Consider the following 60,000-nt stretch of genomic DNA (forward strand, 5'->3'; position numbering starts at 1 on the left):
CATTTCCACTTTACTCCTGTACAAACTGTCTATCAAAATAAATTTACATCTATAAAGAGCCAAACAATGAGTAAATAGCATTTCATCCATCCATCTTCGCCCACTTATCCGGTGTCGGTCGCGGGAGGGCAGCAGGGGACCCCACACTTCCCTTTCCCGAGCCACATTAACCAGCTCCGACTGGGGGAACCCCAGACCAGGTTGGAGATATAATCCCTCTACCTAGTCCTGGGTCTTCCCCGAGGCCTCGTCCCAGCTTGACGTGCCTGGAACACCTCCCTAGGGAGGCGCCCATGGGGCATCCTTACCAGATGCCCAAACGACCTCAACTGGCTCCTTTCGACGCGAAGGAGCAGCGACTCCTGACTGAGCTTCTTACCCTATCTCTAAGGGAGACGCCAGCCACCCTCCTGAGGAAACCCATTTGGGCCGCTTGTACCCTGGATCTCGTTCTTTCGGTCATGACCCAGCCTTCATGACCATAGGTGAGGGTAGGAACGAAAACTGACCGGTAGATCGAGAGCTTTGCCTTCTGGCTCAGCTCTCTTTTCGTCACAACGTTGCGATAAATTGAATGTAATACCGCCCCCGCTGCGCCGATTCTCCAACCAATCTCCCGCTCCATTGTCCCCCCACTCGCGAACAAGACACCAAGGTATTTGAACTCCTTCACTTGGGGTAAGGACTCTTTCCCTACCTGGAGAAGGCACTCCATCGGTTTCCTGCTGAGAACCATGGCCTCAGATTTAGAGGTGCTGATCCTCATCCCAGCCGCTTCACACTCGTCTGCGAACCGATCCAGTGAGTGCTGAAGGTCACAGGCCGATGATGCCATCAGGACCACATCATCCGCAAAAAGCAGCGATGAGATCCCCAGCCCACCGAACTGCAACCCCTCTCCACCCCGACTACGCCTCGTTATCCTGTCCATAAATATTACAAACAGGATTGGTGACAAAGCGCAGCCCTGGCGGAGGCCAACTCTCACCTGAAACGAGTCCGACTTATTGCCGAGAACCCGGACACAGCTCTCGCTTTGGTCGTACAGAGATTGGATGGCCTTGAGAAGAGACCCCCTCACCCCATACTCCCGCAGCACCTCCCACAGTATCTCCCGGGGGACCCGGTCATACGCCTTCTCCAAATCCACGAAACACACGTAGACCAGTTGGGCATACTCCCAGGCTCCCTCCAGGATCCTTGCGAGAGTAAAGATCTGGTCCATTGTTCCACGACCAGGACGGAATCCACACTGTTCCTCTTCAATCTGAGGTTCAACTATCGGCCGAACCCTCCTTTCCAGCACCTTGGAGTAGACTTTACCGGGGAGGCTGAGAAGTGTGATACCCCTGTAATTGGCACACACCCTCTGGTCCCCCTTTTTGAAAAGGGGGACCACCACCCCGGTCTGCCACTCCTTAGGCACCGTCCCAGACTTCCACGCAATGTTGAAGAGGCGTGTCAACCAAGACAGCCCCTCCACACCCAGAGCCTTGAGCATTTCTGGACGGATCTCATCAATCCCTGGGGCTTTGCCACTGTGGAGTTGTTTGACTACATCAGTGACTTCCGCCTGGGAAATTGACAACAATCCCCCATCATCCTCCAGGTCTGCCTCTAATATAGAGGGCGTATTAGTCGGATTCAGGAGTTCCTCAAAGTGCTCCTTCCACCGCCCTATTACCTCCTCAGTCGAGGTCAACAGCGTCCCATCCTTACTGTACACAGCTTGGATGGTTCCCCGCTTCCCCCTCCTGAGGTGGCGAACGGTTTTCCAGAAGCACCTTGGTGCCGACCGAAAGTCCTTCTCCATGTCTTCTCCAAACTTCTCCCACACCCGCTGCTTTGCCTCTTTCACGGCAAAGGCTGCAGCCCTTCGGGCCCTTCGGGCCCTTCGGGCCCTTCGGTACCTTGAAACTGCCTCCGGAGTCCTCTGGGATAACATATCCCGGAAAGACTCCTTCTTCAGTCGGACGGCTTCCCTGACCACCGGTGTCCACCACGATGTTCGTGGGTTTACCGCCCCTTGAGGCACCTAAGACCCTAAGACCACAGCTCCTCGCCGCAGCGTCAGCAATGGAAACTTTGAACATTGTCCACTCGGGTTCAATGCCCCCAGCGTCCACAGGGATGCACGAAAAGCTCCGCCGGAGGTGTGAGTTGAAAGTCTGTCGGACAGGGGCCTCCTCCAGACATTCCCAATTTACCCGCACTACCCGTTTGGGCTTACCAGGTCTGTCCAGAGTCTTCCCCCACCCCCTGACCCAACTCACCACCAGATGGTGATCGGTTGACAGCTGTGCCCCTCTCTTCACCCGAGTGTCCAAAACATACGGCCTCAGATCAGATGAAACGATTATAAAATCGATCATTGACCTTTGGCCTAGGGTGCTCTGGTACCAAGTACACTAATGAGCATCCCTATGTTCGAACATGGTGTTCGTTATAGACAATCCATGACTAGCACAGAAGTCCAACAACAAACAACCACTCTGGTTTAGATCAGGGAGGCCGTTCCTCCCAATCACACCTCTCCATGTGTCTCCATCATTGCCCACGTGCGCGTTGAAGTCCCCCAGCAGGACTATGGAGTCCCCCACTGGAGCCCCATGCAGGACTCCATTCAAGGTCTCCAAGAAGGCCGAATACTCCGAACTCTTGTTCAGTGCATATGCACAAACAACAGTCAGAGTTTTCCCCCCCACAACCCGCAGGCGTAGGGAGGCGACCCTCTCGTCCACCGGGGTAAACTCCAATGTAGCGGCGCTCAGCCGGGGGCTTGTGAGTATCCCCACACCCGCCAGGCGCCTAACACCCTGGGCAACTCCGGAGAAGAAAAGAGTCCAACCCCTATCCAGGAGTATGGTTCCAGAAACGAGACTGTGCGTAGAGGTAAGCCCCACCAGATCTAACCGGTAGCGCTCCACCTCCCGCACAAGTTCCGGCACCTTCCCCCACAGAGAGGTGACGTTCCACGTCCCCAGAGCCAGCGTCTGCTGCCCGGGTTTGGTCCGTCAAGGCCCCTGACCTTCACGGCCACCCATGTGGCAGCGCACCCGACCCCAGCGGTTCCTCCCACAGGTGGTGGGCCCATGGGTTGGAGAGATGGATGCCACGTAGCTTTTTTGGGCTGTGCCCTGCTGGGCTCCGTGGCAAACCCGGCCACCAGATGCTCGCTGACGATCCCTCCATCTGGGCCTGGCTCCAGACGGGGGCCCCGGGCTTCCTCTGGGCAGGGTCACTCCATGTCTACCTCGTTTTTTCATGGGGGTTTTTGAACCATTCTTTGTCTGGCCCCTCACAGCATTCACCCTCAAACTTTGTGCATTTCAACATGTGCTAAAAAGCTCTAAGTTCTTCAGTATCATTCAAGCACAGCTATCATCAAGCTTTCTCTGTTGTTTTTCTAGAATCAGCAGTGCTAGATAAACCATCCGTGGAATTGTCGTTTGTTACTCATCAATTATGAATACCGAGAAAATAGCAGTATATTTGTGATTCAGAGTTCCAACTATACTATCACAACAACGAGGCACCAACAATACCAAGTGGCTGTGATAGTATAGAGGTTAGTACTCTGCGTTGTGGCCGCAGCAACCCTGGTACGAATCAGGGTCACGGCAGCTGTGTAAAGCTGCTTTTCTGTTGTTCCTTTGAATTACTCCACTCTCTGCTTCATTTTACATTGCTAGAAACTGGACAGCTTAGGCTAAAAGTCCTGCAAGAGGCACCACATTTTGAGTGCAACAAAAATTTGAATGGCCTTCTATACCCTTGCTAACAAAAATCACCACTGTTTGCATGCAATAGTGTGAGAACTGAGCTGCTCCCTATGCTCTTCAAACATTGGGCTAGTGGTGCAATGGATAACGCGTTTGACTACGGATAAGAAGATTCTAGGTTCGACTCCTGGCTAGCTCGTACTGCTATTTAGCTATTAAATCACTTTCTCCTCATTTCCAACTTTACTGCTGTACAAACTGTCTATCAAAGTAAATGTATATCTATAAAGAGCCAAACAATGAGTAAATAACATTTCAACATGTGCTAAAAAAGCTCTAAATTCCTCAGTATCATTCAAGCACAGCTATCATCAAGCTTTCTCTGTTGTTTTTCTAGAATCAGCAGTGCTAGATAAAACATCCCTGGAATTGTCATTTGTTACTCATCAATTACGGAAACAGAGAAAATAGCAGTATATTTGCGATTCATAGTTCCAACTATGCTATCATGTCAACGAGGCACTTGCAGTACCAAGTGGCCGTGACCGTATAGTGGTTAGTGCTCTGCGTTGTGGCCGCAGCAACCCTGGTTTGAATCTGGGTCACGGCAGCTGTGTAAAGCTACTTTTCTGTTGTTCCTTTGAATTACTCCACCCTCTGCTTCATTTTACATTGATAGAAACTGGACAGCTTAGGCTAAAAGTCCTGCAATGGTGTGAGAACTGAGCTGCTCCCTATGCTCTCTGAATGTAGGGTTAGTGGCGCAATGGATAACGCGTCTGACTACGGATCAGAAGATTCTAGGTTTGACTCCTGGCTAGCTCGTACTGCTCTTTAGCTATTAAATCACTTGCTCCTCATTTCCAACTTTACTCCTGTACAAACTGTCTATCAAAGTAAATTTACATCTACAGAGAGCCAAACAATGAGTAAATAGCATTTCAACATGTGCTAAAAAAGCTGTAAAATCTTCAGTATCATTCAAGCACAGCTATCATCAAGCTTTCTCTGTTGTTTTTCTAGAATCAGCAGTGCTAGATAAAACATCCCTGGAATTGTCGTTTGTTACTCATCAATTATGAATACCGAGAAAATAGCAGTATATTTGCGATTCAGTGTTCCAACTATGCTATCACAACAACGAGGCACTTGCAGTAGCAAGTGGCCGTGATCGTATAGTGGTTAGTACTCTGCGTTGTGGTCGCAGCAACCCCGGTTCGAATCCGGGTCACGGCAGAGTGTAAAGCTACTTTTCTGTTGTTCCTTTGAATTACTCCACCCTCTGCTTCATTTTACATTGCTAGAAACTGGACAGCTTAGGCTAAAGGTCCTGCAAGAGGCCCCACATTTTGAGTACAACAAAAATTTGAATGGCCTTCTATACCCTTGCCAACAAAGATCACCACTGTTTGCATGCAATAGTGTGAGAACTGAGCTGCTCCCTATGCTCTTCAAACATCGGGCTAGTGGCGCAATGGATAACGCGTCTGACTACGGATCAGAAGACTCTAGGTTTGACTCCTGGCTAGCTGGTACTGCTCTTTAGCTATTAAATCACTAGCTCTTCATTTCGGACTTTAATCTGGTACAAACTGTCTATCAAAGTAAATGTACATCCATGAAGAGCCAAACAATGAGTAAATATCTTAAACCCAACTGTCCCGTTGTTCTTTTCCCTCAAAAGGGACGTCATTAGTCCCGACCCAGCACGTTTAGATCTGACCGTAAAGGAGACTTTTAGCGTCAATAACAACGTCAAAGGCACCTTGTTAGTTTTTTTTTGGCAATAAATAGATATTAGATGAATAGAAATTAGATAAATTAGATAAATAGATATTAGGGGCAAAAACATCAAAAAGAAGCGCCTTAAGCATTGAAAAAGCGCCAAAAACGTTGGCAAAGGCTTCAAAAACGTCGAAAAGAATTTACAAAAACTTCAGAAAATGCGACAAAGACTAGGCGGTCCAAAATGTATTGTGAACCTAAACTGATATGCATGAGTTTGACACATGTGCACTATAGGCGTTGCCATCCTTAAAGTGTAAAAAACTCATATCAACGACATGTAAAGATCACAGTTTTATGAGTTCAGTGGTAACTTTTTGCAGTAAAATCACTTAAATGAAAACAAAATACAATAATAAACTTGGTGTCATGTTTGTTCTTTAATCTTGGATGATAATCACACAGACAGACAAGTTTCAACATAAAAAGTATTCCAGATTTTCACAGTATTGCATTTTGCACAGTGTTATACAGACAAACAGAGTTGGTTTTTTTACAGTGAAGGCACAAAACTAGAGATTACTTTCTGGAAAACGAAATCCCTACAGACAAACATGATGAACTCAAGGATATCAAACTTGGCGGCGGAAAGAAACTTTATACACAACATAAAACTAACTTTATTCTCTACCGACTCACGGCAAGAAAAGGTAGTAGTGTCATAATAAAAACTAACATTAACTGCAGTTATAATAATACTTGTTCGGTTATGTTTTCACCCACTTCTCAGACTTCTCTCTCTCTCCGTTTTTCAGAGCACATTCCCCCCCTAAAACATTTCAACACAGAAGTAATACAATTTATTTTCCAGACTTTTTTCCAAACCTGTGCATGAACCCTGCTGATTGTCCAGTCTACACTATGAAAAAGGGATGTAACAATGCATTGTGACTCCGTTTAAACTGGATATGAATGTGTGAAGATTAGGGATGCACCAAACCTAGGATTCGGCTTCGGATTTGTCCGAATATTGGGCTTTTTGATGGGGTTCGGTTTCTGCCGAACTGTAGAATTTTTTCCCACCGAACCGAACCCTACGCTTGCACTACGTGCAGACGTCGACGTAATGACGGCGCCGTTGATTACGGGAAGGTGTTTACGTAGGTGGAGCGTTCAATGCAGTAGGCTGTGAGAAAGTGAAAATGGAACTGGTGAGCAGAAAAAGTGATGTTTGGCAGTACTTTCAGTCAAAAGAAGGCCATTCAAGTCCAGCTACATGTTCAATCTGCAATGCTGATTAGTCTGGTGGTGGCGAGGACCCTAAACTATACACAACATCACCGCTGTTACAACATCTGGTATGAAACATCCGGAAGAATACGAGTTGTGATGAAGGAATCTACAGACAGCAGCCAGAATGCAGCAACTTCAGGTACGGCAAAGGAAGGACAGTCACTGTTTACTTCATTAATGTGTTTACTGTGTTCATGGACTGAGGATGGGAGGAGGATTCAGTATTCGGTTTCGGATTTGGCAGAATCTTAACCAGTGGATTCGGTATTCTGCCGAACCCCAGAAATCTGGATTCGGTGCATCCCTAGTAAAGATTACAACCGGTTGAGATAAAAAAATGAATCGCGATGCAGTTTTTAAACGTCGTAGGGCGCAATCTTTTTAGTTTAATTGTTTGTCTGATGTTTTGGGCAGTTTATAGAAATAAAGGAATATTTTTTTCAGTCATTAGTTCTGCTCACTCAAGAAATCCTGAGAAAGTATCGTATCGGGAAGTTAAAATCCTGAATCGTATCGAATCGTGAGTTGAGTGTATCGTTACATCCCTGCATATGAAATCAAACCGTTCCAAGCTAAGTGCTCCTCGTTGGTTTAGTGCAACTTTCCTTCAAACACGGAACCTTTAAAATAGACCTCGCTCTGCTATAAAAGTACACATAAGTAGTACAAGATAACAGTATAAGTACTTTGTCTTTTTTGCTACATATGAAGCATGCTTTCACAGTAACACAATAGCTACATATGTAGTAGTAGTAGTGCTGCCTCATGCATCTTCCACCACCTTTCCAAATGACTGAGTGCAATAAACAGGAAGCAATGGGACAAACCTGAAGTGCTGCACACACTCCTCCACACACACACATCTTTCAAGAGTGATGCTGCTGTTTGCATAAAAACCCCACAACTCCAGTTTCAGGGATTATTCCAGGACTAAAAAATTCAGACTAAGATCAGGTCATGTTAATAGAAACACTGTAGCATATGCTTGTCTCAAAGATTAAGCCATGCAAGTCTAAGTACACACGCTAGGTGAAGTATTTTCTGAAGTAGTCTATATCCACGACGTTTCATTGTTCCGTTGTTGCCGGAAATTACGCTGGATGTCCAAACTGAGTTTTCTGTTGCAAGGCTAAAACTACTTTTGAACGTACACACGTTCCACCAAAACAAGTTCCTTCGCGAGACTATTTAGCAGAGGCACCGTGGCTCCGTCTGGCACTTAGCACCGCTCAAGACGATTGTGATTGGTTTAAAGAAATGCCAATAAACCAGAGCACGTTTTTCTCCCATCCCTACAGTCGGCTTTCTCCGAGATGAAATTTCGTACCATTTCATAACATTTTAAGTAGTTTTTGCAGCTCCACCCTCTCGTCAAACATCGTCACATTCGGTTTCAAAAAACCAAGATGGCGACTGCCAAATTGCCAAACTCGAGGCTTCAAAACAACGGTCCACAAACCAATGGGTGACGTCTCTGCTACTATGTCCATTATTCTCAGAGTCTATGGTTCATACTTATACGTTTATTGGTTCTTAATTCTGCCTAAAAGCAAAGAGAAACAGGGTTTTCAATCAACAGCAGCAGCAACACTTGGAGCTTAGATCATCAGAGCCTGAATTCCCAAAGTGCTAAAGGACCCACATCACACGACGGATCTCTGGAATACTCGTTGGGCAATTTGTCCAAATGTTTTTAAGGTTTAAAGGTTTTAAAGGAACACGCCGACTTATTGGGACTTTGTCTTATTCTGCGTATCCCCCAGAGTTAGATAAGTCCATACATACCCTTCTCATCTCCGTGCGTTGTAACTCGTGTACAATTTTTATTTGTACACGCTGTGACTATACAAATCACAACATGTAAATAGGAAAATGTTGGCGTTATTTTGTCACTTATTGGGAGCAGTAGGCTAGATGGAGCCGGTTACCTCCAGGATCTGTGCTAAGCTAGGCTAGCAGTGGGTGCATCAGACAGAGTTACGACACGCACGGAGATGAGAAGGGTATGTATGGACTTATCTAACTCTGGGGGATACGGGGAATAAGACAAAGTCCCAATAAGTCGGCGTGTTCCTTTAAATGTGGTGAGAGTAAACCTGACAAAACTTTTACTGTTTACCCTCAGCTTTTTAGGGCCCATGAAGCCATTACAAAAACTGATGGCTGATGCTTTTGAGACCGTAATATTAAAGATATGGTATCAGGTATTACTTAAACCGTAATACATCAGGCTGGGGGAGAAACACGGTACACCATTTGGCTTAAAAAATTGGCAACTTCCAAGAAATTTGGAATAAATCATCATGATTAACACAACAGGTCTTCGAAAAAGGTCCTTGCAAGCTCAACATTTTCAACTTTTTATGACCTTATTAATGCCAATTAGACATTTAAATGAGATAAATTAACTTGAAACAACAAGAAAATAAAAATAGAAAAATCAGAAGAGAGTCTGCTAGACATCATTTCACAAAACAATTCTCACAAACAATTTACTAAACATAATTTCAGGAATTTTAAGAGCTTTCCAGGACAGGAAACCCAGATAAATGTTCTGCCAAGTTTAAGTACTGTCGGACTACTACTTCCACTTGATGACACGTAATAGCTTTGTTTACAAAATATCTATTAACACTGTCAACGAAACCGAAACCAACGACAGCAAGGATACATTTTACACCGAATACCGTCTTTTACATTTACATTCTTATCATTGGATGAGCACAAAGAAATAAACAGATGCAGAGAAAAGGAATGGTTCTATCTCTAGTTTTAATATGCTGCAAATGTTCTGTACGCATTCACGGCACTGTTAAGTCACTTTGGATGAAAGCGTTGATACGACGTCATTCATTTGTGATCGGAGAATCTCCACCCGTTTCTGTGTGAATGAGTGCGAGTTTAAGCCCGAACGGCGAGACAAAAGTCAGGACTTAAAACTCGCCATCTCTTCAGCGCGAGCTAAACTTTAACTCGAGAGTACATTCGTTATATTTGTGTGGTGTCCTCCAGACCTGGGTCAAACTCTACCTGCATGTACACCGTTTGAAATATGGAGTTTCCCAAAGACTTTCAGCTCAAAGACTCCACCGAAAAGTCACAAAAAATACCTTCCAAACACTGCTGTACTTTGTTCAATTAAAAATTCAATCTGACGTTATTCTATGTTTTTGTTATTGTCAACAAATCCCCCCCCCCCCCCAAAAAAAAGACCAAAACCAACAATATGTTAGCCTGTCTCTACACAGCTGCTCACTGCAGTTTTTGATCAAACAAACAGAAGGAAATAATGCATTTGTTGGGGACTATTTTCAGCGGCGGATTAATCCACGTTTGGTGCTCTAGTGAGTATTTGTGGCAGCAGGACGGTGTGTGTGGGAACAGGTTAAAATAAACTACAGAGTGTGTGTGTGTGTGTGTGTGTGTTCATGATGAAGGAACATTGTGGCTCACTGATGGTTTTTTAACAATGAAGAAAGAAGATACATCAGGCTGTGATACCCACAATGCTGTTTAGCTCCGACCAAAGAGGTCAAGTTTTCAGTTTTGGTTTGTCTGTCTGTCAGCAGAATTACGAAAAAAATACTGGCCAGATTTTCATGAAACTTGGGGGAAGGGTGAAGCATGGGCCAAGGAAGAACAAATTACATTTTGGAGCATATCCGAATTACGGGGCAGATAAACTATTTATTTTTCACTTTTGTTGCGATTGCAAGAAAGGGGGTTTGTGCTGCGATCATGTGGTATCAGAAACATCAGAAAAATGACTTCCCAACTGGGAAAATTCAAACTGCGTTAAGATTGTGAGATACAGCATGCCTTGGCAGAAGTCTCTGCTCTCCGACTGCCCTCCTGGTTAGTTATTTGTTTGGGTCTGCACATGGGTTTTGTTGACAAGATACTGGCCAGATTTTTATGAAAGTTGGGGGAAGGGTGTTGCATGAGCCGATGAAGAACCCCATTTAATCTTGAAGCGGGTCCGAATCACAGGGCGGATACAGAAAATTATTTGTAACTTTTGTAAAGATTGCAATAGAGAGGGCGTTTGTGCTAGCCTAGAAATCTAGACCACCCTAGCAGCAGCAAATGTAATTTGCAGCCAGGGTCGTCTAGCAACTCTCTGTTGGCTTGCGAGCTGGAAAAACCAAACTCTGGTCAGGCCAATCACATCGTGTATAGTCGGTGGGCGGGGCTTAACATAATGACGGCAGAGTTGCGACGGTTCCGCGTGAATTCCCTGCTACTTGAAAACAAAGAAGATGGCTGCTGCTGCTGGTGAACAGCGGTCTTTGGAATCGGCTTTGGCCGCGACTCTGGAAGACTTGGAGTTCAGCTTTTCTTTGAGAAAAGAACAAAGAACGGCACTGAAGTCATTCTTAAAAAAGGAAGATGTGTTCGGAGTTTTGCCGACCGGATACGGCAAAACTCCGAACACATCTTCCTTTTTTATTGCGTGCAGAGGGAATTTGAAAGACAACCGTTTATCCCGCCCCTTGGATTGAGCCCAGCCAATGGTGAGTTCCCAGACCCAACATCTGGATGTGGGTCTGGCTTGTCAGGCTACGTTTGTGCTGCAGTCATGTGGTGTTGGAAAAATCTGAAAAATCTATTTCCATCTTTAAAAAATTAAAACTGCATTCACATCATGAGATAGGCCATGTGTTGGTAAAGGTCTGCGCTCTCCGAGTGTCCTAGTTAATGGATATATTCATTTGTTTGGGTCTGTACATGGGATTTGTTGACACGAAAATATAGAATATTACCAGAGTTATCCTTTAATGTGTGGAAATGTCTTTACAACAAAACTGACCGACCAGCTGCTCCCCGATCATCGTAGATATCTTTGCTTAAAGGCTGTTGTTTTCACTGTCGATATGGAGCTCTCCAGTCTTTTGTGCTAAGCTAGGCTAACACACATAGTGAACGCACAGAGATGAAACTGAAATCATCTTCTCATCCGGCTCATGCTAAGATAGAAACCCTTCCCAAAACATTTAAAGAAAAGAGGAGTATTCGACAAAAACAAAAAGCGGGTAAACTTGAGATTCAGATAAGGTGGGTGATTGGCTACAAAGGACCACGACTGCCAGAAATAAATAAATAAATATCACAATAAAGTATTTCCAAGTGAACATATCTAACTTGTCTCTCTATGTACAGTTGTCAGACAGTATTGGAATTGGTCCCAATGGACCTTTTTCACATTTTGACTTGTCATAGTAGGAAAAGCACAGCTGAAATTGATAACCGTAATGATGGCTCAATTCCATCAAGTGTCCCAGTAAGCTATTTCAGTGAGTCAGCATGAACAATACCAGGACCTCTCCTAAGTGGAATGCAGCCATCATTAATGGTTTTGAATACACCTGTGCTTTTCCTACTATGACATGTCAACATGTCTGCCGTGAAAAAGGTCTATGCAGCGAACGCCACTCATCTGCTATTTGAAGCCTCTTCAAAACAAAAGCCAAGAATCATTATGCAAAGTTTATTTGACCCAGATCTGGTGCCATCAAACTCCTGTCTGTGCTTTACGAACCAAATCTGAGCGGTGACAGAATAATGTTCCCGTATAGATTAGATAGTACCTGTATTTATACAGCTCACACGTTTTTAAAATCCTCCAGAGATGAACAGATATAGCTTTGTTTGACTTGTGAAAGGGACTGACAAACTGGGCACACATTCAAAACTAAACCAATTACGGTATAACCAGTCGCCGGATAATGCATTTCTGATGTGAACAGATGAGCATCTTGCGTCAAAATAAGAAATATTGCTGCACAAAATGCTGAATTTGAGCCGTAAGAAGTCTTAAAGAAAGAGAGATTCTCGTAGCTACACAAGTGTCTGTCTGACAATCTCAGAGGAAACTGTAAGTGGATGAAGACTATTTTACAGCTACAAAGAGTTGCTGATAAAGTGTAGGATATATTTTGGCACACTGACTCACATCTGCGTGGAAGAACCCTGCAATTAATCGACAACTTTACCCCCCAGTTTGGCCATTATTTCTCTGACTCGAGAGGGAGTCGGGATGCTGGTGGAGGTTTAGCAGCTTCACAGATGGTAGTTTTGGGACACTCAGTTTTTGGAAAATAATAAACTAACCTGTCTCAAATAAGACCCTCATCATTTGGGATACTCAGTTTTTGGAAAATAATTTGGGACACTAAACTGCACGTCTACCCACTTGACTCCTTAGCTTTGGAAGTAACTCCAGGTTATTACAGTAGATAGTGAGCTAGCCGGAGAGGCTAACATTCATAGCTTATAATACAACACACTGTTTAATCCATTCCATAACATTTTGCACCATCCAAACTCTTCTTAACCACAGAATCTCTCTTAACTACCGCCCCGTGTGCACAGCTTCAACACGCGGAGATATTCAAAGCTTAGTCAGGGCTGCTAAGCTACGATTGGACAATCGGCTTTCTGTGGAGGAGTTTATCGATCTACACAATCATCGCTTACTGTTTTGGCCTCAAAAGCACAGACAGAGATTAGATAACTGGACTGGTGGGCAGTTTTCTGGGGAAACTGGGCCGGGATGTAAAGGACCAACCAGAGGAGAGGACGTGTCATCGATGTCACCGGGAACTATTCATCCTCTTTCCACGTTCTTCGCAATTTCAACAACCATGATTCCTTGATACCATTCCATGATCAGACTTCACCTGTAATTCAATCTTATCAAATAAAGTAGATGAATACAAAAGCAAATTTCTTTTAACCTGAAGTTTCTCTAAGGGGGCTTTCACACCTGCCTCATTTCGTCACTAGAGTTTGTTTCCCCCCTCGGTGCAGTTTGTTTGGGCCGGTGGGAATGCAGCAATCGCACTCAGATGTGCACCAAAAGCAGACCCAAACCTGCGTACCGAGACCTTCTTGAAGAGGCGGAGATTAGTTCTTCTACTGGAGCTAATAATACTTGTCGCTTTTGGCTCAAAACGCCGCTTAAAAAACCAAAACATAGCAATGTAAACGTAGCCTCAGAATGTAAGTATCAACAAACACTGAGATTAATTGTACTGTAATTAGGGCTGGGCGATACGGAGAAAATCAGATACATCGATATTGTAGGCTTGACAATTGGTGCTTTCACAAAATATTTTAGATAAATAAACATAAATAATGTGGTACACAGTTTCAAGTGAAATTATTTATAGAGAAAAAATACTTTCTTTCCAGCTTTATACTGACCGTGTTTACACGCATGCACAAAAAGAGTGCAATGTTAAAACTAATCCGCAATTCTTCAAATGATATCGCCCTCCAAATGTTTCACGACAGAAAATTAGTGTGTGCTTGTTGTTATCAATTTAGACAACGTAATTGTACATCACGATATCTTGATATATGATTCCGTTGAAGGACGTTAACTTATATTGAATAATTGCCCAGCCCTAACTGTAATAAATATTGCGATTTGTGCTAATGAGACAGAAGACTAGAAGCCGTCATTCGTTTATACGTCTGAATACTGAAAGGTTTTCCCACTCTTACATACCTCTGCAAAAGCACCCAGTGTCTCAACTCAAGAGTCGTCTATTTCAATGTAATAATCTATGGAAAAGTACAAAATATGCAATAACACAGTGCTGGCAATAATGTATTGTATGCAGTGATATTTGTTATTGCATTATCTTCTTAAACCCTGTTACGCAGTAAAAGTTATTTCTAGTGTGATCTTATTTCATATGGTTTTCTTTGTTTGATTTATAGAAAATAATTGAATAACAATTGCGTCATTTGGGAGACGCAATTGTATCCGATACAAACATTTAATGTACTTTATACTAAATTATGTTACGTAACATTAAAGCAAAGTGCTAAAGGAAAAAGTAAATTTTTTTTTTCTGGCAATTGTCAATAAGATTGATAACATTTGTTACATGTTATACGGTCTTTTTTAACTTTTAATGAGTTGTTTTTTTGAATTCTTATACAGATATTTGATAAAAATTCCCCATTTTCTGAACACCCTGTACACGTTTTGCAGGGAAACCACTTACGGTACAGATCCATTTGTCCGACACGACTGAAGCGTGGTGCCGCGACGTCATGCATCCATGGTTGATGCTCCACGCCCTTGACCGGCAGCTGATTGGACGAACGCCTGACGTGGGTTTGGTTTCTCGAGAATTTCAACAGACTGTCATGGCGGCTCGTTGAGAATACGATCTCGTATTTTACGAAAATAGTTCACCGAAACGTGTTTCTGAAAACATTTTAAGAGAGAAATAGGCCGTGCAGTTGCTGAATCTGTCTTCATTTCAGATCGACAAAGGTCAGTTTAAAAGACTTTCGTCTACTTCTACTGGATAGTCGCGTCGCGTTCAACGGATTAATTTGCATAAAGATGAGCATCGGCAAGCTTTTGGACGCGCAGCATTTTTTCAAATGCAGCGCCGCATTCCCAGAATGCTTTGCGGGCGAGTTGAGGCTGCTTGACGCCACCCATAGGAATAGAGTGGAGCGCGGTGCAACAGAAGCGTTGCACAGTCAAATGGATCTGTACCGTTACACTCTGTGTACATTTTGCAAACATTTCCATGTCAAAATAAGATTTAAACATTTTTTTGGAGCTTTTATTTGCTCCATTTGACAGCGATAGTGGGAGAGAGATGGGGGACAACATGCAGCAAAGGGCTGCAGGTTGGACCCGAACCCGGGCCGCTGCAAAGGACCCGGTCCACATGGGGCGCACGCTCCTACTGGGTGAGCCGGAGGTCGCCCTGTCAAAATTATTATTATTATTATTATTATTAGCCGTTTCTGCTCGAGTCATTTCCTACAGAGAAATCCCGGGTGGCCACCAAAGGAATGCTGCGTGGACTAGCCAGACCTTCCTCCGCAGCGCTGTGGAGGAATGCAAGACTACTGAAAAACGATACTGAAGGAGGAAATCACTTCGGCGTAAACGGCTCCAAAAGACGCTTGATGTGAAAGTGACCGTACTGTACTTTTCCATAGGTTAACACACTGGAATAAAGTCATCGTTATATAATAAAGTTTTACCCGCCGACACCCCCCCCCTCCCCCCGGTGTTTCTCTACAGTTTCTACGCCTCGTACCCAGCGGAGCGGCGCCGCTGGTGGTTCCAGATGTCGTCTCTGTGTTCGGGTCGGCAGAACAGCCGGGACGACTGCGCCAGACGCTCCCGGTGCTCCCGCTCCCGCTCCCGGTCTCGCTCGCCGCCGCCGCCGCTGCTGCTGCTGGGTTTGGAGAACAGAGGACAGCCGCCAAACTGCAAGGAGGAGTGGCTTCTGTTGTCGTGGAGACCAGACGAGGACAGCTGACCTCCCGCTGACCTGGAAATGTCCAGTGGTGGAAGAAGTGTTCAGATCCTTTACTGCAGTAAAAGTACTAACACCACACTGTAAACAATACTGTGACAAGTAAAAGTCCTGCATTGAAAACGTTACTTAAAAGTCACGTTACGTAAAAGTCTGTAAGTATCATCAGGAAAATGTAGTTAAAGTATTAAAAGTAAAGAAGAATCCTCCCATTGTAGAAAGTGTGAAGGATCCAACCAGTTGTGTGTTTAATGGTCTGATCATCTCAGCTGGACTTGTAGTCGTTATATTGTCGGCTAGTTTACTTTAGAATCAAACATCAGATGTTATAAACTTCATGCGTTTTGTGTGCAGGAATCTTAAAGGGGAACTATGCAGTTTTTTTTAGCTTAATTTACCTTAACTGAACAGCTTCAGAGTCATTGGAATGGTTATATGCCTTTTTTTCGGGTTGAATGGTGGTCGTCTCGCTTCCCCCTAGCGCCTGCGAGCGGAAAAACCACCCTTGCAACTTTGGGCCGGCGGCCTCAGCGTCAGGAAGTATCGCGTGATATCAGTTCTCCCGATGTAACGAATTGCTTCACAGCACTGCACACATCCAGGAACCGGCTAGCTATTAGAACAAGGTAGCGATGGAGTTTTTCACACTATCGTCATGGCTGAGCCGGCAAAAAAGAAGCAGAAAGCTAGGAAAGCATTGTCGGAGGAACAGAGGAAGAGGAAACGGCAGACTGACCGAGAGAGGAGTCAGACACGAGGAAACATCGGACCTGCATTTTCAGAATGGCGAGAACTGAGACAAACAGAAGCCTGCTTGGCGTTGTTGCTGTTGCACTTGTAAGTATCTTTGGGATAAACTCAGTTTAATCTTTGTATTTCTTGTTATTGTGACCTCAGGATGTTTGCTATTGTCTGTAAAGGTTTTTATTATGATCGCTATCTGTTACGGGCTTACTAGCTGTCTACCTCAGTGGACATGGCTCTGTGCGTTCGCCGGCTTCTTTGAAAACAAATGCACATGACCAGAGGGAGAAGACGGGAGGGGGGGGGAAGAGTCGCCAACGAGTTTTTACGACAGTGTTGCCAAATATCTATTCCGAAGCTGTAGGAGGAGCTCTATAGAGAAACCTGCGAGCAAAAAGCGAGAAAACAGCGAAGAAATTGCCAAAACTGCATAGCGCCCCTTTAATGTGTAAAGTAACTAGTAACTAAAGCTGTAACAGATGAATGTAGTGGAGTAAAAAAGTACAATATTTCTCTCTGAAATGTAGCGGAGTAGAAGTAGAAAGTGGCATGAAAAGAAAAGACTCACAAAAAGTAAAAGTACCGTAGTAAAGTACAGTACTGGAGTAAATGTACTTAGTTACATTCCACCGCTGAAAATGTTGTATATGAATGAATAAACACTAAGTCGGAAGGAGGTTGTAGTGAATATAAAAAAAGACCAGGTTTAAAACTTTGTATTTTTAATCAAAGTTACAAAAGAGCTTCCTATTAGTGTCTTGAAAGGACAATACAAATGTAAACAAATGTAAAGACATTTAAGACTTTTAAGGCCTTTTCTCCCCCCAAATATTGTATATAAGACATGTTTAAAGGAACACGCCGACTTATTGGGACTTTGTCTTATTCAGCGTATCCCCCAGAGTTAGATAAGTCCATACATACCCTTCTCATCTCCATGCATGTTGTAACTGTCTGACGCACCCACTGCTAGCCTAGCCTAGCTTAGCCCAGATCCTGGAGGTAACCGGCTCCATCTAGCCTACTGCTCCCAATAAGTGACAAAATAACACCAACATGTTCCTATTTACATGTTGTGATTTGTAGAGTCACAGCGTGTACAAATAACAAGGTCACATGACACACAGCCATCTTCTAACCGTATACATACTGGGAACTATATTCTCAGAAGGGGAAGCACTGCTACTTCTGCTACTTGGGCGGAGGGATTAAGCGAACTCCAGGCGAACTCTCTGCCACGGGGCTTCTCAGGTGCTGCGAGAAAATCACTCCGCCCAAGTAGCAAAAGCTTCGCCTTCTTAGAATAGTTCCCAGTATGTATACAGTTATTTTGTCACTTATTGGGAGCAGTAGGCTAGATGGAGCCGGTTACCTCCAGGATCTGTGCTAAGCTAGGCTAGAGGTGGGGGCGTCAGACAGAGTTACAACACGCACGAGATGAGAAGGGTATGTATGGACTTATCTAACTCTGGGGGATACGCTGAATAAGACAAAGTCCCAATAAGTCGGCGTGTTCCTTTAAGACTTTGAACACCCCGCGGGTACCACCATCATGCGAGCCGACGTGGAGGCGCTCACCTGCTTTTAGTGATTCTGCGAGGTCCGTTATCAGTTGGCTGCTGGTACTGATGAGGACACAGAAAAGGTCAAAGGTTACGTTTTTCTCGACAAGAGTCACCGACCACAAACCAAACACAAGCAGAAAATATAACAAGCGGCGATTTCGCGGGTTCAAACCCTTTCTTGGCCAACAGAAGGATGTAAATGGACTGCATTTATATAGTGCTTTTCTAGTCTTAACGACTACTTAAAGCTCTTTTACTTATTACAGGCACCTTTCACTCACATTCATACACTTTGACATCGGACTGCAGGGCCTGGGATTGAACCACCAACCTTCTGTTAGGGGAACTCTCTACCACCTGAGCTACAGCTGCCCCTAAAGGGTGATTTATGCTTCTGCGGAGGCTCCTCGCAGAGATTTTGCCGTAGCCTATGCAAGGGGCTGAAGTTTATACTTATGCGTTGGTGTGTGCGTCAATCTCTTTAAGAGAATAGCAGGGCCGGCGTGTGTGTGTGTGTGTGTGTGTGTGTGTGTGTGTGTGTGTGTGTGTGTGTGTGTGTGTGTGTGTGGTAGAGAGAGTGATTGTCTTCAGAGTGAGTAGTGACTCTAGAGTCATAGTGAGAGAAACAAAGTGTCTCCTAGGGTTCTGCTGATGGATGATATCATCGTCCTGATTTGTGAACACCAGTCCCTCCAGAAAAACGCGATTATGCGATCGCATAATTCAATGCATCATCAGCCAAAGTCCGCATATTTATGCGGGGGCAGCATTTTTTCAAATACGCCGCACTTTCGCCGCATGAAATATGCAGGGCTTGCTTGATTTCATAATCCCCCCATTTTCGTTGCAAAAAAGTCACACACATCTTAGCAGAAAGTTGAAAAATGTTGCGTTTACTTCACACAAGAGCAGCCATTTTCCCCTGTTGCCATGGGAACGTTATGAAGTGACGTAATTACGCGACGTGAACATCATCGAAAAGCTGCAAACCCCGCGATGAAGCCACGAGGAAACCGCAGTTTTTGCAAGCTCCCGCAACTTCATCGCATAAAATTGCATAAATATCCCGCATATTCCATCGCATTTTTTAAGAAAACGTGCCGCGTAATCAAGGATTTTTGCTCGCAACAATCACAAAAAAACTCGATTTGAGCAGACTGGATTGGCTGTAGTGATAAGGTCTATCTCTCTCCCTGTCAGCAGTAGCTCGCTCTACCTGGACTAGTAACGTATCAGCATGCGGTAAGGTCATGCTCTGCGCCTCAGCTTGGACAGCGGTCTCGAGCGAGACCGACAGAAAAGGCGTTAACGTGGAACGCTATCACACTTTCCGTTCTCCCCTCATTGGACTAAGTTTGTGGACACTACTGTGTGCGTGCATCAATAAGTAAGTCTGATGTCCTGTGGGTACTGGACAATGTTATACAGGATTTATGAATGTACGTTAGCAACAGTAGGCTAATTCACGAGGGTGCTATTTTATGTGTGAGCTAATATTGCGCATCTGTTCATTTGCGCTGTAAGAGTTATGTTTCTGCATATTGAATGCGTTATTCAGTGCAAATATAACCAAGAATGTAGTTTAATCTCAGTAATGATGGTATATTAGGTTATCACTGTCGATCTGTTAAAGGCAAACGTTACGCAGGTCACGGAGAACTGATTGAGTATAGACTTTACTGCACCGTAGTTAAGTGAAAGTGGGTCAAGTTGTAATTTCCTGCCCCTACCAGCAGGCGGCAGCATAGCCATGTAATACTGTCTATTTACAGAGGGCATTTAAATGTATATCTGATCGTTTCTATGTTAACTGTTAGCCCATAGTAGTAGAAAAAAATATTGATGTAAAGAGATATAGTAAAATAAAAAGTGCTTATCCCCCCCCTCTGGGTCGCCATTCCATTTTCACTTTCTCACAGCCTACTGCATTGAACGCTCCACCTACGTAAACACCTTCCCGTAATCAACGGCGCCGTCATTACGTCTGCCAGCGTAGCAGAAACCAAACCCCCGTCAAAAAGCCCAATATTCAGATGAATCCAAAGCCGAATCCTGGATTCGGTGAATCCCTAATCTTCACACATTCATATCCAGTTTGAACGGAGTCACAATGCATTGTTACATCCCTTTTTCATAGTGTAGACTGGACAATCAGCCGGGTTCATGCACAGGTTTGGAAAAAAGTCTAGAAAATAAATTGTATTACTTCTGTGTTGAAATGTTTTAGGGGGGGGGAATGTGCTCTGAAAAACGGAGAGAGAGAGAAGTCTGAGAAGTGGGTGAAAACATAACCGAACAAGTATTATTATAACTGCAGTTAATGGTAGTTTTTATTATGACACTACTACCTTTTCTTGCCGTGAGTCGGTAGAGAATAAAGTTAGTTTTATGTTGTGTATAAACTGTGTCTGATCTAAACCAGGGCTGTCAAACTCATGAATTTGGCTCATGGGCCACGTAGTTGTTAGTCCCGTCCCACCGCGGGGACTCTGTGTACCTTGTAGTGGTTGCACTGCTGCGGGCTGCCGTTGACCTGGTAATACTCCACCAGTCTCTCGGCCAGAGCGATGCGTTGCAGCAGATTCTCGATGAAGCACTGGATTCGAACTTTACCGCACGTCTCCTGGCGAGCCGCCGCTTCCAGGAACTTCTGGATGGTTAGCACCTCCCTGGAAAACAAGTACATTTTTTTTGGAGTTTGAATCAGGGACTGATAGTCACGTAATTTCAGCCTCCGATTGATTTCTACTGCTTCAATTTGACTGTCTTATCCGTCTCTTTTGAGTCCCCCAACTCCATGGAAGGGTTATAATATATCGCTGGGGTGCCCCATTAAGTCAGCACCTGTAAGACTTGTTTTAAAGTGTAATTTTAGGTCCAATGTAGTTTAAATGCATGAATGTCTAAAAATGGTTGAGTGTTGAAAAAAGATTATTAGCCAATGTGAGAGAGAGGTGACGTTCCACGTCCCCAGAGCCAGCGTCTGCTGCCCGGGTCTGGTCCGTCGAGGCTCCTGACCTTCACTGCCACCCATGTGGCAGCGCACCCGACCCCAGCGGTTCCTCCCACAGGTGGTGGGCCCATGGGTTGGAGAGAGAGGTGCCACGTAGCTTTTTCGGTCTGTGCCCGGCCGGGCTCCGTGGCAAACCCGGCCACCAGGCGCTCGCTGACGGGCCCTCCATCTGGGCCCTCCATCTGGGCCCTCCATCTGGGCCTGGCTCCTGACGGGGGCCCCGGGCTTCCTCCGGGCAGGGTCACTCCATCTCTACCTCGTTTTTTCCTTCGCGTCGAAAGGAGCCAGTTGAGGTGGTTCGGGCATCTGGTAAGGATGCCCCCTGGGCGCCTCCCTAGGGAGGTGTTCCAGGCACGTCCAGCTGGGAGGAGGCCTCGGGGAAGACCCAGGACTAGGTGGAGGGATTATATCTCCAACCTGGCCTGGGAACGCCTCGGGATCCCCCAGTCGGAGCTGGTTAATGTGGCTCGGGAAAGGGAAGTTTGGGGTCCCCTGCTGGAGCTGCTACCCCGCGACCCGTTACCGGATAAGCGGAAGAAGATGGATGGATGGATAGCCAATGTGCTTACTTTGTTGCACTCTGTTGTTCAATGTCAGACACCATCATTTATTTTTGATAACATAACATACAGTTCAGATAGTCACACTTATTTAACAAGAGGAGCCAGTAGGGGGCAGATGATGTTACCTTTACCAAAATCCAACTTTTATTTACAGAGTTCAGAGAGTAAGTTCTTTGTGGAATAAAATCCCTAGTAACATTCGTTTTATCACAGGAAAGGACCATTTTAAAAATAAAGTCAAATCTTACCTTCATTTACATTACTTATGAGGTTTCTGATTGTGTGTCTTTGTCAATGTAAGCAACCTTAATGTTAGCCACGTACATGTATTTGTTTTCAAGATATTTCTCTATTTGCTTGGTTTGTTATTGTTTTCATTTAATTTTATTTGTAATTTTTTGCTTTTTGTTACCGTATTTTCCGGACTATAAGACGCACTTTTTTTCATACTTTGGCTGGTCCTGCGACTTATAGTCAGGTGCGACTTATATATCAAAATATTTATAATTTCACGTTTTTAAATGTTATTTCATGCTAAAAACATTACCGTCTAAAGCCGCCAGAGGGCGCTCTAGGCTTGTGACAACTATATGCTGCTCCTAAAGACAACTGAGAAAGAAAAGAAACTGCAGGTGACTGCAGGTAGTAAAATATGCAGCCGAAAACGGTAATCGAGCAGCAGAAAGAAAGTTTGGAGTGAGAGAGAAACTTGTGAGGGACTGGCGAAAAGGTGACTCTTACTGCAATGAAGAAAACAAAGAAAGCTAGTCGTGCGCTGAAAGCTGAATAACTGTTAATGTGTTACGTTAACATACCGGACACCTACCGTATTCAGCCCCTTGTTCTGTGTGCTGCTGTGTAGTTGAATAACTTGCCTTTCCAGATTAAATGTCTGTTCTTGATCTTGGATTTTGTGAAATAAATTTCTAAATAAATGCGACTTATAGTCCAGTGCGACTTATATATGTTTTTTTCCTCTTCATGACGCATTTTTTGACTGATGCGACTTATACTCCGGAGCGACTTTTGTCCGGAAAATACGGTACTTAGTTTTGTTGCCAGATATTGTTGCATGTATTTTATTTTATTTCTTTTTTTTACTTCTTTTCTGTATATGTTATGAAATGTTTTAATATTGTTTGACTAAATGTAGTGTTGGACCCCAGCAAGACTAGCTGGTCGTCAAGGCGTCAGCTAATGGGGATCCTTAATAAACTAAACTAAACCTTCATGGCTAAAGAGGATAAATTATGAGCATAGCTTTGAGCCACATGTCTGTGAATGTAAAGGTTGGTAAAGGTCTCTTAATGCTGTGGACACTTAAGATTAATCCGGCAGCACAAAACACTCAGCACACTGCATGTAGAATGTATTTTGTAATTGTTTAGTACAGCCCTAAAAGAGTACTCCGCTGAAAAGGTATCCAAATTGATGCAGCAGACCCAGAACAAGATTTATTTTTACAGCAAAAGCAGATTGTTTAATTCCGCAGATTTTAATTCTGTTTCACTGCTTTAAAAATTCAGTTTGGGTCTGATGATGATATCTCTTAGTCTGGCTATCACCAGACCAGGCTCAATCTTTTAAAAGGAACACGCCGACTTATTGGGACTTCGTCTTATTCAGCGTATCCCCCAGAGTTAGATAAGTCCATACATACCCTTCTCATCTCCGTGCGTGTTGTAACTGTCTGACGCACCCACTGCTAGCCTAGCCTAGCTTAGCCCAGATCCTGGAGGTAACCGGCTCCATCTAGCCTACTGCTCCCAATAAGTGACAAAATAACGCCAACATGTTCCTATTTACATGTTGTGATTTGTATAGTCACAGCGTGTACAAATAACAACGTAACATGAGACACAGACATCTTCTAACCGTATACATACTGGGAACTATATTCTCAGAAGGCGAAGCACTGCTACTTCTGCTACTTGGGCGGAGGGATTTGCTTTGCAGCAAGCCTTTCTGAGAATATAGTTCCCGGTTTGTTTATGGTTATGCCGCCGCTCCAGGACCTATACGCCACCAGGACTCTGAAGCGTGCTGGAAAGATTGTGGCTGACCCCTCCCACCACGGACACAAGCTCTTTGAGCCACTCCCCTCTGGCAGGAGGATGACGTCCATTAGGACCAAAACCTCACGCCACATAAACAGTTTTTTCCCCTCCGCCACTAGTCTTATTAACAAGGCTCGGAATCCATCCTGACTCTCTCCACACCCCACCTCTGGCTCCTCATGCCACTGTACCTACTCTGCTGTAGCGTCCCTTTTCACTACTGTTTAACTTATTTTACTATTTATTTAAATTTATTTTATCGTTATTAATACGTACTGTGTGTATATGTTTATACTTATATTGTTTATATCTTTTTATCCTTCTTATATTTGTATGTGTAACATGCTCCAACAACACCGTGACAAATTCCTCGTATGTGCAACGTACTTGGCAATAAAGCCCTTTCTGATTCTGATTCTGATTCTTCTTAGAAAAAGTGTGTCATGTTACGTTGTTTTTTTGTACATGCTGTGACTCTACAAATCACAACATGTAAATAGGAAAATGTTGGTGTTATTTTGTCACTTATTGGGAGCAGTAGGCTAGTTGGAACCAGTTACCTGCAGGTTCTGTGCTAGGCTAAGCTACCGGTGGAACCGTCAGACAGTTACAACATGCACGGACACGAGAAGGGTATGTATGGACTTGTCTTACTCTGGGGGTTACGGTGCATAAGCTAAAGTCCCAATAAGTCGGCGTGTTCCTTCAAGATTGAACATTAGTCTGGGGAGTCTGCTCTGTATTTTTTACTGCACATGAGGCGTGATCAACGGGCATAGTTCAAATGACACGGTACGCAATTGGACAGTCCTTCAACCAATCAGACCGACGATCCGGGTGACGTAGCAGCGACAGCGGCATCAACGTGTTAAACCCGCCAATAGTACGCCAGGTGGATAAGCCAGTTTGTGATTGGTTCCCGCAGATTTGTAATGGAAGCAGGATAGAAAGACGTACAGGTTTCCAGCCTGAGCTGCAGGGAGGAATCAGATCGGGCTGGGTTTACCCAGTCTAGACATCTTTGGTTCTGCTGCATCGATCTTTCAGTGGAGTACTCTTTCAGTTCTGTACCAAACAATTACAAAATCTAACTACAGTATGCTGGGTGTTTTATAGGAGTGGGGGGAAAAAATTGATACAGCATAGTATCGGGATATTTTCTGTGGCAATACTGTATCAATACACAGACGCCAAGTATTAAGCTAATATTTATATATAATATTTAATTATACATACGGATATATAGGGTTGGGTACCGAAACCCGGTTCCACTATGGAACCGGTTCCTACGTAAACAGTAGTATTTGGACCGGATTAGAACACATATTTCGGTTCCTCATTTCGGTTCCGACTGAAATATTTTCCCTCTGTCGCTCCGGACAGCGGCAGACTCTTTTTTCTTTCTCTCTTTTCTGCCGAGTGGTGCACGTGCCCGCTCGTGGTGTGAAGCGCGTGTCTGCGCTATTCCCCCAACGTGCACTCTACTATCACAGCTGATAGACGGATTTTTGTACACGCTCCGAAACGGACATACAAATATCACACTTTCTCTGTAGTCTACCGTTAGCTAGCTATCGTAAATGTAGGCTACTTTTAAAAGGCATATTAACCATTCACTGCACATGATCGCTAGTAGACATATTACACTTGCTCTGCTAGTCTATCGTTCAGGACAAGACCCTGTAGCCTGGTGGTCGGGGAGGCGGGACAACTTCCCCAAATTGTCTGCCCTTTCAAACTCCCACCTGTGTGTCCAGGCCTCTTGGACACCATCTGAGAGAGTTTTCTCCTGTGCAGGACATGCCATACGTCAGGAGAGGTGTCGTATCTCGCCAGAGAAGGCAAATATGGTCATTTTTCTGCAAAAGAACTGCTAAAGTTTGAAGGTGGTTGGCATACCAACTCAACAATATTTATTTTGTTGTTACTTGTTAATAGTGTAATTATTTGTTAAATTATTCTAGTTATGTGTTAGGTGACTTAGGTTTACTTATTATTTAAGTAGGCTACTTTAAAACGTTAATATATTGTTCAATTTAAATAATTTTCAATTTAAAAAAAAAACTCCATTAAAAAAAAAAAGCCTTTCTTTTATGTCATTTTTCAGTTTTTCAAGAATCGGTTTAGGAATCGGAATCATTTCAAAAGTACCGGTTCGGCATCGGAATCGTAAAAAATCCAAACGGTACCCAACCCTACGTATATATGTGTGTTGGTCAGTTTGTCTGCTTGACAATCCCATTTTGCAGCAATAAAATTGAAGTGAGATGAACAAACAGAGAAATGTATCTTTTTAGATCAGACAGATGTTGACAAATGTTTCCTTTTAGGGACATCATTTGAAATTGGGAAAAATTTGAAGCTGGAAAAAAGGTAATAAATTGCAATATATCGCAGAATATTATTATTATATAATATTATATTATAATCCCTGTTGCCTGTTTACCTCTCTCGTCGTTCCAGCTCGTTCTCCGAGGCGTTGAGCTGCTCCCTCAGCGCGGCGATCACCATGACGGCTACGTCCACCTGCCGGCTCAGCGACCTCTCCCTGTCGGCGACCTCCTGCCTCTCCTGGGCCAGGTGCTGCGAGTGAGCACGCTCACACAGGAGCTCCGTGTCCGTCTGGGCGAGTTCCGTGCTCACCTTGGCCAGACGGCGCTGCATGGTGCTATCAGCCGCCTGCAATATTCTGGCCAGCCGCCGACGCACCGCGGCCGAGGCTGCTGCCGTCTCCAGACCCGAGTACGAGTTCTGCTCTGGTGGGGACAGTAAAGGAGACGAGTCACTGCCGCTGTAATCGCGATTATCAATTACTGAACCAACTGCTGAACTATGCTTAAAGCAACACTACAGAACTTTTCCCGCTTCGGTCCCCCTACAGGTTGGAAGCAGAATTGTCCCATTATGTTTCATTGACACTACAGATCTGCTACCCGATCTAGCAAACTTGCATAGTGCGGTTATAGCCAGTAGAGAGCCGCAAAGCGAATGCAGAAATGCCGTTCACCCTGTTACGAGTTGATAAACCACTGAAACGATTTTGGAAACATTAAGTTACAAAAAATTAAAACGTGTCGGGTAGCGCGAGTTGTAGTTCCAATGAGACAACCTGTAGGGGGACCGTCCCCCTACAGGTTGTCTCATTGGAACTACAACTCCCGTCGGGTAGCGAGAGTTGTAGTTCCAATGAGACAACCTGTAGGGCTAAAAGTTACATAGTGTTGCTTTAAAGGAACACGCCGACTTATTGGGACTTTAGCTTATTCACCGTATCCCCCAGAGTTAGATAAGTCCATACATACCCAGCCCTGTGGTGAGGAGCAGAGAGCCTCAACAGTGCTTTTCAGGTGCTGCGAGCAAATCCCTCCGCCCAAGTAGCAGAAGTAGCAGTGCTTCGCCTTCTGAGAATATAGTTCCCAGTATGTATACGGTTAGAAGATGGCTGTGTGTCATGTTACGTTGTTTTTTTTGTACACGCTGTGACTCTACAAATCACAACATGTAAATAGGAACATGTTGGTGTTATTTTGTCCCTTATTGGGAGCAGTAGGCTAGATGGAGCCGGTTACCTCCAGGATCTGGGCTAAGCTAGGCTAGGCTAGGCTAGAGGTGGGTGCGTCAGACAGAGTTACAACACGCACGAGATGAGAAGGTTATGTATGGACTTATCTAACTCTGGGGGATACGCTGAATAAGACAAAGTCCCAATAAGTCGGCGTGTTCTTTTAAGGTGTCTGCAAATACAATTTAAACCAGCCAATCAGAGACTTTCTGAGACACAGACATTCAATGAAATAACTTATTCTGATTGCAAGCATGGACAGGGTTACTGAATTAACGTTTGCATTCGAGCCGCAAAGATTAATCAACTATTTAAATGTATGGCTCCGCCTGTGTTTTACTGTAACAAAGTATTTTCACAGATGAGTGTTTACAGACAGACAGACAGAGATAAAGTCTGTCTGTGTTTGCGTGTGTCGACGGTTTCAGCGGAGTCATGACTAACAGATGTTATCTAACAAAGAGCTGTAAATGATAACGGAAACAACAGACTAGGGATGCACAAAATCCAGATTTTTGGGGTTCGGCCGAATACCGAATCCACTGGTTAAGATTCTGCTGAATACCGAATACCGAATCCTCCTCCCATCCTCAGTCCATTAACACAGTAAACACATTAATGAAGTAAACAACGTCCACAGCCTCTAACAACTTAATGTTGAATCTGTTGAATACTTATCACAACACTTTCGATATAATATTGTGTATTTTTAAGATGTTTTTTAAACTACAGTTACAGCGGGGCGACTAGGTTGGAAACTTAAACATAGATATATTTTTAAATCTCCAGTTAGCTTTCAGCACTGACTTAATGTACGTAAGGCCCTATGGAGCCTGTATTACATCTTTTTTAAATTCTTAATTTTGCGATTCCGTCCGTTATTTGGTATCACTGAAACTATTGGGCTCTACATTAATGCTGCCATCAGTCTGGGACTGGCCCCAGCCGGACCCTCGCTAGGGGTGCATGATATATCGACTCAATATCGTTATCGCGATATTACGTTGCGCAATATTATATCGAAAGTGTCGCGATAAGTATGCAATATTTAGTTTATTTTGTGGAGCGCTGCGTCCCGTCCGTTGGCTGTGTGGCTTAGTTGTGTTTGATCTAGAGCTTGAAACGCTGTAATGATCATGTTTCATTGGCCAGTTACCGTGGTTACCGTGCCAACTGCACATGTTAGTGCACGTCAGTGCACGGGTCCACTACGTGACAAACCCTATGGAGCGTACCACGTGTGTGTATATTTCAACAGAGTGACAGTGTGAGTGAAGAAATAGATAGAGATAACTAAACGGAACGAATCAGAGAAGAGAAAGAAAAGTTGTGTCCTGTTCTCTTTATTTATATATTTATACTGTCCAACCAGTAGAACATGTCCTGTCCTGTAGACATGGTCCTTATTTATATATTTATACTGTCCAACCAGTAGAATATGTCCTGTTCTGTAGACATGGTCCTTATTTATTTATATATTCACGTTGGACCAGTCCAATATGACCGTCAGTTGAAATAAATCTTGTGTTGTAAGAAAACTTGTTTAATTTGTTATGAATCTACAGTATTTTGATCGGTTTCCCGTAACTTTTGTAATTTTATATATGTTTAACTTTTGTAATTTTACATATGTTTAACTTTTGTAATTTTACATATGTTTAACTTTTGTAATTTTACATATGTTTAAAAATATCTAAATTAATATCGATATCGCAATATCACATTTTGTTAATATCGTGCCACCCTAGCCCTCGCTGAAAAAAAGACCCTTGCCACTGGGCCTAACAACTTTTCTGGGGGAAACCCTGAACTCTGCTCCAAAAAGTAAAGTAAGAAAGTAAACCTGAACGCACCGACCAGGTCCAGGTCGACATCCGGGTCCGGTTCTGGCGGGTGTCCTCGAGGAGCCGCAGGGGGGACCGGCAGGTGATGGTGACATGTGTCTGACTTTTTGACGTCCTCCTCATTTCTACCTCCATCTCTCTCTTCACCTTCATCGTCCTCCTCTTCTCTCACGTCTTCATCTTCTGTCCCAAATTCCTCTTCGTCTTCCTCCTCATCATCATCATCCTCCTCCTCCTCCTCCTCCTCCGCCTGGGTCCCGACGCCGACACTCTGGGTGCGTCTCCTCGCAGAGCTGTACGAGCGGAGGCACTCGCCGTCTCTGCTGTCACTGAGGGAGCGGACGTGAGGCGGCCGCCACGCGCTCTGCTGCCCCCTGCGGGTCGGCAGGCTCATGTCGTGCCAGGGGATCGCCGCCGACAACGGGTCGGGGAGTTTGCCCGTGATGCTGAAGCTGCCGGAGGTCACGTCTGGCGAGCGGTACGAGTGGCGGTACTCCAGATGGGCGCGGAGCGAGGCCAAGCTGCGGAAGCGCTCCTGTTCGCCACAGCGGGGGCAGCGGAAGGGGAGGTCGCAGGAGGTGGCAGTGGCGGTGCCGGCGCCGCAGGCCTGGCCGTTCCTCTCCAAGAGGAAAGAGCCAGAACCTCTGGAGCACAACTTCTGCTGCATCACTCTACACCGGGAACACAGAGAAGAATCAATGTATCAATACCAGTGTTGGTATTGATACATTGAGAAAGTAGTTGGGTGAAAAAAGTTTAAAAACTTTTTCAGGTAAAACGTAGTGTAACGCGCTACTACTGAAAATTTGGTAATGAAACGTAGTTCCTTTTTCAATTCGGCGCAACGTTACTTTTCCCAGGGACATTTGACAGCGACAGCTGCCTTCTCAGCTGCGCGCTCACTAAGCTCCACACGGGCCGTGACAGAGGCTGGTAGCAGAGTAATCACGGCAAGCGAGAAGCAGCCAAAGCTAACTTTTGAGAGCTTTTTAAACTTCGTGGTTTTTTGCTGGACGGCGCTCTGAGCCAGGCAGACACAAAGCTGACAACCTCACAGATGGATGCGGTGGAGACGGCCTCATACATACACCTAGCGGACCGCTGTGGACTTGTGTCGGTTGCACGGACACGCAAGGATTTCCAGAAAAGAGGCTGCATGTGTCTACGACAATGCACGGACCATCGTGGCTGCGCGACCGGTACAAGTCGATACAGACATTACATAGTATACACTAACACCGTGTAAAGCCGATGACCTGCTGATGGGCATTCAACCCGCGCTGGACTCGTTCATGATCAATCAGCCGTCACTCTGTGAGGAGAGAATCCAGTCTGCGGTGTAGTTCAGACACTTCACTGATGAACCAGAGATCGGCTTTATGGTCAAAGATAGTTTTTGTATAATTAACTTCAGTCTCTGCCAGAGACGTCTGCTTTTAAAAGTAACGTAAAAGTAACGAGTAAAGTAAAAAGTTACTTTCCATAGGGGGTAACTAAGTAAAGTAACGGATTACTTTTTTAAGAAGTAACGAGTAACGAGCAAACACTACTTTTTAAAAGTAACTTCCCCAACACTGATCAATACACATAGAAACTATTTTGAGAATTGATTATTCCTTTATGTCCTTTACAAACAGAACTGTATATCTTCCAACGTATTCCCTGTTATAGTTCTTAATGTATATTATTTTCTTGTTTGTCAAGCAATTCTATTATGTTTACATTCTTGTCTTTTCATAGTCATAGTTAATATTTAATAATAAGCTATTGAACTGTTCAATTTTGCACTACCACCACAGCACACACTCTACCATAGCAGCTTATCATAATAATTTCATCACATGGTCAGTCCATACCAGACCTTTGTAATCACTTCACAAATTGTTAACTCTTTAAATTTCTGTGAGTGATTTTTATGTATGATAGATATATGTGTATGTGTGTTTGTTGTGTTATGGTTGTCTAAGCTACTGGATGCCTAAAATTTCCCTCGGGATGAATAAAGTATCTATCCATCTATCCATCTATCTATCTATCTATCTATCCATCTATCCATCTATTTATTGAAATATATTTTTAAATCATTGTAAACTGAACATCTTAGGAGTTTTGGACTTTTAGTCAAACAAACAAAAAAAGGCATTTAAACACTTCTTCTTGAGCTCTGAGAACTGACATTTTCTGAGATTTTATAGACTTAACGTTAATCATAACGCAGGCAGGTAATACCTACCCAGAACAGTAATCTCCTCTGTCATGCAACACTGTGGGGACATCGACTAAATCTAAGTTTGAAAAACTTCTTTTGAGGCCAAAACATGTTAATTTGGTGTAGGGCAGTCCTCGACTAAAGATATTGTTAGTCGACTAACACTCTTTCTCTGTACTCAATATTACTTTGTCAACTAATCAATCAGCTGAGTTAATGGACAGATCTGTAAAACTCAGATTCTCCACAAAGTATCATGCAAAAGCACCACTTGTGTTTACCACAGATGTGGTCAGAAAGGTTTTAGGAAATAAGTCGACTAAGAGGGTGCAGCCCTAATTTAATGTCTTAATTATACTTTTTACATCTCTGTTAACATAGCCATTATTGAGAGAAAGCACTTAAGCATGTTATTAAGCACTATAACATCTGATTCCAAACTTTTGAACTGCATTGTATATACATTAGTTGATATATAATTCCTATAATCAAATCAATGTACCACCATGTAGTAGCTTGATGGTAAATTGATTTGGATTGTGCACCTGCCCAACATGAATAAACCAAGATGACAGCAGGTTATCTAAGCAGGTATTCTCCACACAAATAAAACACACGTTAGTTTCCCTTTAGTGGCCACTTAATAATTGCATAACAGGTTATTAAACACCACCTTAAGCATCATTAGCCAGCTGTACCTTAGCGAGTATTCTTCCCCATGATGGCGAAGGCATATCCCGCCCTACTCTGCCTTACTCTGCCTCTGATTGGCTTACCCTGACAGTCCCTACCCTAATCCCAACCAATCCTACTCCTCACGCATGAACCTAACCAATCCACACATAGCAGGCAACGCGTACTAGCCAATCAGAGGCAGAGTCATGCCTTCGCCATCCTACTTTTATTTTTTAGCGTAGTGTTAGCTTTATTAGCTGACTGTTGCTGCTCTAAAACTAACGGTAGCTAGCTAACAGAAAACATTCGCTGAATCATTATTAAACAGAAAGCCTGTAACGCGCCGCTCTTACCGGTTTATCAGCAGACTTTAATAAACGTCTAACCGTTAGTGTCTGGGGATGTCATGTCGCAGATGGAGACCAACAGCAGCCTGCATGATGTCATTCATTCAGTACGGTGGACGACCGTTAGGTTAGCAACAGATCAATAACAACACTATATCCGGTTTGCCCTTTCAGAATAAAATATACCCGGAGATCCAGCTAACCCTTTCAGAATAAAACATACACGGAGTCGGTGTGATTGTTATTTCAGGTCTGGATTATCAATGACCAATCATTGACTGTAAATATTAAGTGACCAATTCGATTTTTTTTTTTATTTTTGACCAGAAATGGAAGAAGTAGGCCTACTCACTTCTTTTTACCTCTTTATACCAGTGCTTGAAGTGGAAAAAACGGTACCGGTACTCTCTTGCATTGGCAAATCATTATGACATTTGAGATTTCTACAGTGAAAAACTAAACTTGGAGATATTACTGGTACAAATGTATGTATTTATTAAAACAAGTCGTGTGTGTGTGTGTGTGTGTGTGTGTGTGTGTGTGTGTGTGTGTGTGTGTGTGTGTGTGTGTGTGTGTGTGTGTGGGAAGGGGCAGAGGAGAAATAGAGAGAGGAAGCAGACGTGTAGATGCGACCGGAGCATAGTTGGTGAAATAAGTTTAAATGTTGTACGCAGTGTGTGCGGTGTCCGAAACAACCTCCACACACATTTTTTTAGTTTTTAGGTTTTCAGCAGTGAAAAATCTGTTAAGGTCAGGCTGCAGGCATCAGACAGCTTTTCCGAACTAGCGTCCGTGGCTAATGCAAACTTCTGATAGGGTGGGCCGACTGCTTGCCTTTACGTGATTTGTCAAGATCCGAGGTAAATCACATAGTGTCCTCTGGGTAATGTAGTTTATATAACGCTTTCTCTGTCAGTGGTAGAGTACCGGCTACATGCGAGAAGTAGCGGTACGCAATAAAAAGTGCAGGTACGCTTAAGAGTAAAATGTAGAAGTGCCGGTACTGCGTACCGGTGAGTACCGGCCCACTTCGAGCACTGCTTTATACTTTAAAGGTACACTGTGTAGTGTTTTAAGTATTTTATTAGCTAAAATCAATGTCTTCATTCATAAATATGTCCTCCTTGGTGTAAAATTACCTCTGCCAATGATCGGACTTATCCTCGTAGGTGAAGAATTTCTTATCTGTATCTACATTGGACGGGTAAGTCCAAGGAAGCTTCCACGTTGTTCCGCCTTTTTGAAAAAATAGAACCGCTGAGAGGGACATAAAGCACTAGCCGACCTGTCTAGCTAATCCACAACGCGTTTTCGTTCAGAGCCAGCGTCACGTGACTGAAACCAGCTGAAACGGAGAAGGAGATGACTGAAAGGCGCTTGTCACTGCCCCCGGCAACTTTGAAAGCCTGCAACTGCACTTTAGTTCATAATGGAGGAGCATACTTATGCCGAGCCACAGGAGAAGGAATCCTCGTAGCCAAAATAGTGACAATTGGAAGACATGTTGTCATAGCTTCTTGGTACAAAACGGCTACCGTAGATGCAACACGCATTTGAAAAAGCGAGGCGTTAGAGAGCACTATTCGTTTGAATGCAAAATACAATTTCACCGTTAGATGGGAGAAATTCCTACACAGTGTACCTTTAAGTCAGGGGTCTTCAACAGTGGTGTAGTCTACGTCAGCGATTTTTCAATAGGTGAGGTGCACCTCCCCTGGGGGGCACCAAAGAGCCACAGGAGAGGCGCGACACGCAAAGAAAAAATAACTCTGTATGAAGCTCTATTGATATTGGTAATTGTGCGTGTGTGTATTAGCTTTAAAATGCATCGTTTCCTTGTCCCAAGTCATCAGAAGTCAGCATGAAGGGAGGAGACAGGACCCAGCAAAAAACTTAGGAAATATGACCCTTAGTAATTTGGAGAGGACACGATGGGAAATAAGTGCGTAAGAAATCCGATCTCTTTCCCCGCCACACCCCGTGATGGACTGTCTGCAGGAGGAGGCCCTTAAAAACAAATACAGATCAAGGCTGCAGGTGGAGGACGAACACCTCTGCGCATCAAAAGCACGGCCTCATGTTCCCACTGATATGGACGATTACATTGAAACTCAAAGTTGTGTTGTCTTGAATGCATAAATTGGTTGGGCCGGTTGATCCCGCTCTTGTAGCGCAAATGACGTGAATGGTGCATTTTGTTTGTTGTTTAAATCTGAGGTTTTATGTGGCTGAAATCGTTAAAATGCAGTCAATGCAGTTGACTTTTAAAGGTCCCATGGCATGAAAATTTCACTTTATGAGGTTTTTTAACATTAATATGAGTTCCCCCAGCCTGCCTATGGTCCCCCAGTGACTAGAAATGGTGATAGGTGTAAACCGAGCCCTGGGTATCCTGCTCTGCCTTTGAGAAAATGAAAGCTCAGATGGACCAATCAGGAATCTTCCCTTTATGACATCATAAGGAGCAAGGTTACCTCCCCTTTCTCTGCTTTACCCGCCCAGAGAATTTGGCCCACCCATGAGAAAGAGAGAGACATCATGGCTTTCAAATGAGCAAAGTGGCAGTTGGTCAAGGCCACACCCCCACCCTCCACCTCAATAGCATTTAAAGCTACAGACACAGAAATGGCACATCCTAAGGAAAGCTCATTGTGGGACTGGCTCTAGTGGCTGTAATTCTGCACCAAGGCTGAATTTCAGGAAAGAGACTTCAGATACAGTATTAGAGGACCACTAAGGTCTATATAAAAGAGACTTCAGATACAGTATTAGGGGACCACTAAGGTCTATATAAAAGAGACTTCAGATACAGTATTAGGGGACCACTAAGGTCTATATAAAGAGACTTCGGATACAGTATTAGGGGACCACTAAGGTCTATATAAAAGAGACTTCAGATACAGTATTAGGGGACCACTAAGGCCTATATAAAATCATCCAAAGAGCACCATGTCATGGGACCTTTAAATGTTATGTGTTCCGTGAACAAACAGCGTTGTCGTTCATTGATCAGAGAGCTGTCCATTGTGCTGCTTTGTTCGAGACGATGTGCATTTCCTTCAAATGTGCGCTTAAGGCCCAGACACACCGCATCGATTTCAGCCGTCCCATTTGAGAAACACTGCTCTGTTCAGTACAGTGCCAACCCACTGACTGTACCAACCAGATTTTAGTCATGTAGGGAAATAGTAGTCGTAAATATGTCGCCTGAGTATGTACCTCCTACACTGAGTCTTGTTTTTGGCTAAAATTAATGCTGCATATGTCAACAAATGCATGACCCTAAATGATTAAGAGAAAAGACAGATTCACCAGCATGTGTCCTGTAACTATACAGTGCTGATAAAATGGTAAGATTATTTTTGAAGAATCTGTAGTGTAACTGTAGCTGTAGAATTATTGTGGCTTCTCATAAGGTGCACATTTGGGCATCTTCCAGTCTTGACTTTCCCACATACAAATCATACAGAAACAATTAATATATATATATATATATATATGCAACTAAGTTGACTGTCTGTTTAAATAGATAAATGTAATGATATTCTGACGAATAAATCCTCTTCTCACAATAGAACCATCACCAAAGACTTAATGATGAAGCTGTGGCTTATAGTAAAATATTTACAGTACTATTTTTAGGCAATATTGTCCGCCAAATGACAAACCGTGAGTGCAACAGTAAACAATAAACTTAAGATTCTTAGTTTAGCATTATATAGTACAAAAGTGACCATGAAGCCCAGATCACAATTCCTACTGTTGATAACACAGAGAAAAAGGTAATTTTTGCGCATTTAAACCACATTTACAGCAGCTGTTTGTCTTTCTTCCTCCTCCCAGAATGCATCTTTATATGCATCTCCGGCCAGTCTTTTCCTCAGAAGAGACTGTGTGCATTCCAAGTGACTCCCCAGAACAAAAGACACATAACAGCTGGCAATGTGAGTGGGTCAGTGCAGCTCTGTGAGCACACCCAATGCTGCGTGGGTTATTATCTGGTCATCGATGGCCAGCCAAAGGTTGGATATCTTGGTAAGAAACCGTAGTAAAAGTCAAGATATGTGGACGCACCAAATGCATGCTTTTGGGGGAACTGCACATTATAGTGTGGTTTAGACCAGTGTTTCTCAAATGGGGGTACGTGTCCCCCAAGGGGTACTTTGGAGGACTGCAGGGGGTACGTGAGCGATTTTCTCTACGTTTTGGTCGCTGTTTTTAAAGTTTTTGTTGCTTTTTGTCACTATTTTTGACCTGTTCTTGCCTTCCTTCCTTCCTTCCTTCCTTCCTTCCTTCCTTCCTTCTACTGTCTTCTTTTTTTCTCCAAGGTTGTCGAAGTTTATTTTTGCTTTTTCGAAAAACAATTTCACCTTTTTCAAGGTTTTTGTCACTTTTTAAGTTTCTCTTCCTTCTTTCTACTGTGTTTTTTTGTCTCTGTTTTCAAAGTTTTTGATACTATTTTCCACCTATTCTTGCCGTACTTCCTTCTTTCTACCAACTTTTTCCAAGTTTTTACGTTTAAAAAAGTTTTTGTTGCCTTTTTTCATCAGCATTTAAATGTTTTTCAGTATCATGGCTGTTGTTTGGTAAATCTATCGCTGGTCAGGGGGTACTTGACTTAAAAACACAATTCAAATGGGGTACATTATTGAAAAAAGTTTGAGAACCACTGGTCTAGACCTATTCTATCTGGAAAGTGTCCTGAGATAACTTCTGTTATGATTTAACACTATAAATAAAATAAATATAAATTGATTTGGACCACTAGTCTGCTGTTTTTTTGCACTTTAAATTTCTATTTTAATCCTTAAACCCAACCAACATCACAGTCCCAAGATATTTGTACTGCTGCACTAGTTCAACTGGTTGATTGTCCATTACAACCGGGGAAATGACAGTGGGATATCACTTGCAACCAACACAGTGATAAAATAATATCCTGACATTGTACCAGGGTGACGTATTTTTGTTTTCATCACAGAAAATGTTATCATATTTGTATACACCCCACCACCACAGTCTCCTCTAGTTAAACCATCCTCTACCCCCTTTTAAATTTGAAAATTGACACTTGGACGATTACAACCCGTTCTCACTCCGAACTCGTAAAATACGGACGTTTGTACAGTGGCTGTCAGCGTCTGAAGCGACAAAAAAAGCGCCTTTCAGCGTGTGTGTAGAACGCACCGGGGAGAGCAGCAGCTACACGGGGTTTGAAGATGACGTAACACTAAAGGCCCAGACACACCAAACAGACGGCCGACCGTCGGCAGTAAAGCCAGTGTGGCTGATCAGTCTCCCCGAGTTGGTCCAAAAAGTTCCTCAGAACACCGAAGAGACGAGACGTAATACGTCTCCATAACAGCAGGCGGCGCTAATCTGTATTGTCGAATGAAATGAAAACAGGCAGCTGATTGGACGAACGCGTCACGTGGGTCTGGTTTCTCCGGAAATTCAAAGCCAGACTGTCATGGCGGCTCGTTCAGAATACGATCTCATATTGGACTAAAATAGTTCACCGAAACGTGTTTCTGAAAACATTTTAAGAGAGAAATAGGCCGTGCAGTTGCTGAATCTGTCTTCATTTCAGATCAACAAAGGTCAGTTTAAAAGATTTTCGTCAGATTTTGAGAGACTCTAGTCACGCTCATCCCGCTCCTCGTTTCTGGGTTAGCTCTCCACCAATCAGATGGGTCATTTGAGTCCGACTGCCGGCAGTGCCCGCCCCGCTGATTATACATGTCAAATCGGCCAAAATGAAGGCCGACGGCCCCTCGGACGGACGACGGCACGGAACACACGGAACAGACTGGAGTCACCGACCTCGCCAGAATGTCCGACGGCCGATTATCGGCTTAGTGTGTCTCGGGCTTAAGAGCGACTACGGTAGCGAGAATCCCGAAATTCAGCGTAGGGAGGTTGGTTGGGGTGGATGGGTCAACAACACAGGAGACCAGAGATCGTGTCCCACGTGTCACGTATCCTAAAGTCGCTTTCTTCTTTTCCTAAACCCAGCCGTCCCGTTCTTCCCGCGTGTCACGGAAACGTAAACCCACCCACAACCTTTTCCTTAACATAACTGCGTGAAAAGGGACGCCAATAGTCCCAACCCAGCGCGTTTAGATAAAGCGTGTTTAGATCTGATGCTAAAGGAGACTTTAGCGTCAATAACAACGGCAAAGGCACCTGACCAAGCGTCCGTATTTTACGAGATGGGAGTGAGAATCTGTTGAGGATTACTTAGCCTTTCTTCATATAATAGCATATGTTTGCTGTTTAAAAAAATAAATGCTAAATTCACTTTATAATGAAACATGTAAAGTAATAACTGGATTGACTCAAAAGGTGTGGTTTTCATCATTCACAGACAACATTAACGGACACTTTTTGATTTGTTCTTAGATAAACTCAAGAAGGCTGCTGTAATTCTGACTGTGTTCGTCCTGTGCTTCCTGCTGCTGTTGTAAGAAAATCAAGATCCATCCATCCATCTTCGTCCACTTATCCAGTATCGGGTCGCGGGGGGCAGCAGCTCCAGCAGGGGACCCCAAACTTCCCTTTCCCGAGCCACATTAACCAGCTCCGACTGGGGGATCCCGAGGCGTTCCCAGGCCAGGTTGGAGATATAATCCCTCCACCTAGTCCTGGGTCTTCCCCGAGGCCTCCTCCCAGCTGGACGTCCCTCCACCTAGTCCTGGGTCTTCCCCGAGGCCTCCTCCCAGCTGAATCACCGTAACTATTTATACCCGCGCTGGTGGTCGCGACACTAGCTGCAGTCTTCTCCTGAACAGAGGTGGCGCTAATGAGGAAAGGCTACAGACTTTGCTCTTTCTATGGACTAGAAGAAGAAGAAAAAGGTAAACAACGGCAGAACTGGCAGCAGCATTGACGTCAATGCTTCCATTTGATTGGATGACCTACTTGGTCGGATCAAGTCTTTCATTCATCATAAAAGAACTCATCTTAAGCCAGTAAGTTTACAAGAGAGACTTGCAGTCACTCTGAGAGTCCTGGCATCATGTTGCCCAGGAGCTCGTTCATGTTTCCTGTTTCCGCTTTGTGCTGAAAAAAAAAAGAGTGGTGTGCGGGCGCACCAGCAAGATCGACGTCATTTTGACGTCACAATGGCGCCCCAGGTTGGGAACGGCCAGTATAATTCACGCTTTACACTCCATGACTTTTTTTGAGTTGAGTTGTAATAGACATAAAGCATTTGCTCTGTTCTTTGTGTCATGACTGTTCAGATTTTCAGTATATTTTGATCATGTTTGAACTGAATAGGCAGCCTCTTGTTGAAGTATGACTTCTTCCTCTTCTTTTTATTGCTGGTCATAGTTGATGTTTATGTTGATCTGCTGGTCATACTTCAATCAATCAATTTTATTTGTCACAGGAAATCGCACGAGGTACAATTCCAGTTAAATATTATCCCATCAGCTCCTTCAACGTGTGCATGATTCATTATAAGGCTGAAATCAATGAAGCAGAATGGTCAGAGCAGCAGCCATTTTATGTGTACCATGAGCTGAGGTTTTGCAGTAATAGTCCAGTCATTTTAAGCCAAAATGTATCCTCAATATGTCCTGAATAAGGAAAAAAAAGCCCCAAAGAATCCCATTAGGGGATAGTTTAGAAAAAGACCTGAATAGCCTATTCATTATTTTTCTCATGTGAATAGGCTAACATTTTTAACCTTTAGACAACGTGACATCATGATTTCGCGTTTAAACATACACGCCACTTTCTAAAGCCAAGTGGCGTGTTATCTGTACGCATTTTGAGCTATCCGCGTGGATGTCTACGCCGTATACAGCGGACGGGTTACAGACTGATCTCAATAAGTGGCGTATGTATGACATGCCAATTCGTATGCCATTTTGGCGTTTTATCAAGACGCAGACATACCGTATTTTCCGGACTATAAGTCGCTCCGGAGTATAAGTCGCATCAGTCAAAAAATGCGTCATGAAGAGGAAAAAAAACATATAAGTCGCACTGGACTATAAGTCGCATTTATTTAGAAATTTATTTCACAAAATCCAAGACCAAGAACAGGAAAGGCAAGTTATTCAACTACACAACAGCACACAGAACAAGGGGCTGAATACGGTAGGTGTCCGGTATGTTAACGTAACACATTAACAGTTATTCAACTACACAGTAGCACACAGAACAACTACCAGGGCGTGGAGACGTAACTGCAGCTTTGACGAGCCTCTCCCAGCAGGACGCTGTTCAAGCACCCATCTGTGGACTCGTTCCTCCAGCTCTGGCCATCTTGCTTTCAGCCCGCGATTAGCCGACTAGCCGACTAGCTTTCTTGGTTTCCTTCATTGCAGTAAGAGTCACCTTTTCGCCAGTCCCTCGCAAGTTTCTCTCTCACTCCAAACTTTCTTTGTGCTGCTCGATTACCGTTTTCGGCTGCGTATTTTACTACCTGCAGTTTGTAATCTGCAGAATAAGATTTTCTTTTCTTTCTCAGTTGTCTTTAGGAGCAGCATATAGTTGTCACAAGCCTAGAGCGCCTCTCGCGGCTGTAGACGGTAATGTTTTCAGTATGAAATAACATTTAAAAACATGTTAAATTATATATATTTTGATATATAAGTCGCACCTGACTATAAGTCGCAGGACCAGCCAAAGTATGAAAAAAAGTGTGACTTATAGTCCGGAAAATACGGTAATCGCTTTTCGGACGGTTGGGTTTAGGAAAACAATCACGTGGTTGGGTTTAGGAAAAGAAGAACGAGACGGTTTGGTTTAGGAAACGTGACACGCTGGACCCGATCCCCGGCCTCCTGGGTGACAGTCCTGTGTTTGACCCATCCACCCCCCCAACCAATCTCCCTATGCGGATTTTCACCCTTTCATACTACTCGCTACGGCGTAAATTGACACGCAATCGCAAGGTAATGTAAGTCAATGGAGACCAAACGGCGTTGATAAACACGCTAAAAAGCGAGTATGCGTCTTGATAACACGCCAAAATGGCATACGAATTGGCGTGTCATACATACGCCACTTATTACTTAATATACTCACTATGACAACAAACAACAATTGCCATTTTTTTGTGTACCAATCAAATGACCACAGGAAACACTATCTATCTTCTATCCAGTTTATTTCTATGAGAAAAATATTTCTTGTTGTGTGTTTTCAGTGTTCCCTGCAGATGTTCCCCCTGAGCTGAGCTCCAGTCTGGACCAGAAGAACCCGGCGCCGGAAGATGCCGATGTCTCCGAGAGCGAAGATGACGCAGAGAAACCTCCGTCGTCACAGCTCCGTCCGAGCCAAGCTGAGGAGAGCAGAGAGGCCGAGCCTCAACAGATGGAAACGGAAGCTGACGGAGAGGACTGTGGAGGATCAGAAGCAGACCCACACAGTCATCTATCATCATCGCCTATCACAAGAGAGAAACCGTTTGGTTGCGATGTTTGTGAGAAAAGATTTCGCCACAACGGCAATCTGCAGTCGCACGTGAGAGTCCACACAGGAGAGAAGTCATTTGTTTGCAAGTGCAGTATCAAGATCAGTATGTAAGATCAGAGCACATGAAAGTTCACACAGGACAGAAGCCGTTTCGTTGTCGTCTTTGTAGGACAAGTTTTAGCCAACGGTCCAGCCTGAGGAGACACACCAGAGTTCACGCCAGAGAGAAACCGTTTGGCTGCTGTGTTTGTTGAAGAAGATTCAGCCAGAGGTCCAGTATGAATAGACACGTGATCCACATACATGGACAGACACCATAAGCAGCACAAACCACATGAAGAATGTGCATTAAAGTGTGTAACTTGTCATTATTAAAATATGAAGAAAAAAAACATTTTGGGTCTGGGCTCTGATTGAGAGGAGATTAATGACGGAGTCAAACAATGTCATGTGGAAATGAGTTTTATTTTTCATCATGTACAGTGATGCACTGTTTTTAATATACGTACAGCACAAACAGTGATTGTTCATGTCTGTAATCGCCTATCAGGGTTCAACAATAAGGCCATGTTCTCTTTTTTTAAGCTGCCAGCGACTGTTTTACATTATAATCCTGTGGAGTACAAACCGTCTTTTCAAAAAAGTCCTGAGCGCTTTTTTATACGCCATCGCCAACTTTTTTCCTGCAGCTTGGAGCGTCTTTTTGTAGTTGAAAAATGTTCAACTTTTCTGAAAAAAACACCCTACGTCAAGCGCTTTTTTTTGACAGCCGACCAATGACAAGCACAGTAGCAAAGACCTGTTGTTTCCATAACAACAACAAACAATGGAGTCGGAGCACAGCGAGTTACGATATGATCGGGTGCTTCGTGTACAGGGAACTTACTTTGTTTTATCTAACATTAGCGCACCTCTCTCTCTCTCTCTCTCTCTCTCTCTCACTCTCTCTCTCTGTTCTTTCTCTTGCTCGCTCCACCACTTTGTTTTATCTAAAAGAAGTAGGTTGTGTCCGAAATTGCATACTCTGCACTACATACTCAACATGTATACAATTGTTCAACAAACTTTTGTGTACATAAACAGTAGTGTGTATCTTTTTGGACGCACTAAGCTATAATTTTCAACATCACTTCGTGAGAAGTCCATTGGTTTCTGTCCGTTTGTCTGTGATGAACATTTTCGTTACTACCACATTGCATTGTGGGATACTTAATGCCAGCGCAGTGTCCAGTGTTTGCATACTGTAATTTTCCGCTGAAAATAGTATGCAATTCACGCACTATTGGTTTCATACTGAGATTTTGGACTTACTTAGAAATCTCAGCTGCTGTTTTTGCCTGGGCTATTAAATAACATGTTAGTATGGAACTTCAGACGCAACCGTACTTCCCACGTGTGGCAGCGGAGGATGTCGATGAAACAACAAAGTTGTCCAAGTTTGCAGCAAGTTCGAGTCCAAGGCAGATAAAAGTGGATTTTTTTTTTTTAAGGAACGTCTTTGTTCAGAAAGCAAATGCTGGAGGGATATGATAAAAGCAAGCAGCATTTTGCTTTTTTGTATATGGGTCAGAACAAAAATGACTTTGGGCTAGTAGAATTATAGACAAAACCTTAATGCTGAACCCTGCCCATAATCTCATCACAGTGTTGTAAGAGTTTCCATGAACACAAGTTCAGGTAGCTGCCAGTGTGAAGAGAAATCATCTGTTATGTGTTTAAAGGGAGACACTAAAGGTGAATAAAGGAGTTCTAACTAACAGATATCAGCATGAAACTTCCCCAGTTAAAGGTGCAGTAGGTAAGCCTTATAAAACTAACTTTCTGCCATATTTGCTGAAACTGACCCTATGTTCCAGTAGAACTACATGAAGCAGGTAATTTAAAAAAAATACGGCTCCTCTGGCACCACCTACAGCCTGTAGTGTGATTTGCAAAATTCCACTGCTCCCTGTTTAGATGCACCAATCAGGGCCAGGGTGGGGGGGGGGTGTCTAACTGTGTGTCAATCACTGATCACGCACACGCATTTCATAGCGTCCTCTCCTCCTCCTTCCCCGCACACCAGCTGCAGATAGGTTTCTCCCTTGTGGGGGGAGGGGCTTAGGAGACTGTTTTGGGCTTTAGCGGAAAGGGGGAAGGGACTGAGAAGTTGTTCACATTTTTTGGCTAAGTCCTGGATCTTCGCAATCCTACCTACGGCACCTTTAAATGCTGACATTAAGACAATTGTTTTTTGTATTGTAAGTTCTTGGAAATCATAAAGCCCAGTGGAGACCAAAAGATACGTGACAAGAGGAAAACTGTTTTAGAACGTTGCAGGAAAAGTTGACGCTTCTGGGACGCACCATAACGCCGGTGGTGGAATATCAAGCATTGACTTGAATGGATGCGATTGCTCGCGGGGGTCGTGGCGCCTCTGGAACGCAGAGCAGACTTGCCCGGTGGAAAATAGGGGTTATGCCAGGATCAGACTACACAATTTTGTTGTCTTTCCCAACAGTCACTATCTCAGACTAGACAGACATATTGCCAAAAATGTTGCTGTGTTTTGGACAGAAGAGTGGCAACACAAGTATGACACCGACCGGCCCCCAGACCGATTATCGCATGCTGTCATGAAGATCACGCGCAAGTTCAGTTTTTCAAGCCGCCATTATGATCTGTTTTAAAATCTGGGAGCCTCACGTGTAGCATTCGTCCAATCAGGTGCAGCCAACCAACGACAAAAAAGTAAACACTGTCCGCCCTTCTACAACCTCGTGGTTGTAGAAGGGCGGACAGTGTTTAATTTTTTTTGTCATTAGTCAATGTGAAGAGCAACAGATAACTGCTAGTGGCTAGCCCACTAGCGTGCAATGCTGGGAAGCGGGTGGTCCCTGCCGCGAAAACAACGCCTATACGGACACTGTGTGTATCTTTCCTTCACCAGACAGCAGCCGTAGCATCTTTCCTTTTTCGCCACGTTTACATATGTGCGCCAGAGAGGCAGACAGCGCTCTCTCTTCCTATTGGTCAGTGTCAAGGAACATGTGGTAGAACATAGTCACATTAGGCGGAAAAAGACAAAAATTTCGGCCATGGTTGACATTCTGCGTCGTGGTGCTGAAGCGTCCCAGACGTTAGATCGCTGATCTTTGATTATGTCACACTAGAGGGAGGTAAAGTCCCGACCCAAATTATCAGGCACGGATTTGAACGTTTGTCTGCGACGTGTTGGGCTGAATTTGTGTAGTCTGATCCTGGCATTAGAGTCAAAGGATTTTACAGAGGGGAACTACTACTGACAGTACAGCTGGTAGTTGAGTTTGTCTCCCAGCCTGGTTCCTGCCAGGTGTTTGTTGAAGGCGTCGTCCATCTCTCGGCTCTGTTCTGGTGTGAAGTGGTTCTTCCAGTCCCCGACCTCGCCTGCTCGGGGACAAAAATATCACGCAGTTTAACCCTCTGATTACAGGAGACATTTTAATTATTTATGTCATTGTATTATTGTTTGTCCTCTCTCTTTCCATCTGTGTGCATTTTTCTCCTGGTAATGCTTGTTACTTACTAAGCTCCGGGGAGCTTATTCCCCGGAGTCCTTATGTTTTCTAGCTTCGCAGATTTCCTTGGATTGTGGTGGCACCTGGATCGTGGTTGCAGCTGCTGCCCTGGTCCTGCTCTACACCCTGCTATGCCCTACACTGCTGCTACCATTATTTCTAGTCATAATTCTATTATCTTTATTGGTACTATAATTGCCACTGTTCATCATACCAACTGCTGTAATTATTTTATATAATATGTCTCCATATCAGTATATCTGTATCAGTGTCTCTGTATTTGTGTATATCTGTATCAGTGTCTCTGTATTTGTGTATATCTGTATCAGTGTCTCTGTATTTCTGTATATCTGTATTTCTGTATAGCTGTATCTGTGTCTCTGTATTTCTGTATATCTGTATCAGATAAAGAGAATAAAGAGATTTTATATGTTTATATGTTATCTGTCTTTCTCTCTTTCTGTTTGCTAACTGATTAAACGATATGAGATACAATGTGTGACTTATTGAGTTTGAGAAGACCCAGGATAGCTGTTTTCCACTGCTGTCAGTTTTTATGCTAAGCTAGGCTAAGCTAGCCCTGCCCCCAGCTCTGTACTTAATTGTTACAATCTCGAAAGTCTGTTTTGTTCTGATTGGTGGCGCCTGTAGCCATAAGTGGTAATTGCATGTGTTTTTCAGAAGTTTTATCGACTGTAGTCATCGCTCTTTTTTTTTTTTTTTTTTTAACCGTAGCAACCGTTTACTCACAGCGCTAACAGAGACCAGAAAAAAAACAGCATGGTGGTTCACACCATAGCCTGTAAAAATGTGAAGGATTGAAAGCACCTTTTCTGAAGATGACGTTTCCCATAGTACCGAGGGAGTTGTTCTCCTTCATGGCGGTAAAGGTGCTCCGCTCTGCGATCTGCTGCACCTGAGCCTCCGTCAGGCTGAAGCCGAAGAAGGTGGAGATCTGACGCACGCCCTCGCTCAGGTCCTGCAGGACAGGAAGCAGAATCAGAGCCGTTACAGACGGACACTTCTACTCAATGTTGACTGGGACTGGTTGTCTCTCTGGGAGTGTGCCTATGTTCCCACAGCCGTATGTTCCCACATTTCTAAGATTTTTTTTCAAAATTAGGTCCTATGTTCCCACAGTTTCCACATTTCTAAGATTTGTTTTCCAAAATTAGGCCCTATGTTCCCACATTTCCTTTTTCATAAATTTGTATCAGATTTTATCCCCCTAACCCTAACCCTAAAAAATGTTGTGGGACGATTGGGCTTAAATTGAAGGAAATGTAGGAACACAAGACCTAATTTTGAAAATGTCCTAGAAATGTGGGAACGTAGGGCCTAATTTTAAGAAAAATCTTAGAAATGTGGGAACATAGGGCTGTGGGAACATAAGGCTGCTCTACAGCGAGTTTCAACTCTCTACAGGATCATTTTTCATAGAAATGAACTGATAAAGTGACTTTTGAACATGTAAAATAATAACTTTATGAATCTTATACAGTTTTTTAAAGCCACAACTTTCTGTCAGACGCACCGAAACAATGAGTGTGTGACGTATACCTGTTTGAGCTCTTCATAGGTGACAATCATGACGTTGGGGTCGTCCATCCTCTTCTCCCAGGCCAAAGCATGATCAAAGTACGACCCCCAGGGAACTACACACACACACACACACACACACACACAGTGACACACACACAGACACACACACAGAGTCACGCACACACACACACACACACACACACACACACACACACACACAGACACAGTTTTGATTAAAACTGGGCTAAAGATAAAGTTTTAAACCAAACTGACATCTAAAACTGTTGTTTAAACAGAGTTTAAATAACTATATTCCATTGTGGTACTGGTTACATGTCTAAATTTGATCATTTTTAGGGCTGGGTTTAAAAAAATAGATTTGCCGATTCAAACCGATCTTCATTTGAATGATTCGATAATGATTCATAAAATTCTGAGATTGATCTTTCAAGAGGCTCGGTTTTAAAGCTAGAGTGAAGATGTTGGTATGACAGGAAACTACACGATTTAAGGAATCCGTGCCGTGCTAAATAACGCTCCACAGTTAGGCCAAATTTTCCAGAGGGAAAAAACTGGCATGGCCGTTTTCACAGATGTGACTTTAGGTCTGCCGTCCGCACTACATATTTATATGTTTTATTTATTATCATAGTTATTTCTGTATTCTACATATTGATTGCTGTCAGCAGCATATTGACTGCTGCTGTGTAAGAGCGTGAAGATCCTCATAGGGAGGATGTTTGGCTCCTACAACACAGGGCTTTCAAGCCGGGGAGCAGAGTTCATGTCCTGAAGAAGTTAAGAAGAAAACACAAGACTTTCACGGTCACCTTTTGTCAGCTAGTCTTGCATAGCCAGCTCTATCTCCACAGCGCTGAGGAGTAAGGTCTGGCTACACCACAGATGCATTATGGGATAGTAGAAAAAAAACGCTCTTGGGCGGTGCTGTGCTCCGGACACAGTGACGTGGCTCTGCAAAATAGTCTCGGGAAGGAACTTGTTTTGGTGGAACATTTGCACTCCGCAAAAAAAAACGCCACATCCAATATTAAATGAAGTTAACTGTTCACACAATACAGTAAGGTGAGCTATTTAAATTAGCCGATACATGGTTAAACCTCATTAGCTCTTACCAGTGTATCTCCGTGTGTACTTCGTCCACAGCAATCCCACCAATCAGTCCCAAAACATCCCAGTTAGAGAGGAAATGACCTAAACATATAGCCTGACAAGTCCGACCCACATCAAGATGTTGGTTCTGGGAACTCACCATTGGCAGGGCAGGGTTGTCTTTTAAATTCCCTCTGCACGCAATAGGACAGCGCTACAACCAAGCAGAGCAACGAAGAAGGTAGCAGAGCTAGTTGATGGATTACCGGTCGGCAAAACTCTGAACGCATCTTCCTTTTTTAAGAATGACTTCAGTGCTGTTCTTTGTTCTTTTCTCAAAGAAAAGCTTGACTCCAAGTCTTCCAGAGTCGCAACCAAAGTCGATTCAAAAGACTGTTCGCCAGCAGCAGCAGCCATAAGCCCACCCACCGACTCTATACACAATGTGATTGGCCTGGCCAAAGTTTGTTTTTTCCAGCTCGCAAGCCAACGGAGAGTTATCAGACTCCCTGGCTGCAAATTACATTTGCAACACTAGGGTGCGTCTAGATTTTTAGGCTACTAAACACATTCTTTGTAAATCTTTACAATCATTCCCCAAAAGAACCAAGCAGACCTGACTTAATTGCACCGTCCGAATGTTCTTCAAAACGTTGTCAGCATGTAACGTTAGCTTGATAGCTCAGAGGTTGTGGTTGATGTTCCTTGAATCCACCGGAGTTTAACGCAAACACAAAGGAAGCGGGATCCAGACTTGTCGGCCTAACTCAACTACAACGCCCCACTGAAAGGACCGTCGCCTCACGGTGCTCTGTACCCGGCTCACAGTCCCCTTTTCTCAGCTAAACTTAACCGTCATGTGACCGGCCGAGAATCACCATAGTTTCGTAAGATATTATAAGAATTGTAAATATCATGCAAACCCGTTCATGAGAATGCGTTGTTTAAGTTGTGATAACATTTTTTTGTGTGTGTTTTCTCACCGTCTCCACTCAAGAAGGTAGAGTAGAAGGATTCCCAGGACTGCATGGTTGGGAGGACCGGGTTGTTGTTGGTGAAATGATAGAAGGAGACCAGAGTGTCTTTAGGGTTCCTGAAGATCACCAGCATCTGTACAACACATGAAAAAGAGAGACAGAAAAGAATATGGAAAGAAGAAAATCATAAAAGAGAGTTTTTAATGCCTGATGAACTAGCCTGACAAGCCAGACCCACATCCATCCACATCACCATTGGCAGGGCTCAATCCGAGGGGCGGGATAAACGGTTGTCTTTCAAATTCCCTCTGCACGCAATAGGATAGCGTTACAATCAGGCAGAGCAACGACGAAGGTGACGTAGTCAGAGTAAGTTCAGTGCCGTTCTTTGTTCTTTTCTCAAAGAAAAGCTGAACTCCAAGTCTTCCAGAGTCGCGGCCAAAGCCGATTCCAAAGACCGTTGTTCACCAGCAGCAGCAGCAGCCATCTTCTTTGTTTTCAAGTAGCAGGGAATTCACGCGGAACCGTCGCAACTCTGCCGTCATTACGTTAAGCCCCGCCCAGCGACTCTATACATGATGTGATTGACCTGACTAGAGTTTTGCTACAGCTCGCAAGCCAACGGAGAGTTGCTAGACGACCCTGGCTGCAAATTACATTTGCATTTGCTAGATTTCTAGGCTACTGATAAACTGTTTTCATGCCCAGTAAACTGCACCGTAATAGACTTGGTCAGCATAACTGGGAAACGCCCACTAAAACGTCATTTCCGTTTATGCCGTGGGGGAAAACAAATCATTCAAAGTAAGGAGCATAGACCTTGTTAGCGGTTAATCTTTATCATATTTACAATGCCGAAAAGTTGCTGTGTGACACAAATAAGTAAAAAACAAAATCCTGATCTTTACTTTGGATCAAGATCAGTGTTGTCTTGCTGCAGGTTTAAAAACCCTCCAAGATGGCTTCACATCACAACGAAATAAACAAATGTTGCTCCCTGCTATTTTGTGATGCAAAACCACTCCCACAAAGCCACTGGTGAAAAAATGTTGAGCCTCCAGGGACCTGTAATTCTGCATGTTGCTCTGCGAGTACATTCCTGTGTGATATAGCACATCACCGAATATAGGCTAACGTTAATGCCACTAACGTCGCTGCTACAGTCAAAACTGTAACAGTTACATGGAGTTTATTCATTTAACATGCTAAGACATACTTCTTTAATATCATAGCTTTAATAAACGTGGGAAAACAATAGTTTGATAACCCTGGGATGACGTTACTGATGATACAGTCTAAGCTAAGCGGTTAACGTTAGTCTATATCCACGACGTTCCACTTCCGGGATTGCTCCGGTGTGGCCGGAATGTCCGCCCCTTCCTCTTTCTTTGTGTTGGCGTTCTAACCTCTGGTGGATTTGTGAGGACTAGGGTTAACTGCTCCTCAGATGTCTGCAGGGTAAATCCAGACAGCTAGCTAGACTATCTGTCCATTCTGAGTTTTCTGTTGCACGACTAAAACAAGTTTTGAACGTACACATGTTCCACCAAAACAAGTTCCTTCCTGAGACTATTTAGCAGAAGCACCGTGCCTCTGTCCGGCACTAAGCACCGCCCAAGACAATTGTGATTGGTTTAAAGAAATGCCAATAAACCAGAGCATGTTTTTCTCGCATCCCGGAATGCTGTGGGGTAGTAGCCAGACCCTCCTCCACAGCGCTGTGGAGGAAGGTCTGGCAATGGGAGACTAGCTAACGGTTAACGTTAGCTGTCTCCTACCTGGATAATCAATCAGGTAGGACAAAAAATGTCGGGAAACTTATAATGTACGGACAAGCCGACCCAATGCGGCTCAGATTTTTTTATGTATCTTGCTCTGTCAAGCGCCAAAAGTGCTTTTGAGTAGCCATGGGTTCACGCTATGTTATCCGGTCAGGGGGAAAGGATTGTTTTTCCCCCACAGCAACTCCGCCCCAAGCCACGCCCCCAGCTATGAGGACTCACCGCTCAGGTGTATGTGATAATAATACTGTCTGTTTTTCTGTCACGGTGCAGACATTGTGACACTTACTTTAGTTTTCTTTGCACCGAAGGATTTGGGGATGTTGTCAGGGTGCAGGTGAGTCCCCAGTAACCTCGGAGAGGGCGTCTCATCCAGGACCTGAAGGGGGAGATCATCTATTACACAATATACTTTTATATGCTGTGTTAAGTCCCGAAGTGCTAAGGGTATCAGGACATAAACATAAACCAGATGTAATTGGTATTTTGAAGGGATATTTATATTTAATAGGGCAATGGGTGCTGTGGAAATCAACAAAGGAATATAACAAAAGGAGATCCTCAAAAGGAAGATTACTACTCCAGCTACAGGAAATCAAAAGGATAAACCAAAATCCTCTCTAACTAAAATACTTTGCAAAAAAACAAAAACACAACGCGCACAGCACCCCTGAATCTAGTGTAACTAGACAAGACAAACCTGTTGAGTGCAAGAGCAATATTAGTTTTGAAACTCAAACCCTGGCCCACTTCCTCACACACACATACAACAACGAGACAAGCTAATCAGGTCTGACAGCTGCCTTGAACTGCCAGTCAAGCAGACTATTTGAGCAGGAGGCGGACTTCACTGGAGCTCCTCAATTGGGGCAGTGGTGGCATGCCGCACCAATCAGCATCACCATCGCAGGGAACCCCAGGAACTAGGCGGGACTTCCCTTAGGCCGGTTACACACTGGATGCGTCGCGCGAGCGTGTCAGCCGCGTGGCGTGTCCGTTTTTATTTCGGCTCCCATGTTAACAGGTTAGAGCTTACACACTGCCGCGCCTGAGACGCGTGCCTGCTAGAAATAGAACCGACGCCTATTTTTCATGCGAGACGCGAGCATGTTGGAAGCGTTTCCAGGCAAAATAGAATAGGAAAATATGTTTATATGTCATTTAGACACAAATGCATATTAATAAATGACATCTTGATGTTTGAAAGTCTCTAGGTTTTGACATAAATGTAGATATAAATGTAATAAAACAATTCAGAGAAAAGATTTTCAAATATTGCACCGGTCATACAGAACGAAATATTCTGTAACATATTTTGCAGTCAATACTGCCGACGTTGTCTTGCTTTAATCAAATCAGTAGGCTATATATTTATGTTTAACAACTCTCTCCCCATACGTCGAACAAGCCTATATATAAAGGGTAGGATAGGCTACAATAACAACGTAATGTGTGTTCTGAGTGACGGTCCAACATCAGATAGGCTCTATAGGCTCTTTACAGCTACACAAAGTTGTTATAAACAGACAGCCCACTTACCCATTTTCAGAGTTTGAATGTGTCGGTGCTATGTCCCGAGATCAGCCCTCCCTGTACCTAGCAGCAGGAGCAGCGCCGCGTCAGACACGCTTCTGGTGGTAGGACACAGAAAAATCCACGTAGCCGCCACGCTTCTGAGACGCAACAGGAACGCCACGCTGGCGCGACATATCCAGTGTGTAACCGGCCTTAGTCAAACAATCCACAGCATGGAATGGCCTAGCATGCTTCGCATCTCAGATAAAACGCAATCACAGTTAAATACACAGGAGGGTCCCGGCAGCAGCTGTAACAGCTGCTATGCACCAACAGAAGAGACGTTTCTTATCATATGTCAGTTATCCCCCAAGCAAATCATAACTGTTCAGATCTTTGGTGAAGGTTTGGTTAAGTCTAGGCAACTATAACTGTTTGGTAAAGGTTGAGGAAAGATGGTGGTTATTGTTAAAAGAAGGAAACATTTACTGTTCTGGTGCACACAAGAAACTTTCTTGGGAGCACGAGATCATTGCTCGTGTGCCAACACATTCCCACTTCCATCGCATCAAAAAGTGACACTTGGTAAGGTGCCTTTGGCGTTTGTAATTGACACACAACGTCTCCTTTAGCATCATTTTAGGGGGTCAGCCCTATGTTCCCACAGCCCCGTGGTCCCACAACCCTATGTTCCCACATTTATGAGAATTTTTTTTCACTGAAAATTAGGCCCTATGTTCCCACAGCCCTATGTTCCCACATTTTTAGGACATTTTCAAAATTAGGTCTTGTGTTCCTACATTTCCCTTCAATTTAAGTCCTGTCCTGCCACAACATTGTTTAGGGTTAGGGTTAGGGTTAGGCCGGTTACATAATGGATGCGTCGTGCCAGCGTGGCGTTTCTGTTGCTTCTCAGAAGCGTGGCGGCTGCGTGGATTTTTCTGTGTCCTACACACTAGAAGCGTGTCTGACGTGGCGCTGCTCCTGCTGCTAGGTACAGGGAGGGCTGATCTCGGGACATAGCACCGACACATTCAAAGTCTGAAAAATGGGTAAGTGGGCTGTCTGTTTATAACAACTTTGTGTAGCTGGACCGTCACTCAGAACACACACTACGTTGTTATTGTAGCCTATTCTACCCTTTATATATATAGGTTTGTTCGACGTATATGGAGAGAGTTGTTAAACTTAAAATAAATATATAGCCTACTGATTTGATTAAAGCAAGGCAACATCGGTAGTATTGACTGCAAAATATGTTACAGAATATTTTGTTCTGTATGACAGGTGCTATATTTGAAAATCTTTTCTCTGAAATTTTTTATTACATTTATATCTACATTGATGTCAAAACCTCGAGACTTTCAAACATCAAGATGTCATTTATTAATATGCATTCGTGTCTAAATGACATATAAACATATTTTCCTATTCTATTTTGCCTGGAAACGCTTCCAACACGCTCGCGTCTCGCGTGAAAAATAGGCGTCGGTTCTATTTCTAGCAGGCACGCGTCTCAGGCGCGGCAGTGTGTAAGCTCTAACCTGTTAACATGGGAGCCGAAATAAAAACGGACACGCCACGCGGCTGACACGCTCGCGCGACGCATCCAGTGTGTAACCGGCCTTAGGGGGATAAAATCTGATACAAATTTATGAAAAAAGAAATGTGGGAACATAGGGCCTAATTTTGGAAATACATTTTAGAAATGTGGGAACTGTGGGAACATAGGGCCTAATTTTGAAAAATAATCTTTGAAATGTGGGAACATAGGGCTGTGGGAACACATGCACACTCCCATATTTAGACGCTCTGGGTTGGGACGTACGTTTAACTGACGTGCGGCACAAAAACGGTACAGTTAGGTTTAGGAAGAAGATCGTGGTTTGGGGTTACAAAATCTACGTTTCAGTGACATGCGGGACAAGAACGGGACATGAATCCCGGTCTCCTGGGTGAAAGTCTTGTGTTGTTTGACCCATCCACCCCCCGCCCCCCTCACCCCCCAACCTGCCTCTGTACGGATTTTTGGTCTTTTATACTACTCGCTACCATTGTAAGAGAGCCACTGACCAAGCGTCAGTAGATTAAGGGTTGGGAGTGAGATACTTTTTTCGTGAACACGCGGAACTATCTTGTGCTCTTGAGAAACCAATCTAAGGCTAGCAAAATGATGCTAACGAACTACCGTAAAGCTATGTGTGCAGCTATTCTGACTGGTACTCAGATTTGTTTCTTGTGAGCATGAGACAAGAAAAGTTTCTGGTGCCCAACAGAAAGTATCTTGTGTGCCCATGTCCCATTAGGGGCTCCGTAAGAAAGCGAATAATGGTTTGAACCTGAGGTCTGTTATTTCTCAAGGTTTCAACATGATTAATTCTTCACAAACACCAAACCATGTGTTCCTGATTTAGGATCACCCTAAACCGGGACAGTCCCGATTCTGAGTTGCGTGTCCCAAGTCCCGACAAAAACGCTAAAATGTCCTGGTTTACACCAAGGGCGAGGCTAGCCCCTTTTTAGGGGTGCTGAAGCACCCCTAAAAAGGAGCTCAGCACCCCTAAAACTTGGAGTAAGAAATGTTGTTATTCTAACATTTTTGTTCGTCTTTGACAAGGCTAAATAATGTCCAAAACATACTCCGTAGTTTGTGGTTTAAAATGTATGTGTTAAGGATGAAAATGAAAACATCCCCGCTTAGCAAATGGTATCATCCTCTTCTCTTCTTCTACTTCTCCTCTGTACCTGCACCGCTCAGCACGACCGTCATCCAGCGCGAAACACATGCAGAGTGAGTGTAGTGTTGTGAATCAACTAAGTTGCTCCAAAGCTGTGTCTCACAAACCATATCGGTGAGTACCTGAATCACGTGTACACCTATAATAACGCCGCCTTCACACTGGCAGTTAAAATCCGCTCCGTAATACTATAGACTAGACTATAAGTGTCTGAATGTACGATTCTCTCTGACCTCTCTGATACAGATATAAACAGAAAGGCTGCTGCGTGGAGAAAAGTTGCCCAGGACGTTGACATGTCACGTCGGTTAAATGTGATATAGCGGTATAACGTCAGTAGTTAAATGTGATATAGCGGTATAATGTCAATAGTTAAATGTGATATAGGGTATAATGTCAATAGTTAAATGTGATATAGGGTATAATGTCAATAGTTAAATGTGATATAGGGTATAATGTCAATAGTTAAATGTGATATAGGGTATAATGTCAATAGTTAAATGTGATATAGGGTATAATGTCAATAGTTAAATGTGATATAGGGTATAATGTCAATAGTTAAATGTGATATAGCGGTATAATGTCAATAGTTAAATGTGATATAGGGTATAATGTCAATAGTTAAATGTGATATAGGGTATAATGTCAATAGTTAAATGTGATATAGGGTATAATGTCAGTAGTTAAATGTGATATAGCGGTATAATGTCAATAGTTAAATGTGATATAGGGTATAATGTCAATAGTTAAATGTGATATAGGGTATAATGTCAATAGTTCGGTGTCTGTTGCTAGCTAACCAATTAGCATTAGCAGGTTTGTTTATCAGTACCATAGCAACGCACATCACGTGCGTCTTTTCTGGTCAGTCGTCATGGAAACATGAAGCCCTGGCCAGAGCCATAGTCTTTCTCTATCACTCTGGCCCTGGCGTTTGGACCAGAGTGAAAAAACAAACATATCACTGTATACTACCAGTAGGCCTATGTGTGAAAACACTCACTGTGGCTTTTTAAATGAATTGTTATTCATTCCTAGATTTATATCTGTTATTTTTCAGTTGTGGCTGACTATCAAACTAGACAATAAAAGAAAGTTTAATGTTTTTCTTTTGCTGTATTTATTCATTCCTCACACACAGAGGATTTAACCTGAACCAGGCTTAACTCCTGAACTCATAGCATCTCTCTCTCTCTCTCTCTCTCTCTCTCTCTCTCTCTCTCTCTCAGCACATGGAGTTAACGGTCAGGAAAACCAGCTGAGTGAAGAAGGTTTTGTGTTTGTTACAGGGGGCTGTCTGTGTGAACTCTCACAATTAAGCTGGTGCTCTGAAAATGTCTCAAAAAAAAGAAAAACAATCTGGATGTTGGAGTTAGTTGAACCAATGTTAAAATGATAAAGTTATTTTTCAATAGACATATTTTTGTTGGCAGTGGGGCTCATTGGGTGCTCAGCACCCCTAAAGCTCTGACCCTAGAATCGCCCCTGGTTTACACCAACCACTATGAAATTGTCCCAGTTGTCAGCGATTACATAGCCAACGTGGTCTTATTATAGCCCGATCATTAACTAAACCCATGTAGAAAGAAGCGCCCAGCGTATGATTTTAACAATGTGTGTGTGTGTCAGGGCGTTTTCACACCTGTAGTTCGTTGGCTTTGGTCCGAATCAGTTGGTGAGGTAGTAAACTTGGAGCAATTTGCCCTCGGTCGGTTTGGTTTGGTTTGGTTTGGTTTCACACCTGGAAAAATCCAAGCGTACCACAATAGTTCATTACAAATCAGGCAAGAACATCCAGCCCTCTTATTGGTCGGATATGTCTGGGAGGCGGAAGCAAGAAAGTAAATACAGGAAGAAGGTCCTGTGTTCTGATCTAGTGGTCAAACAAGCTCATTTCATTAAAATTATCAGATATTGTTTCGCAAGAGACGTTACTACGTCTGTTCTGGTCACCGAGACTTCGCTCGGCTCGGCCGGCGTCTGTCTCCAATTTTAGCGGCAGCTGGTTTGACCACGGAGATATGAGTGACGGACGGCGAGCTTGACCGCAGTCTATTTCTGTGATAGAAACACTGCAAGCTGCTACAGTTTGCTGCTCTGCTGCATCGCACCTGACTACAGGAGACATCAGCTCAGACTGCTGCATCGCACCTGACTACAGGAGACATCAGCTCAGACTGCTGCATCGCACCTGACTACAGGAGACATCAGCTCAGACTGCTGAACACACCTGACTACAGGAGACATCAGCTCAGACTGGAGGACACACCTGACTACAGGAGACATCAGCTCAGACTGGAGGACACACCTGACTACAGGAGACATCAGCTCAGACTGCTAAACACACCTGACTACAGGAGACATCAGCTCAGACTGCTAAACACACCTGACTACAGGAGACATCAGCTCAGACTGCTGCATCGCACCTGACTACAGGAGACATCAGCTCAGACTGGAGGACACACCTGACTACAGGAGACATCAGCTCAGACTGGAGGACACACCTGACTACAGGAGACATCAGCTCAGACTGGAGGACACACCTGACTACAGGAGACATCAGCTCAGACTGGAGGACACACCTGACTACAGGAGACATCAGCTCAGACTGCTAAACACACCTGACTACAGGAGACATCAGCTCAGACTGCTAAACACACCTGACTACAGGAGACATCAGCTCAGACTGCTGAACACACCTGACTACAGGAGACATCAGCTCAGACTGGAGGACACACCTGACTACAGGAGACATCAGCTCAGACTGGAGGACACACCTGACTACAGGAGACATCAGCTCAGACTGGAGGACACACCTGACTACAGGAGACATCAGCTCAGACTTGCGGAGTACGTATAGTTGGTGCGGTTCGAGTACAGCTCACGTTCTCACCACAAACGAACCGCTCCAGAGTTGGATTGAAAGCGTACCGAGACCACCTCTTCAAGCAGGTCTCGGTACGCTTGTTTGGTCCGCTTTTGGTGCACACCAGAGTTTAATTGCCACATTCTCACCTGCCCAAACGAACCGCACCAGCGGGGCAAACAAACTCTAGTTCGATTCAACCGAACTAAAGGCTGTTGGTGTGAAAACGCCCTCAGTCAATCGTAGCGGTCTGCGTCTGCATAATATGTGCAGCCAGCGTTACAATGTATATTTGTAAACATTGTTGCAATGCCTCTTCTTATCTGTCTCGTTTTAACCAGTCCCTCCAGGTCCGCTAGAAAGTCAACAGACAAGCGCTGTGTGGAAATGTTAACATTTCACACATAACATTCACATTTTAACATTTAAAAAGCAGGGAGATTACGTTCAAAAATGTATGTCTCCTTTGTTAGTTCGCCATGTGTCTACCGGGCACAAATGCTCCCGTTGAGCGGATCTCTTCACTCATGAACAACACATGGACTGACGAGAGGAACCTCATGACCAATCCCACCTTAAAGACGCTACTCTTCACACGGGCCAATTCTGCTGACACCTGTGCACAATTTCACAGTAGGCTTTCAGCCAACAAATTGATTCTTGAGCAAATTCACTCCTCTAACAAATATATGGAATGAATGTTTCCAATAGGGAAGCTAACTGCTCTATCAAATGAGATTACATTTGTGTGTGTGTGTGTGTGTGTGTGTGTGTTGTTGGTTAGAATAACACTGGTAACGCGTTACGGTAAGGGTACATGAATTATCATGAATTCATGCATGAATGAATTGATGTAGGCTATGTATTATTATGCATTATGTAATTAATGATTTATGTGTTACTGCATTCCTTAATATCCCATGAATCATCAGGAATTGACGTGTTCATAGTCTGTCATTCATGACCTCATACATGAACAACACAACTATAGCATTAGGTACGTGGGCACATCATTATGAATTATGATTTATTAAGCATGATCATGATTATTTATCTTTCTGCAAAAAAATGTGGTCATCACTGTGCAAATTCTGATTTGAACACAACTTAAGTGCATAATGATGTAGCCACCTTACCTAATGCTTTAGTTCAGGGGTCTCAAACTCAATTTACCTGGGGGCCGTTTGAGGCAGAGCGTGGGTCAGGCTGGGACGCGTCAAGTATTCAACAAAAGTATTCTTTGTTTGTTTTCTTGAATAAATCTCGTTGCCTCAATAGACATTTTTTAAGATTGGCGACCCGGTTCTTTCTCTCATCTCCCTGGTATGTTGTATATTCCTCAGCATGTCTAGTTGAGTAATGACGTCTGATGTCATATTCCTTGTACACCGCAACTTTCTCTGTGCATATGAGACCCGTAGGGGTGCTCCTGTGCTCGATAACACAATATTCCGTCTCCCACTTTCACTGAAATTGCCTGTGCTCGTCGCCAACCTTTCTCTTCACGGCACGTTTTGAGAGAGACGTGACTGGAACTGGGTGATGGCAGATATTTTCCGTCACTCTGGAACACGTTTCAACCAAGTGACTAACGTTGATACTTCCCCAGATACTTCACGGTTGGCTAGCTTGACTACCGGTGACAACAAACGCCGCAGTCACGAGACTAGCTATGGTAGCCCGTAAGTGATAAAAAAATAAAAGCGTGGAAAGCGCGGCACACGCAATGCCTCAGCAAAAAGGTGCGTTTCAGAACAACGCGCAGGCTGCACTGACACTAAACTTTGATGTCAAGTAGGGGGGGCCACAAAATATCATCCTGTGGGCCTCAATTGGCCCCCGGGCCGCGAGTTTGAGACCCATGCTTTAGTTGATGTGTTGT

General features: G+C 43.8%; 2 protein-coding genes and 2 non-coding genes across 4 annotated transcripts in view; 2 read left to right on the forward strand and 2 right to left on the reverse strand.

The window, feature by feature from the left end:
* Nucleotides 1-4,474: 4,474 nt before the first annotated feature.
* On the forward strand, nucleotides 4,475-4,547 carry trnar-acg. The gene has a single exon. It is a non-coding gene; the product is annotated as a tRNA-Arg (tRNA).
* Nucleotides 4,548-4,886: 339 nt separating this feature from the next.
* trnah-gug lies at nucleotides 4,887-4,958 on the forward strand. The gene has a single exon. It is a non-coding gene; the product is annotated as a tRNA-His (tRNA).
* Nucleotides 4,959-15,402: 10,444 nt separating this feature from the next.
* Nucleotides 15,403-32,776, reverse strand: znf365 (zinc finger protein 365). Its single transcript, XM_031321109.2, has 6 exons — nucleotides 32,663-32,776; nucleotides 29,400-30,069; nucleotides 26,431-26,740; nucleotides 20,849-21,020; nucleotides 18,365-18,411; nucleotides 15,403-16,057 (listed from the first exon to the last, which is right to left on the reverse strand). Exons 2-6 carry the CDS (start codon nucleotides 30,055-30,057, stop codon nucleotides 15,808-15,810), a joined length of 1,437 nt encoding a protein of 478 aa, XP_031176969.2. The 5' UTR covers nucleotides 30,058-30,069; nucleotides 32,663-32,776; the 3' UTR covers nucleotides 15,403-15,807.
* Nucleotides 32,777-43,972: 11,196 nt separating this feature from the next.
* The window catches only part of LOC116065575 (sulfotransferase 6B1-like), a 50,133-nt gene continuing 34,105 nt past the window's right edge, over nucleotides 43,973-60,000 (reverse strand). The window contains exons 6-11 of the mRNA XM_031321114.2: nucleotides 51,289-51,378; nucleotides 49,225-49,351; nucleotides 47,150-47,244; nucleotides 46,418-46,568; nucleotides 45,254-45,458; nucleotides 43,973-45,165 (exon numbers count right to left, since the gene is read on the reverse strand). Of these exons, the coding sequence (XP_031176974.1) occupies nucleotides 45,331-45,458; nucleotides 46,418-46,568; nucleotides 47,150-47,244; nucleotides 49,225-49,351; nucleotides 51,289-51,378 (591 nt within the window). The 3' untranslated portion in view covers nucleotides 43,973-45,165; nucleotides 45,254-45,330. The remainder of the gene's footprint in view (nucleotides 45,166-45,253; nucleotides 45,459-46,417; nucleotides 46,569-47,149; nucleotides 47,245-49,224; nucleotides 49,352-51,288; nucleotides 51,379-60,000) is intronic.

This window comes from Sander lucioperca, chromosome 15, assembly GCF_008315115.2.
Source record: "Sander lucioperca isolate FBNREF2018 chromosome 15, SLUC_FBN_1.2, whole genome shotgun sequence".
Classification (NCBI taxonomy): domain Eukaryota; kingdom Metazoa; phylum Chordata; class Actinopteri; order Perciformes; family Percidae; genus Sander; species Sander lucioperca.

What these genes read in the sequence shown, in the direction of transcription:
- znf365 (XM_031321109.2), bottom strand. Translation starts at nt 30,057, where the DNA reads ATGCAGCAGAAGTTGTGCTCCAGAGGTTCTGGCTCTTTCCTCTTGGAG. An exon ending in GAGCTGGAACGACGAGAGAG is followed by an intron (nt 21,021 to 26,430) that starts GTAAACAGGCAA and finishes CTTGTTTTCCAG; the next exon opens with GGAGGTGCTAACCATCCAGA. An exon ending in CGCAGAATCACTAAAAGCAG is followed by an intron (nt 16,058 to 18,364) that starts GTGAGCGCCTCC and finishes GGACATTTCCAG; the next exon opens with GTCAGCGGGAGGTCAGCTGT.